Here is a 72,089-nt window from a genome sequence, read left to right on the forward strand (position 1 = left end):
GTCTTTCTTTTCCTTGCCAAAATACATTGCGCATATCTTCACACTTTTGAACTTCCAGCCCACTTTTTTTCCTTGGTGATTTAGGTTCATTATGCCTTATGTCTGGCATCACTATTTCTGTGCTGGCCTTATATTTCTATGGGCTTTTACAAATGACTCTGGCTTGTCGATTTCTAGCATTCAGGGAAATATTTCACCCCCACATTATCAAGGATCTAGGGGCTTTCAATGCACCAGTGTTTCACTTTTTTTTCCACTAGTGTTTTCTTCCAGTTGCCATGTGCCACACCTCCATCTACCAATGATCATTTCCTTATGTAAAGAAGATTTGCACGCACAGTACGTCAATCAACCTCTCACCTCATATCACAAAAAACTCCTCACACACTCAGTACTTCTCATCTTAACACATCCCCAACGTGCACACTATCACACCTGCGGCATCACCCAATGCCAATATTAGCACATCACACTCTCCATCAAGGGTGCTCTTATCAATGCTATGTCCCTCACAACGCACACCTCGATATTGCAGACATTATCACAACCAGTGACCTTGACTTCCTTGCCATCACAGAGACTTGGTTGCACGCTGCATCAGGACCTCTCCTTGCACTTGCCATACCCAATGACTACGCCATCATTAGATGTGACCGTAACACCAACCAATCAAAAGGCGGTGGTGTTTCCTTCATCCATAAAAAATCTATTAGCATGAGACTCATTCCCTCTGCACAGTTCCCCTCAGCCGAACTTCTATCGGTCAAACTTCCCATCTCCCATAACCACACCGCCACCTTGCATCTGATCTACAGGCCACCTGGTCCTGTCACCACCTTTGCCGATGACATCTCATCATTACTGTCAGACAAAACCAAAATCAACTCACAAATAATTTTAATAGGCAATTTTAACTTAGGTATTCATGACACTAACGGCCCCTCAGCCATAGACTTTGCTAAATCCCTCACTGACCTAGGCTTCTCCCACCGCATCCACGATCCCACCCATAACAAGGGTAGAATCCTCGATTGGCTGGTCGACCTAAATTGCACTATTGACGTAGTAGCTAAATCTCTGTGTGCATGGTCGGACCATCATAGTATCACCTTTAATATTGTAGCCAATTACCAATGCGCCAAACCTGACCACCAACCTACTCCAGAAATAAAAGAGGCATAACTTCAGTTAATCTCCTCCCACATATTATACCTACACTGAATAAGGCTCTACTATCTTTTTCGGACCCTACTGTCCTAGTAGATACCTACAATGAAACTATTCTTAGAGCAATGGATGCCATTGCCCCCACCAAACTTAGGAAAGCTAACCCACGTGCACACCTCAATTTGTGGTTTACACTACAACTGAGGGCACTACGTTAAAAGAAAGAACCACTGAGGCCCGCTGGAAAAGTCACCGGTCTGATGCCAATTAGGATAGTCTCTTCATTGCTTCTCTTAACTACAAAAGGGCAATCTTCCTAGCCAAAAAAGACACCTACAATAGGCTCATCTTGCAAGCTGAGTTTAATACCAAAGAGCTCTTCAAGACCCTCAACGAACTTGAAACACTCACCTCCCCTCCTGAGCCTTGTAATAAGGACAGCACCTGGTGTGCGAACATACAAAAAGCGCTTCTAGACAAAATCGCAACACTACAGGTTAGAATCAATGCAAAAAACATTCTCCTAACTAATGCCCAGCCTAAATATCCCTTCAACATAAATAATCTGCATCCACAAGCTCTCACACCTTTTAGCTTCTCACCTCTAACCCTTCCTGAGGTAAAAAACATCATCAGCAAACTCAAACCGTCCAACTGTCAGGGCGACTCATGTCGGGCCCCCATTATAAAGGAGTCAACCCAAGAATTAGCTCCATTCATTACGGCACTAATAAACCAGTCATTCAGTACTGGTATAGTAAATGACAACCTGAAGGATGATTGGGTTATCCCCCTCCTAAAGAAAAACACCTTAGACCCTAACATACCCACTAATTACAGGTCCAATCCAACCGTGCCTTTCTTGCTGAAAATATTACACCGTGCTGCCTACCTACGAATCCAGGATTACTTGGAATGCAACAATCTCCTCGGTCTAAGACAAACCGGCTTCTTTCCCAAGCATGGAACGGAACCTGCCCTTATTGAACTTAAAACACAAATTGCGGACCTGAAAGATAAAGGCAAGATTCCCCTTCTCCTGCTTTTGGACCTATCGGCCGCGTTCGACCTTGTGAACCATCAAATTTTATGTCAACATCTTAAAATGGCAGCCCACTTTTGCGACAAAGCCACATTCGGGATCAGCTCTTTCCTGGCCAACAGATGCATGAGGGTCTTCTCCCCCACCACCTCTGCTGAACCAGTGCCAGTACTGTGCGGGGTCCCTCAAGGCTCCTGCGTGTCACACATGCTTTACAATGTGTTCACAAAACCATTATTTGATATTCTCGACTATCTGGGTGTCACCTATACTAATTATGCGAATGACAAGCAGATACTCATCCCTATCTCAAGCAACCACACAGCCGACACAAAAGCCCTAAATTATGTTTACCAGGTGATACAAGCCTGGATGGCTCAACATGATCTTTGTCTCAATGATGACAAGACTGAGCTCCTCATCCTAGGTTCCCCTAACCGACTCAGCAGACTAAATCATACCTTCAAATCTTTCACCATCGATTGTAATATCATTAAGGTCACCAACGCTACAAAAACCCTTGGTATCTATCTTGACTCCACCTTATCTCTCTCTCTCTCTCTCTCTCTCTCTCTCTCTCTCTCGACAAACCAACACCATGGTCTCAGCCTCTGCCTACACTAATAAACTCATCACAACCTGCCGCCCATTCCTCACCACTGCAAACTGCATCATCCTCGCCAGAACATTAATTATGGCTAAGATAGACTACTGTAATGCCCTCTATCTAGGTACCAATAAGTGCAATCTTTGCAAACTCCAGGTCACCCAAAATAATGCCATTAGGGCCGCCTTGCACATACCTAGGAACCAACACATATCGGGCACAGGTGCAATCTGCGATGGCTCTCTGTAGCCCAAAGAGTATCACTCAAATCCCTTGCACCTGGCCAGCCGGTTCACTCCACCCACTTCCAACCGGCCTCAGAGAGCAGCCCAAGCTCATTGCCCAGCTGTGCCCAGATTTAAACTGCAGAAATCTGGGGGCATCAGTTTCTCGGTCCTTGCCACTAAATTGTGGAACACCCTGCCCACCACACTCAGACTTGAACCCTCATTCCATGTCTTCAAAAACAAAGCCAAACATTGGCTCATTGAGCAGGAGTTGAATAGACTGTAAATATACCGTATGTGACATTGCTTATGTTGCCTTTTAACTTTATAGTGATAATGTTCATGCCACCCTTTAGTAAATTTTACTCTAAGATGACTATTTATATCTGGTCCTGCCACTGTATAGTGTTGATATTCATGTAACCCCTGTGTAGATTTAATTGTAAACTGATTCGTAAGTACCTGACAATGTATACCTTACCCTGTACCTGTATATTACTTATATGTAACTAAGATATGCGCCCAGATGCCTTTGGGCCAGGTGTGCTATACAAATAAAGAAATACAATACAATACAAGTACATGCCAGCTGACATACCTGGTATGTGAGTGAACCTTCTATGCCAATCGGTCCCAGCTCTTGATGGTAGATGCTGGATGTCTAACTATATACATGTATCTTCAGAATGTATGCCAAGCAGTAGAATGTTACAATGTGAACAGAGAATAGCACACGGGCAACACCCTGGTACTGAAAGCAAGAGCAACCGAGGTTTGAATCCCAGATCTGTGCTTAGAAACAGAACTTTTGTATGGTATTAGGTGCGTTATTAAAAAACAATTAAAAAAAATGCATGCAATAGCCGTAATATACATATTATACGTATGTATGCTGAATATATTGGATTATTTTTTGCCTACGTCATCTTGCTCTATTTTATCACTCCCTCTCTCCGACCTTCTCTCCCGCTCCTCTCTATCAGGCTTACCTGAACTTCTTAACAGCAAACCTTAGTTAGTCAATTAAAATGTTGCACTTGTGGATCACGAAATATGAACGTTAAAAAATAGATTTAGTTTACATGTCTATTTACAAATCCTGTCAAGCAATGCACTGTAATGCATAGGCTGATTTGCCGAGTGCTTCATTATACCCTCAATACTAGAACTTATTCCTGAGCAAGTGTGCACTGCCTGGTAATTTTTTAGTGCTCTAGTCATAGTATAAAACCGCTGCATCATTTCTTAACCCCACTCTGTAATGTATGTGTCAACATTTGAAGTGGTTAAAACATTACATTCAGCTATTGGATTTTCAAATCTAAAACTGTTTTTTTTTTTTAAATTAAGTGTCTCTTCTAATAGCTGAGAGGTGTTAATGGAGACTTTAAGTTCAGGGAATTGAATGTGCTTTTAACCTCATTGCTACATTGGCCACCTTCACTATCCTAACCCCCAGAGAAATCGTCCAATTTAATGGTATGTTCAAACTTTTAAAAAAATCACGTTCATGCCCAAACCTCTTAAAGTCACATACTATGAATTTCACATGAATATAGAACTGACTGCCAAGTAGGGGACGTGATATTTGACTTTCCACCTGTACGTGATATTCATGAAATTACAGCAGAACTGTAAATACAGATGTTTGCACAGTCCAACTTTCTATTCTGCACCAAAATCATATTTGCAACTGTTGTGTGAAAGTTCTTTCTGATGCAATGTTACATTGTAAGTGTTCCTCAACCTGCTTCGAGGTCTGTAATGTCAATATACACAGCGAGAAATGTATGACTGAAGGTGCTGTTTTAATGTGCACAGCACACGCAAAGTGCACGTCTGAATTTTGGTATCAAGAAAATGGTTAATGGATGTATGGGCATCGGTTCTTGAACTCAAGCGTAAGAGAGCATCAGCTTAACTTTACAGACATGAGCAATGTGCGCTTGCCCAGCTTCCTTCTGGGTGCCGGTCAGAAGATTTTTAGCAGCTCACAGACAATTCTCACCTATTCAAAAAGATTTAATAAGGCACAAGCCACATCAATGACCTGAAATCGTCTTTCATTTAAATTAAGCAATTAGTGTTGATATTCTTCTCATTTGCCTTACACTAATATGCAAGGTTGACCGTAAACACCTAAAATCCCTAACATCAAAATACACACACAATATGTTAAAAATGAATATGAACAACTGGCTCCATGAGCAGAAGAATCTAACCTAGATATGCCTGCACACATTAACCAAATAATGTTCCTTCCCCATCCATGACTCCTAAATCTGACTCTACCATACTTTTACCTTATAACTCTAACTTTGGCCCCAGTGCACATTAAGATACTACCGGACAACCTTGACTCTTTCTCTCTCGGCAGGCTTGTGCCTACGTGTTTTATGTTTGTTGTAACATTAATAACATTCATGTGCCAACATTTCTGTTACTCATTGCGCCTTACCAAAGCGTCACCCACACTATATAATCAAACTACCTGCTCAAATATCGGATACTGACTGTAAGTAAGCAGGCTACTGGGATGTGTAACCTTATCCCATACTTCCTCTTCCTTTTACATATGTCACGCAAGTGCTTTGATCCAGCCCCCTTGCAAGTTAACACATTATAAAACTCAAATATTAATTTGCCCTTTAAAGATTTTGAGAAGACAAATGTGATGCTCAGCGTCTCCTATTTTAGCATTACTAACATTACCCTATAAGTGGAGAGCAACATTGCAATATCATTTACTTAGCCTACAAGGGATAATTGATGTGGCCTATGCCTCTGATTACTCGTCCATAGTATCAGGGCACCGAATATCCAGACAGAAGTTTGCTTTTCACACAATCTGCATCATTTCCAAGTGTTCCGAGTTCCTTTGGGCATAGACCTTCACACATTATATGGTAACTAGTTTCTATTCAAAAGCAGTTTCACTGAGCACTTGTGTAATCCTACACAATGACATAAGGCTGGGGTATGTTGCAAACAATCTTGTATGCACTGCAAAAGAATTGTGTACATGCAGAGTCATGACATTCTTAAAATTCTCATCATTTGTTGAGGCATTTAAATATGCCTTGCTTGTAAAGTATTGTGGGCCTCAAATATCCCAGTGAATGTTTACTGCTACAATTCCTTACTTTTTACATCGCTCTATCAACTAGTATTGGAGGCAAGCACAGGGGCCGGGGTAGGGTATGGGTGGTGATGAACAAAGCAGCACATTTCAAAAACCAAGGCAGAGGTTTCAGTAGTACACTGAAGGATATGTGTTGCGTGTTTGCTAAAGGATAGGAACTTCTAGTACCCGACTAGAAAGCAGCAACTTCTTTATCTTTCTATGCTCAGCTGCTGAGGGCTTTTCAAAACTGGCAACTACTCCATCCGTAACACCAGAAACCTCAGATTCAGATACTGTCAGTGATAATGATTTAGAAGCAGGATCCTCTTTAACAAGTGCAGTGCAACAACCGAGTGCATCCCAATACATCATTGCACCAAATGCTAAACCATCTTTTTTAGAAGAATTCATTCATCAGAAACAGATGAGAAATTACCCCAGACCTTTCATAAACAAAGGAAGTACTACAATAACACATCAAGGACCAAGAGGGGCAAAAGGGGCAGCGGATCCAAAAAGAAACATAAGCAATTCTCAAGAAGGAGTTAAAACCAGATCACGGAATCCACTGGCTCAACACAAAACCTAGTTATCAATCTTACTAATACAGTTCTTTCCACTCATCTCATAACAGCTCTAAATCAAGGCTTGAACTTTTGTCCCACTAATTTCCTACGAGTATTTTGCCACCATTGTGGATTTATTCAATTTCTGCAGAAAATTAAAACAAAAAATGTTTTTTTACTATCAGAAGTGTCTTAACATCCTACTAGCCAACATGTACCATCCGACCCGTCAGTTCAACATGTAGAACAGACAATAGATTTACTTAACATCCCTTACCCTAATGAACAATTTACTTTGGAATCTTTCACATTAGAGCAAGCGATCATTATGGGATTGTCTGAAACAACTTCTCTAAAACCTAAATCTAAATTCCTACAAATACTGTCACCTGAAAATGTGATCGATTTGTTCTTTAAAGTAACCCAGAAGGATCTAAGATGCATCTATCTACAAGTCACAAATCAGAAAACACAGCACAACTTATCCATTCAACAAAAACAAGCACTAAAGGAATTACAAGATAATCTTAACATAGTGGTTAAACCCTCTAACAAAGGAGGAAACATTGTGCTACTCAATTCTGAGGACCACATGAAGATGGCAATGCAACACCATGAGGACATCCAATGTTATGCAAAACTACCAATCAATCCACTTCCACAACTACAAGAGGATTGGAAGATCATGAGCCAACACTGGCATGACAACGGCCTGTTAACAGATGAAGAATACTCCTACGTGATCACACAATCTCCCATTATTTCTACAATTTATTGGAGGACAGACCCAGCCATATCCAAGGGTGCAGTGTAAGAAACCATACCACAGGGTGGGGTAAAATCAATCATACCACTAGATGGGGTGAGAAAAGCCAACCAGCCCACGAGACAACCATACCCCAAGGGTGAGAGCAACCATACCCTTAAACTGGGAAAGAGAAGGCAAAGCCCACGCCTGGCTATTAGAAATCATACCCCAAGGTGGAGTGGGGTGAGAACAACAATACCCCTAGGCGGGGTGAGAGATACTACAGCCCAATCTGGGCTACGATAAATCATGCCCAAAGCAGAGTGCACAAAACCATACCCCAGGACAGGTGTACAAACCCGTACCCCAGGGTTGGGTGAAAGTATCCATAACCCAAGGCAAGCTGCGAGAAAACATACACCAATGCGAGGTGCACATAACTATACTGAAGCATAGGGTGACATTCACCACATCCTAAGGCCGGACGATACTAGTGGGACCACAGAGGGAATCCCGAGAAACACAACCCCAAAGTGGGATTGGGGATGCAAGATCCCTGGGTGGGGTGAGAAAAGGAATAATCCAAGACGGGGTGCCAGAACATATATCCCAAGGCGGGTTGTGGAGATCAATAATCATAGGCCAACAGAAAAACAAGAGCCGCAAAGCGGGCCAGAATATCTGAAAGTTTCCTATTTAATGATACTAGGGGTACCCTTCTTGCTGTAATGGCGGAAAAGGATTATGGAGCAGGTGATTCCCATAGGGGACAAAACATAAACAGAGACACTTGTGGGTAATTGTTGGAATGATGTAAAAGAAAGACTGACTTGGAAAGGCATTTAATCTTCAACTCAGTGGCAAGAGACATGCGCCGTATTGTTAGAAACACATGTGGTAGAGAGTCTGAAACCAACCATCTTTGCAGGGCCAGGACCAAGGGCCTAAGTGAATCTTATGTTTTCTTTGCTTGTTTCTTTGTAATAGTGTTAAGGAAAGAGCTTAGGTTAGGACAGGTTTGGACAGAGGACATTTCTTAGTTATGCCTCGACTTCCTGTCGAATATCTTTCATGCTTTAAATTAGAATACTCACAATGCCACTTTGTGACTTACCATACAGCCCACATACACTGCATCATCATTGGCTTCCACTGTGGTCTGCCCGCCATTTGTTTTTACCAGTGCCTTGGGCCACTATTTCCAACTCACCCCACGTAAACACATTCCCCTCCCCCACATGCTTCACTGCTCTAATCCCCAGAACCAATCCCTTTTCACCCACAATTTACCTATCATCCAAAAGTTTACCAACTTTAGTGCCACAGATAAACTCAATTCACATCTTCATGGCTGTGCTGTCCCACATATGCTTTACCCATCATGTGCTGCAGAATGGCAGCGATCTTACATTAACTAAACCTTCCCTATAATGAAAAGGTGCACATCGTACATGCCCCACCATCAAAGAGAATGTTTTCTTTTCCCCAAGTTTCTCCGTCAGAACTCTGGCATCATGATCAGGGCCAGGAGTGGATGACCTTCCACTTTGTACCGCCCCTCCCAGGTCCAACTTGGTTCCTTTCTCTCTGCCACCTCTCTCTCCATCTGTGGTGTTCCCCAGGGCTCTATCCTCTCAACCTGGTTTTTCAACCTCTACTTGACCCCTTTGGCCCACCTGATCTCTACCTTTTCCTCTGACTTTCAGTGTAATGCGGATGACACTCAACTTTCCATTAGGCTCCCCTCAACCTCCTCTCCTCTCTCACTCATTCCTGACTGTCTATGTGCGATTCAGGATTGGTGCACCTCAAATGATATCTCCCTTAATGACAATAAAATGGAGATCCTTCTCATTGGGACCCCTGCTCCCACTTCCCCTCTCTCACTCTGGCTGCCCTCTTTGGGCCCTCTCCCTTCCCCTTCTTGTGAGGCAAAAAACCTTGGTGTCATCTTCGACTCCACTCTCTCTTTCTCTTCTCTCATCTTGGACGTCGCCAAGAAGTCTCACTACCAGCTGCAACTCCTCAAAGGCACTCTTCCCTTTCTCACTCTCTCCAGAGCCCTGGTTCTCACTCTATGCTGGACTACTGCAACAGACTCTTTCTCAATCTGTCTTCCTCTACTCTCTGCCGTCTGCAACTAATCCAGAACAGGGCTGCAAGACTGATCCTTGGCCTCAAACCCAGGGACCGTATCTAGCCAGGCCTGAAATCTCCCCACTGGCTCCTGATTGGCTGCAAGGATCAAGTTCAAGACCCTTTGCATTGTCCACAAGGCTTTCTGGGGCCAGGGCCCACACTACATCCAACACTCTCTTCCAAAATACCTTTCTTCTTGAGCCCTTCACTCAGCTACTGTTAAGACAGATTTCTGAACTCTGTCCTGGTGGCGCAGAAGTTCAGAAGGCCAACCTAATTACTTGGAACAGGGTAACCTCTGGACGAGCCAGACCAATCAAGGTAGCGATCGCGGCGGTCAAGACTAGCTTTCAAGAGGGGTGAGGGTGACTGAAAGCCCGCAATGAGCACACAAAGCAAGATCACTTAAAAACTACTCCAAACAGGTGTTATATAAAAAATATATACACATTTATTTTAAGGCCTTTAAAACAACGACCGTAGCGAGAAAATCACAATATCACAATATTAAACCAACACATACCATATCAACACAATATATATACAAATACGACAGTCGCAAGCGTTATATGCACAAAATGTGTAGTCCACCTAAAAGGGAAGGAAAACAGGCAGTGCGAAATAATGCTTAGACCCAGTTCGCCTTCAGCGGCACCTAACTAGATGGAAGTCCCAGTCCTGCGAAGAGTGGAGCCTTGTGCTCAAAAGTACCTGCACACGCTGGTGCCAACGGGCAAAAGGAGAAGCTCTTCAGGGGAAATCAGGCAGTTCAGTTTAGTGCACAAAAGAAGAAGAACAAGTTCCGCGACTCAAGCGCAGCCTCCACAGTGGGCAGAAGCAGAGCGCGAGTACGGACAAGGGTGCTGTTTTACACAGCGGGGAAAAGCAATGGGCTCCTGCAGGAGGGCGACCAGATCCTAGCTATGCTACTCACCGGTCCCCGATGCAAGCAGACCCAGGCTTCTCCGCATCAGTTTCAGCAGCTGGCAGGTTCAGAAGAGCAGGGAACGCCTCATCGTCGTGTTGAGTAAAAAGACGTCCCAATCGAAGAAACCTGCACAGTTTGTTACCACAGCAGGGCAACAGAGCGGCCGTGTGTATCTGAGCCAAATGTACACTACTCACTTCCGACCTGGGAACGCCAAGTGTACGAAGCGTGTGAGAGTGACAAGGACCCGAAATACTACACAACCTGGCGGCGGTTACAGAGCAAGACTCCCGTGTAAGCTGGTCAGTCAACTGGATGGCCCAGAGATGCTTCCGAAGGCTTACTGGCAGGAGATGGTGAAGATGTCGAGAATAGCTGTTCCCGCTATTCCAAGGGACGAAGTACCAGTACAGGCCTTCTGGTTCGATCAAAGGTGAAAAGGGTTTCACAAGGCGACAGCAGTGCAGAGGAGAAGTCCTTCAGCGGGTCACCAGCGATTCCTTGGTCCAGCCTCGTGGTTGCAGGATACTTGGCTCCTGTATTCCTTTGTTCGTGAGAACTCAGGAGATCGACATGGTAGTGGTGTTTCCAGCCCCCTCTTATCCACGGTTCCCTTCGCGCCAAAACGGAGGGGACCCAATGGGAGATCCGCTCATCAACACTCACACCATTCGTGGACCAATCACGGACCACGGTGGTCCCAGGCATTCACACCACCATAGACTCTCTGGCACCCAGGATGTGTATTGGGACCAGACATCCCAGCCCACATCCTGGAGGCACACACAAGACATGTAGAAGCCCGCGAAAGCATCCGTGTTTTGCGGGAAAGTACATGCCCAAATAATGAAGGCCCCGGGTCGGCTCGACCTGGGAAAGGTGAAGGGAGCAAGACGGTCAGCGGACAGGACAAAGGAGCCTCGTGGTCGGGCCATTTTGGGAGCCAGGCCACCATTTTGGGTTAAGCGCGGAAAATGCGCTTAGAACGCCAAAAGGAGCTCAAAATACAAAGAAACGATCGCTGCCACCATTCCCGTCCCTGAATTACTTGCACCGGTCAGATACAATCCTAAACGAGTATCTAGGGCCTGTAGAAGTCTAGAGACCCAAGAGAGCTGTAACTTAGCTTACAGTGCCCTCTTGTGTCATGTTGCACGAAAGCCGCAACATGATAAAAGAAACTACAGGAAACAGCGTTCCCCGGTACTGACTGTCTTAAGGGCATGTCAGTTTCCCCGTAAGAAAGGAGCAAAAGCCCAGAGGAGTGCGGCAGAAGGCTGCACTTCTCTGGCAAAGTCAAGAACAAGGTGAAAAACAACAGCAAAAAGTTTAGGGGTTGCCACATGGAAGGAAAATTACCTACAATTACGAAATCTTTCCTAACACTCGCCCCTCCCAGACTATGGACAGGGGGAACTAATCCACCCCTGGATGAGTCTCTTGTTCAGGTCAGTTAAACATTCTGGACAACCCATCAGCATTGCTATGTTGGACACCTGTCCTATGCTCAATAGTGAAGTCGAAGCCTTGTATACTTATGGACCACCTAAGCAACTTTGGATTCTCCCCCTTCATGTTCATTAGCCACTTTAACGGCTTATGGTCAGTTTGCACAGTTAAGTGGGTCCCATAGAGGTAGGGCCTCAGCTTCCTTAGGGCCCACACAACAGAGAAACATTCTTTCTCTACCGTGGACCATCTGAGCTCTTTGTCCTTAAGCTGGCGACTAATAAAACCGATAGGGTGTTCCTTACCCTTCTCATCTACTTATGATAGTACAGCTCCTATCCCAGTGTCAGAGGCGTCCGTCTGCACGATAAAAGGTCTTTGATAATCAGGGGCCCTGAGGACAGGGCCCTGGCACAAGGAGTCTTTTAAGCCATTGAAGGCCTTCTCACACTCGTCGGTCCAAGTTACCTTCTTGGGTTTCTTCGGAGTTGTGAGGGCAGTCAGAGGGGCAGCTATGGTGCCATAGTCTGCCACAAAATTGCGGTAATACCCCGTGAGTCCTAAGAAGGCTCTCACTTGGGTTTGCGTAGTGGGGGTAGGGCAGTCTTGTACTGCTTGTACCTTACTGGGTAGAGGCTGTCTCCTCCCTCCACCTACTTCATGTCCAAGGTAAACCACTGAGCCTTGTCCATTTTGGTGAGGGGCCACTCGGACACCCTCAAAAGAGCTATCTGAAGGACTGCTTTGGAACAGGTCGGGGAGAGGTTCAGACTCCTCTTCCTCAACATCTGAAGCCAGTAGCAGTGCTGCGATTTCGACGCTTGGGACGAAAGCCTTCAGCCTATTCACGTGAAACACTTTTGGAGCCTGTCCAGGCCTTCCAAGGTCCACTGAATAGTTAACCTCACCCAGGGGCTCCACCACTGGGTAAGGGCCTGACCATTTGTCCTGTAAAGCTCGAGGCCTTATGGGATTCATGATCAGGACTTGCTGACCAAGTGTAAAGTTGATGAGGGAAGCTTTCTGGTCGTACCAATGTTTCACCAGCGCTTGCCCTGCCTTCAAGTTATCACTAGCCAAGCCCATCAGAAGTACCATCCATTTTCTGAGCCCTAGCACATAATCAACTACGTTGGTAGTAACAGGGGGAGTGGGCATCTCCCATCCCTCCTTGACGATGGCTAAGGGTCCCCGTACGGGATGACCGAACAGAAGTTCGAAGGGGCTGAAGCCAACACCCTCCTGTGGTACCTCTCGGTAGGCAAACAGTAAGCATGAAACAAGAAGATCCCATTTTCTTCTCTGAGGCTCCTCCAGAGCCCCAATCATGCTCTTTAACGTCCTGTTGAAACGCCCCCCCAGACCATTGGTCTGGGGGTGGTATGCAGAAGAGAACCTGTAGGTGACCCCACATTCTTTCCACATAGCCTGCCTATACTTCGACATAAAGTTGCTGCCATGATCCGACACAACTTCTTTAGGGAAGCCAACCCTAGTAAATATGCCGAGTAAAGCTTCTGCAACTGACTTGGCAGTTACAGTTGTCAATGGGATGGCCTCAGGATACCTGGTTGCATGGTCGACCAGCACCAGGATAAACCTATTGCCCGAGGATGTTTGCGGGTCAAGGGGACCAACGATGTCGATCCCTACCCTTTCAAATGGTACCCCCACAACTGGGAGCGGTACCAACGGAGCTTGGATTGTCGCGCCAACCTTACCAGACAACTGGCAGGAGGCACAACTCCTGCAGTGACTTTCTACTTGCACCCCCATCTTGGGCCAGTAGAAGTGCATGGATAACCTTTGCTTGGTCCTCTTCATACCAAGGTGACCAGCAAGGGGAACTTCATGCGCCAACTGCAGGAGGAAGGGCCTAACAGCAAGGGGAACCACCAACCTCCTATGGTCTCCTTCTGTAGACTCTGTGGGCTCACTATACAGGAGTCCACCTTCCCAATAAATCATATGCGTCCCAGGAGGTTCACCCTCAAGCTGGGAGCAGGCCTGTCTCCTTAGGCCTTCCAGAGATGGGCACTCACGTTGGCCTTTACTGAATTCGTCCCTATCAGGACCTCCTTCAACTAACAAGTCTTTTAGTTCAGGATGATCGTTGGGGTCAAATACTTCAGGCATCGCCACCTCCTCGTCAGGCCCGGGCGATTGACCAACTTCCTCCAACGCAGTGGTAGGCGAGCTCGGGGGAATATTCTCTTTCCCTCGTCTTGACTTGTCGACTCCTTTCGCCTTGGGTTTCCCCTTCGGCTGGGGCGGCGTATTGGACTTGGCCAATGCTGCCCGTGCTTGAGACCGTGTGTAGGGTCTTTCGGCAGTGTCTCCTACGAGCCCTAAAGCTCTGAGATCATTACCTAACAAGACCTTTCCCGGGATGTTTCTCTGAATGCTCACTGGAATCCTGACTGCTGTACCATTTAAAGTAAGATTTACAGGTATTACTGGAAACATACAGAGGGGGCCGTCAGCCAACTTAGTGGGCATCAGAGTAGCTCTGGCAACCTCCTCTGAGTCTACCAAGGTAGAATCCACTACAGTGCGACTGCACCCACTATCCCTAAGAGCTGGAGTATCTACTCCATTGATCAGCACACTGTCTTTAAAGTAGTGCTTGGTATTATCCGGAATCCTAGCATAAGCCTCTGCGACTTTAGGCTCCCAGGAACCCAGGGACATTAAAACTACCTCAGCCTCTATCCCGCTGGGAAATGAGTCTGAGGAGAAGGATGCTCCTGTAATCTCTTCTTCCTCGTAGGAGGAGAAGGCCAGATTAGCGGAGTGGACCCCCAAAGGTCTAACCTTACACCTGGGATCCCCCTTCACGTGGTCAGTTGCTCCACAAGCAAAACAAGATCCATTGGGTCTGTTTACATAGGGAGGCTTATTGTAACCAGAGTTCTGTTTCGGAGGCTGACCTCCACTACACTGCGAGTTCTCTTGTGTCTTACCCTTATTTTTCTTTTTGTGGCCCTTATGGGAGGAAGATTTAGCAGATTCCCCACCCTCCATATCTTTGGACTTTTTCCCTTCCTCCTGCTTACCAGGATGAGTTTTGTCCTTATGGGACACTCGATGTGACACCCATAAGTCTGCTGCAATGGCCAGCTTCTTAGGATCTATCTCCTTCGAATTGGCCAAATGCTGCTTAAGCTCCGGGGAAGAAGATGCAAAAATGTGTTCCAGCATGACAAGATTTATCATGCCTTCGAAGGTAGAAACCTTATAACCTTCGACCCAGCCAGTTAAGTTTTTCAAGGATTCAGTGACATAAGATACCCAAGTACCACCTTCCTTTTTCTTATACTCTCTGAAACGTTTCAAATATTGGGCCGGAGTCTTCCCAAACTTTAAAATGAGAGTTTGCTTTAACATTGCAAAATCAGCTCGCTCAGCCTTCGACATTTCCATAATGGCACTACAGCCAGAATGGGGCAGTCTGCTGAGTAACCATGCAATCTTATCAGCATTGTCAACTTGTTGAACTTCGCATACATACTCAAACGCATTCAGCCAGTCCATAATGTCATTCCTTTCTTCATACACACTGAGCAGATCTTTCGGAAATCGTGGATGAGAAGAGGCCCCAGACCCATGTCCAGGACCCTTGGACCCATTTGCAACCTGAAGCTTGGCCAGTTCCAACTGGTGATCCCTGTCTTTTTGTTTTTCTGCCTGTTCGATTTTTAGTTTGGCTATGCTGAATTCAAGCTCCTGCTGCCTAAACCGCAGCTCTTGCTTCTTGAATTCAAGCATAGCCTCCCCATCAGCACTGGCAGAGGAAACATTAGACATCTCGTCCTCCCTGTCCTCGTGGTCGCGATGGATCAGTGCAGCGGCAGAACCGTCGGTTCTACCAGTGAGAGCAGCCCCACCACCTTCCGCACTGTCCTCAGAAGTTATAGCGTCAAGCTGCGCTTCTTGCCACGCCACGATTCTTTGTATCATTTCCAATTTCGTGCCTTGAGAGGAAACACCTCTCTCCGCACACATCTTTTTCAGTGTTTCTGATTTGGAAGCATTTAAAGTTAACAAGGTATTTGTTTCCATACTGTTTGATAGGACTATGGCCTTTTTAAAGTTATACTACAACAATTCACTACGTGTCCTGGTTGGAATAACCTGAAATGCCTTAGTTCGAGCGCAACACTGGATACCTTCAGTCGTATCCCACCGCTGTACACCAATTTGTTAAGACGGATTTCTGAACTCTGTCCTGGTGGCGCAGAAGTTCAGAAGGCCAACCTAATTACTTGGAACAGGGTAACCTCTGGACGAGCCATACCAATCAAGGTAGCGATCGCGGCGGTCAAGACTAGGTCTCAAGAGGGGTGAGGATGACTGAAAGCCCGCAATGAGCACACAAAGCAAGATCACTTACAAACTACTCCAAACAGGTGTTATATAAAAAATATATACACATTTATTTTAAGGCCTTTAAAACAACGACCGTAGCGAGAAAATCACAATATCACAATATTAAACCAACACATACCATATCAACACAATATATATACAAATACGACAGTCGCAAGCGTTATATGCACGAAATGTGTAGTCCACCTAAAAGGGAAGGAAAACAAGCAGTGCGAAATAATGCTTAGACCCAGTTCGCCTTCAGCGGCACCTAACTAGATGGAAGTCCGAGCCCTGCGAAGAGTGGAGCCTTGTGCTCTAAAGTACCTGCACACGCTGGTGCCAACGGGCAAAAGGAGAAGCTCTTCAGGGGAAATCAGGCAGTTCAGTTTAGTGCACAAAAGAAGAAGAACAAGTTCCGCGACTCAAGCGCAGCCTCCACAGTGGGCAGAAGCAGAGCGCGAGTACGGACAAGGGTGCTGTTTTACACAGCGGGGAAAAGCAATGGGCTCCTGCAGGAGGGCGACCAGATCCTAGCTATGCTACTCACCGGTCCCCGATGCAAGCAGACCCAAGCTTCTCCGCGTTAGTTTCAGCAGCTGGCAGGTTCAGAAGAGCAGGGAACGCCTCGTCGTCGTGTTGAGTAAAAAGACGTCCCAATCGAAGAAACCTGCACAGTTTGTTACCACAGCAGGGCAACGGAGCAGCCGTGTGTATCTGAGCCAAATATACACTACTCACTTCCGACCTGGGAACGCCAAGTGTACGAAGCGTGTGAGAGTGACAAGGACCCGAAATACTACACAACCTGGCGGCGGTTACAGAGCAAGACTCCCGTGTAAGCTGGTCAGTCAACTGGATGGCCCAGAGACGCTTCCGAAGGCTTACTGGCAGGAGATCGTGAAGATGCCGAGAATAGCTGTTCCCGCTATTCCAAGGGACGAAGTACCAGTACAGGCCTTCTGGTTTGATCAAAGGTGAAAAGGGTTTCACAAGGCGACAGCAGTGCAGAGGAGAAGTCCTTCAGCGGGTCACCAGCGATTCCTCGGTCCAGCCTCGTGGTTGCAGGATACTTGGCTCCTGTATTCCTTCGTTCGTGAGAACTCAGGAGATCGACATGGTAGTGGTGTTTCCAGCCCCCTCTTATCCACGGTTCCCTTTGCGCCAAAAAGGAGGGGACCCAATGGGAGATCCGCTCATCAACACTCACACCATTCGTAGACCAATCACGGACCACGGTGGTCCCAGGCATTCACACCACCCTAGACTCTCTGGCACCCAGGATGTGTATTGGGACCAGACATCCCAGCCCACATCCTGGAGGCACACACAAGACATGTAGAAGCCCGCGAAAGCATCCGTGTTTCGCGGGAAAGTACATGCCCAAATAAGGAAGGCCCCGGGTCGGCTCGACCTGGGGAAGGTGAAGGGAGCAAGACGGTCAGCGGACAGGACAAAGGAGCCTCGTGGTCTGGCCATTTTGCGAGCCAGGCCACCATTTTGGGTTAAGCGCGGAAAACGCGCTTAGAACGCCAAAAGGAGCTCAAAATACAAAGAAACGATCGCTGCCACCATTCCCGTCCCTGAATTACTTGCACCGGCCAGATACAATCCTAAACGAGTATCTAGGGCCTGTAGAAGGCTAGAGACCCAAGAGAGCTGTAACTTAGCTTACAGTGCCCTCTTGTGTCATGTTGCACGAAAGCCGCAACATGATAAAAGAAACTACGGGAAACAGCGTTCCCCGGTACTGACTGTCTTAAGGGCATGTCTGTTTCCCCGTAAGAAAGGAGCAAAAGCCCAGAGGAGTGCGGCAGAAGGCTGCACTTCTCTGGCAAAGTCAAGAACAAGGTGAAAAACAACAGCAAAAAGTTTAGGGGTTGCCACATGGAAGGAAAATTACCTACAATTACGAAATCTTTCCTAACAGCTACCTCCAACTCTCTACGGGTCAGAAGCTACTCCATGCAGAGAGTGGGGAGTAGATCTCTCTCCCCTGCAGGTGCCTACCTCTGAAATGGCCCCCCCGCCACTCTCAAACTTGAGCCACACCACCGGAAGTTCTGGAAGCAGCTCAAAACGTTCCTCTTATCCTCTGATTTCTCTCTATCCCTTCCCTGTTGACCTACCTGACTGACCTACCAGTCTGATGTACTGACTGGTTGATTGGCAACATTCAGAGTCTCCCTCGGTACCAAGCTCTTTCCTGATCAATCACCCCTGCACTGCCTTCAGGCCTACCTCACACTTTGGGGCTATAACTGTAACCTCTACAGTCCTGTGCCTCCTTGCACTTACCCAGAGCCATGCTGCCCTGGCTGAAATAACTCAGAGCAATGCTGCCCTGTTTCCCCTTACCTCTCCCTGGCACCCCCCCTTTCCCCTTGTACTTCTCATTCTCGCACTCACACAATCTGAATAACACAAGGCCTAGTAAGATCATTTGTCTTGTCCTCCCTCTGTCTTCCCTCCCTTGTCTTGCTGCACCTAGAAACGCTTGTGTACAGGTGTGTTATAAATGATTGATCATATCATATTTCATATCATACATGCTATTAGACCCCAGACCTAAGGTGGGATGCTAATTGCATTAACAAGCACGTTTGCATGTTGTCTTGAGCATTAGCAGCCCTCGCAAGCCTATGTGAACCTCAGGATAGTGGGCTTGTTGATAGCCATGCCCACACACGAACAAAGATATTAACGCCACAGTAAACATCACAAATTCTCTGACTGAAATGCATTAAATACAAAGATGCCAGCAGCAAATCATCGTTTTCTGTGTTCTCCTACAAAGAGTGATATAAAATAAAAGGCAACATGGAATAACTTTCCACAACTTTCTCCTATTAAAATGTGTATCCCATAGAAGTGTGCTCCAATATTGGAGCACAATGCCACTGAAGTGGAGATTTCTTCAATTTCCATAATTTCCTCGTGTACTTGTTTTTGCAAAATGTCCTATTTCATCAGCCCTAAGTGGCAATTTGAAAGGATTCTGTTAACTATTTTTTCGAAGCCATCAGCTGTGGGTCAACAGAGGCATGAACTCAATTGGGCCACCTCTCAAAATATATGTTATTTTTTCTTGATCGTATCTACTATTTATATGGGGAGCGAACAAATGCATTTATAAGCTCTTGGTGTGCAATAGCTTAGGGTGACCAGATGTCTCGAAACATTATTTTGGTAAAGGAATGATTGGCAACAATTCTAAAGTAAGTATACATTAAAATACACACTGAATTTTGACTTTGTACGTTAGGCTCAAACCACCAACTTTATAGGTACCAGGCACATGCTTTAACTGATTGTTCCACAGAGACCAGTTGCTAAATAAATGAACAGCAAGACTTATAACATCTATCAAAGCAAAAGCTCTTTTTATTATTAATAAGCTTATATCCACTGTCAAAGTCACACAGTTTATAGGAGCAGGAGCAGTGCTGGAGTAGTGCTGGAAATACTGTGGGATGGAGCGGCATAGGGGGGGAGGTTTGAGAGGGGGATGTAGTATTGGGGGATGGGCTGTGAGGGAGTAGTCCTTCTTTTATGATGTTGGTCGTCCCATTTTTTCATCTTGAACATCTGGTCACCCTACAATAGATCCAACCAAAAGGAGGCATCTCAACTTACATGTGATGATGCATTGCTATTATAGCTGCAGTATATATGTTTTTTGTCATCCAGACTACTCCCACCCCTCACTAAATTAAACCTATCACTGCTCCCTTGGTTAATCAGCTGATGTCAGGGTAGTTGTATAGTTTTGTAAATGGGATAACAAGTGTAACATGCCCATGAATCTGGTGTTTCCGTTATAAGGCTGGTGCCATGTGTGAACTAAAGCAGTAAACCACAGCATTGACCTTTTAGTCAATACTTTAGACTCACTTAGTTATATATGTATATACATAAATGTTAATTTACTTTTGCATTAATTTGTATTCGTTAAGTACAGTTGTGGAATCAGAAAATACAGTATTAAGGCTTTTACACCATGCAAAGAGAAATACACCAACACGGGATTCCCAGAATCTTTATTGCAATACTGTACAGTTTACAAAACAAAGTACACAAATAGCTATTTGGCCGTCAGTACATCACAGAGACCACCAGCAGGTTCAATGTGAACTGGTCATCAGCGTATTTATACAGTTTCTTCATAACGATGTCCAGCCTCCTACAAGTTAATCATGTACTGGGCTCGGATTCGCGCAGGGTTTGTTCCTAATTTACATATCTCGTGCATGCAGTATACTTTTTAATACATTTACTAACAAGCACTATTGTTCTCTGGGTTTAACTTTACACTTTTTACACATTTGCTTTAATGCAGGTCAAACAGATGTTTCGCATGTCATGTTTAAATGGCATTATTGTTCTTGTATACTTGTAGGTTAACATCGCCGTTTCAAGTAATCCCCTGATCCCGAGGTCAACAAAGGACAAGGTCTACATGACCCTAACATGTAGCCTGCAGGCAAGTTGGACATTAACTCTCCTACAGAGGTTGAAGAGGTTAAAGTAAGAACAAGAGAACACAGGTCGGCCATTTTGGGCCACAGGGTGACTTTGCATGATAAACTAAAATGGCGGCTTTAACCTAAAATGGAGGCTTGATTCACTTAAGGTCACGACCTTGCAATACGGATTTCCTCGCAAAGCGACTGGGCATAGGCCAACATATACAATGAGGACGAAACAATATTATATCAGTTTTAACAAACCCTCCTTTTGGCCTATGCCCAGCGCGAAACTACCTTCAATCACTTTGCGACTAACTCCACATTTCAACATCTATACAACCCGAATCATAACAGACATATCTATTGCCATTAGATCAGACACTAGAGTTTCTTTCAACACATACTCCTTGGAAACCTTATCTGGGGCGTATATTTTATGCCCTAATACACTTGTTGCTTGAGCGCAACACCCCCCTAATACCGAACATATACCAGGGAGAACAAAAGAGTATTATTCGGATAGTTCCGTCTATGCGAAGAATCTCTAGGTGACAAGGTATGCAATTGCACGGAAGGAGTGGGGAAAACAGATACATTTTCAACAGGCAAAAAGTCCTCTAGTGGATATGCTTCCTCCAGATACCATAACCCAAAACCAGGCATCGTAATCTTCAATCGAAAAAAACCCACCAATTGTTTGTTTGCTGGCGACTCCAGTCGCGCGTCTTCTTAATGTCTTTCCCACAACCCTTAGCCAACAGAATCCTTTCGTACAGTTGGGCAAAAAGGCAAGCCCTCAGATGATTTCCTCAATCTCACAGTCAAACCGTGCCGTACGTCTATCTTCTTGGACATAAATTATATTTCACAATTTCCGGTGTCGAAGGATCGGATAACAGTATGTCGTCACTTCCCACTGGAGGTGGCGAGTGAACGGAAATGGGATCAGAAAATGGAGGATCCGGAAGTACCACTTTTGGAGAGTGCGGAGACAAAATGGCCATTTTGTCTGGCCTTACGAATTCTGGAACAGTATCCAATACTCTTGTGTCGGTTGTTGCTGTTTCGGGCACGTTGGATACAGCATTGGAAAGGGATTCTGTGTCTTCTGTATCGTATGGCACGGGCTGCGGGATCCGTTTGGTGTGTGTTGCATGTATCCAGTTCTTCCGCCCTGCTACTCGCACCGCAGTCTGGGTGACTAGCAGGACCTGGTAGGGACCCCTCCACCGAGGTGCAAGACAAGACGACCTTTCAAAAACTTTCGTGAGGATCCAGTCTCCCGGTCATAGACTGTGACCGGGACCCTCGTACCGTACAGGTAATGCCTCTCGCACCTGGTGATAAATTGAAAATAGATTTTTAGTCAACTGGTTACAGTAATCTGAAAGAAGCACATTCTCTATATCCCGCAGTGAGCGACTCTTTGGCATACCCCAAATATTAGCAGGCCTCCCCATTACCACCTCAAAGGGAGAGAACCCAGTCTTAGTTTGAGGGGTTGCTCTCATCGACAGCAACACGATCGGTAAGGCGTCCGGCCATTTTAACTTAGTGCCAGCACACGTTTTTAGCGAGCTTTTTCTTTATTATGCCGTTATGCCTTTCCACTAATCCGGCACATTGGGCATGTCTGGCCGAATGGAACCGTTTATCAATCTGTAATCCTTCACATATTTGTAGGATTACAGCAGCGATAAAGTGTGGCCCATTATCCGACCAGATGACTCTCGGCAGCCCGAACCTAGGAAAGAACTCTTTCAACAGAGTTTTTGCCGTGGTTATGGCCATTGCATCTCTAACAGGGAAGGCCTCAACCCACTTGCTAAATGCACAAATGACAACCAACACATATTTAAGATTGTTGCAACGTTCCATCTCAACAAAATCAAAGTGGATAACCTCAAACGGAACAGAAGGTGGAGCAAAACTTCCTCTAGGAGTCGAGGTACCTTATCCTACATTGTGCTGCAAGCAGACCATGCACCCTTGGACAAAGCGCTCCGCAATTTTGAAAATGTTATCATTGGCCCATACACTGTGTAACATTTTAGTCAATTTACACGCACAAACATGGGTCAGACCATGAGCCATAATGACCATCATTGTAATATAGGCGTCAAGGAGTAACCATTTTCCTTCAACATTGTCCACCCAACACCCATCACCATCCAATCTCCCTGCAGTCTCGACCCATTTCCTGGTCTCCTCTACAGTAGCATCTGCTTGAATGTCTTTTACAGAATCGATACTTTCACCAAAAGTGCAAACATTTACAGTTTACCTTACAGCATACATTTCTGAACTAAAATCAGTGGCTGTTTGTTTAGCTATCTGATCAGCGAAAGCATTCCCTTTTCCTATATCATCTGTTACCTTTTGATGTGCTGTACATTTTACAATGGCTAACTGAACAGGGATTGCGAGCGCTGAAAGTAATCACACTATTAAAGTGCCGTGCTGTATTTTTGTGCCATGTGAGGTCAAGAAACCTCGTTCTTTCCAAAGTCTACCAAAGTTGTGAACTATCCCAAAGGCATACTGACTGTCGGTATATACATTTACTGTAAGCCCTTCAGAAAGTTCACAAGCTCGAGTTAAAGCTATAATTTCTTCGGCCTACATGGAATTATGCATAATTCTTTTGGTTTCCACAACGTGCTTAAGGTAGTGACAGCATAAGCGGCCGTGGATGTACCATTCGGAAGTTTGAAACAAGAGCCATCACAAAATAGCTCTCCTTGTGGGCTATTCAAAGGCGTGTCTTTCAAATCGATTCTACCTTTAGTCTCTTGTTCTGTAGTGTAAAGGCAATCATGTGACGTTTCGTCACCATCAACAGTATCTTGAGGGACAGGTAAAAGTTCAGCCGGATTTAATACACAACATCTCTGAATTTGAATGTGGGGAGCAAACAAGATCAATTCGTATCTTGTCAATCGTGCGGAAGTAAGGTGTTGCGTTTGAGTTCTATTCAATAAAATATCTACAGAGTGAGGTACCATTAGGGTTAACGCATGAGCCAGGACCATTCCCTCGCTCTGTTATACAGACGCAGCAGCAGCAGCGACAGCTCTCAAACATCTCGACAAAGCGCATGCGACAGGATCAAGGGTGGATGAGAAATAGCCGCACGGCCTATTCTTCCCTCCATGTTCCTGCGTTAACACAGCCAAAGCACATCCATCACGTTCATGCACATACAACACAAAGGCCTTTTCATAATTTAGAGTTCCTAAAACCGGCGCCAAACACAGCGTGGTTTTGAGCAAGTCAAAAGCTGTCTGGTGTTCCAAAGTCCATGGCAATGGCAAAGAAATGCCCTTCTTTGTCAAAGCCAGCATTGGTGTAATCATTAACGAAAAGTTAGGTATCCACAATCTACAGTAAGGAGCCATACCTATCAGGGCTCTAACTTCCTTCTGTGTATTTGGGACAGACATGCCAGAAATAGTTTTTATTCGTTCAGGTGTCAACCTTCTTTCCTCCTTTGACAGGAGATAGCCTAAATAGGCAACCTCCTGAAAACAATATTGGAATTTTTTGAGTGAAGCTTTGTGGCCATGTTTAGCTAGATGACAAAGTAACAACATGGTGCCTTCTTTACAGGCACTCTCAGAATCAGCAGCCAAGCGGAGATCATCTACATACTGTAGTAAAGTGCAAGTAGTAGGCATCTCGAGAGTATCGAGTTGCTCTTTTAATGCTCTACTATAAATACCCGGACTGTCAGTGTACCCTTATGGTGCACGAGTGAATGTGAACGAGCGTCCACCTAGGGTAAACGCAAACAAATACCTACTATCCTTATGTATAGGAATACTGAAAAATGCATTTTTGAGGTCAACAACGCTAAAGTGAGTGGCAGAAGCCGGAATCATACTTAGTATCGTTGTAACATCAGGTACAATGGGAAATTGAGGAGCCACAATTTTGTTAATAGCACGCAAATCAATTATAAACCGAAAAGGAATCGCATTATCACCTTTTTTGTATACTGGCAAAATCCGGCTGTTACACAAACTACCTGTAATTTCCTCAATTACTCCACGATGTACAAAATCAGAGACTATACATTTCAAAGCCTGTTCGTCTTCAACTGAGATCTTATATTGTGGAATGCGAGGCAATTTTACTCCATGTTTCAGAATAATTTTAACAGGTTCAATTTGAAGAATGGCCACATCATTATCATCAATTGCCCATAAGCATTCCGGAATATTACTGAATTCTGGCGGTAAAGGTTGAGTCAAAAACTGAGAGGCGAGTGATTGGTGAGGTGAAATTGTTAACCAAACTCCGTCTGGGGAGCAATCTATTACTGCATTCAATTCCTTCAACAAATTTAACCCCAGCAAATTCTCCCCACAGTTTGTAGTAAGTAGAAAAGGACACTGCTCCCTGAAGGGACCCAGTGTTATCGGTACTGGCAAAGAGACCGGACAAACTAAAACCCTACGGAAACGTTGGACTGCCCTGACAGGGGAATATTTGGAACCCGTGAATGATCAATGGAACATTTTTGTGCTCCCGTATCTACTAAAAATAGATGCTTCCTATTTCCCACCGCCATCTCAACGTAGGTGCCTTTCTGATGAATGGGAATAGGCGTTGGTTCCAAATCCTGCTTCTGGCAATCCTAATGAAACAGAACGTCGTCAAAAGGAAGCTCTTCAGAGAGGTACGCAGCAGAAGGGTGATCAAAAATGTTTCTGTTATCCACATTCGAAACTTGTTTATCCTGTGAAGAAGGTTGCTGTGATTGCAAACTGACCTCTGCCAGGGCCCCCTACACCTGGGCGACCTCTGGATCATCTACCCATGTTCCCAAATTACCTTTGCTGCAAGGTCGGACATTGTGCGCACCAGTGACCTTCCTGTTGAAAATAGGCACACTGGTTAATGGTTACCAGAGCCAGGGGCATACTTCCCTGTGGAACGTATTGACCTCTAAATTGCGCATTGCCCCCTCTAGGGCTTCTAACAATTTGTTGTAATAGTACTTTTGTTTTCAGGTCACCCTTTTTTTTCTCAAGTTTTTCCTTTTCATTATTCACACGATTTTCATAGTACTGAGCCATGTGCAGTACTTCTGATTGAGACTTCTCCTGCCAAGCGCTTTCGGAAGACATAATCTGTAACTGGATGTCAGGCAGCAATCCACGTACAAATTTGTCGACAAACAACCTTTTCCCTGACTCTGTGCCTAAGTCTTGTCCACTGAAATCTGAAAATACCTGTTCAAACCGATTGAAGAACTCGGTAGCACCCTCAGACTTTCCTTGGACACAGGCCGTAAGCTTGTCCCAAATGATTCCTTTTTCAGGAACTATAATTTCCAAGGAAGTAGTCTGAAAGTGGCTTTCTGCTGTTACTGCTGCGGAACGCTGCCTGAGAAACCTACTCTTCAAAGGACTTCACATTGACTTTGTTTCAAGCCACGCCCACTTTTTGAAAAAATCCTTAAAACCACCTGAGTGTGCGCTCCAAGGAAGTGATCTGAAATTGGCTGTCTGCTGTTACTGCTGCGGAACGCTGCCTGAGAAACCTACACTTCAAAGGACTTCACATTGACTTTGTTTCAAGCCACGCCCACTTTTTGAAAAAATCCTTAAAACCACCTGAGTGCGCACTCCTGCGCGCGCGCTCCAAGGAAGTGGTCTGAAAGTGGCTGTCTGCTGTCCACTGCTCGCAGCGCAGCAGTGCAGCCGGTTAGACCCACTCGCCCCTTAAATATTTCCAAAGTTACTGAGTCATTTTAAAACTTCGCGAGCAGTACCCGCTTTTGCTGCGAGATACATCCGCCTTACTCTGGCAAGTGAGTTTACACGTCTCCCGCATGGTGAGACGGCCAGCTCTGGCCTTTTGCACAGAACCTATTACTGACCACTCTACAATCTCCCGAGCGGTCGCGGGTTCATTGTGAGCTGTGTTCGCTCTATCACTCCGGTAAGAGGGATTGCAAATCTACCGCACGGTAAGACGGCCAGCTCTGACTTTTATTCAGAGCCGGCCACTGGGGCATATTTTCAGGAATAAAATAACACTACCTGCTGCCATCTGCTGTTGTACACGAAGAAGAGAGTGTTTTAGGCAGAAAATGCAATCAGTGCATTAGTGAGATCCTGATGTCTATATTGTGATATATTTCTAGGAAAGTATTAATACTGTTTGCTGTTACATTTGATGAGGGGAGCGTTACAAATGAACAACGCTCTCAGTGCACAGATGAGTCAATGATGCTTTTATTAGTGATGCACTATTAGGAGAGAACTAATTCTGTTTGTCGCTTTTTGCTGCTGCACTTGATGAGGAAAGTGTCTCAGGCGAGCAATGCAACTAGTGCACAAGCGAGCCAATGATGCTTTTATTAGTGATTTACTTTTAGAAGTAAAATAATATTGTTTTATGCTGTCTGCTGCTGCACCTGATGAGGAGAGCGTTTGAGGCGAGCAATGCAACTAGGGCAATAACGAGTTATTGAGGCTGTTATTGGTGATATAGTTTTAGACGAGGAATAATATTGTCTGCTGTTGTTTGCTTTTGTACCTGATGAGGAGAGCGTTTCAGGCGAGCAATACAACTAGTGCACAAGCGAGCCAATAATGCTTTTATTGGTGATTTACTTTTAGGAGTCGAATAATATTGTCCGCTGTTGTTTGCCGCTGCACCTGATGAGTAGAGCGTTTCAGGCGAGCAATGCAATTGATGCATAAGTAAGGTAATAATGCTTATTTTGAACCTGTGAATTGAGAAAGGGAACGACTACACTGCGCCTTACTGCTTGTCCGTTCATATACTTACTCGGCTACTTGTTTGTTGACTTGGTTATCTATCTATGAGTTCCCATATTACTTAACATACCCTCTGCCGTAGGATATTAATATTAGCTTGTTTACAAGCTTTAACTTAAAAAGTTACTGAATACTGCTACTCCCACTTTGAAAACGCTGTTTTCCTGTGTAAGTAAACATGGCTGGCGGACTAAGAAGTGTTAAAGGCAAATTAATTACTCCTTATCCACTTTTATCCAGTAACATAGACTTGCTTGTATGTCATGGGAAAACCGCATACATGGAACCAGCTGTCCTGGAAGCTCATATTGCTACGCCTAATAAAGAAGAGCTGCCCACGTCCTGTCCTACTGCTCATATCGCCCAAATACACGCACAGGGAACTTCCTTAATCCCGACTTCTACACAGACTCAGGTACCCCTTGTCCTCTCTCCCGTTTCCCTTTCCATCAGCCCTGAGGTACGTAAGGCCATTGACGACTTTAAAAGCTGCTCCGAATCGCCACTTGTCTATGAGACTGACAAAAGGCAATTCGACCTAACAATGGAGAAAATGGAGGCATTAGATAAGGCTGTTTGCCGTTCCATTGGCACTTTGACACCAATTGTATTTAACTCGGTAAAAAAAACGCATGTCTTTTCATTAGCACCTCCCAACCCACTCCAAAAGCCTGTTGGACATGAGCACTGAACCTGCTGATGACATAAACAACGAACAACTTCCTCCTCAAATTACTTTTTCCCCCCGAACCAGTGCTAACCTACAATAAATGTCCTCCTCCATCATCATTTCCAGATGAGAGTCAAATCCAACACTCTCCTGGTTCTTTTTCGGTGATTATCCGGATCTTAGATTTACTTGATAAAGGACATGACTTGACCCATCTGGAATTGAAGGATATTAAATCGATGCTCCTACTTATGTCTTCAAAAATGGATCGTATTGAAGGATTCATCAAGGCAGCTGAAACACTAAAAAACATCAAACCAGAACCAATTGTAAATCAATTAACCGTGACTAAGTTCACTCAGGAAAATAAATCCACTCAATGCTGTTTTGAACAAACTTCCACATCTTTATCAACTTCAGTGGAAGCACTGACAAATCTTACTACATCCAACTGTGAGAACAATCCTAGTGAGCTATCAATAGCCATAGAAAAAATAAATACTATTATAGCACTATACACCCCAATATCCATCCCGTCAAAAGACGGCTCTGACAGTCCAACTCCTTTTCTTAAAGCACTCGAACAAATGAAACCCGATCCTCAACAATATTCTCCAACAGAGAGGACTACTGGTTTCATGTCTCGGAGAGCCAAAAAACTCCATCAGAGGGCTGTCAAAAGACATGCCAAAAGAAGGAACGATGCTTTAACCAAAAGCTCTAATTACGAATGTGCCGTGCTTAATCAATCTTTACCTACCACTACTGAGACATCGATTGATGAAGACCATATAGATCTCCAACAACTTTCCAAAGAGAGCCAGGAAGCCCTAATCTTATCTACAAAACCCAGTTCCGAATCCACCAATGAAGCAATAAATACCTCAAAAATATCCACTTTGTCCATCGAAATTAACTCTACTAAAGTAATCAATTCAGATAATCTGAATCACAAAGAACTAGTGATAGATCTTAAGGAGAGCAATGATGTGCCAACAACATCCAAAAGGAAAAATAAAAATAATAAAAAATGTTCCAATATGTGGCAGAACTCGCACTACTCGCCACGACAATATTTTGCCTTTGGATCCCATAATCACTGTAATGACCAAAACTTGCAGTGAAGCTTGTACGAACACTTCAAACTCTACTGGAATTAGTAACCCTTCTAACACCATTGACCCTATGGTTACGGTTAATGGACGACAAAAAGATCCACCTCCATTACCTCTACCAATGGCTCAAATCCTATCTTTACATCTGAGTAATTCAAATTCGACCAGCACTAAGGTCTTAACATCTACTCCTCCCGTGGCTCCTATGGATCCCAAAGGCTCTACCATCATGGCTGATAAAATAGATTTATCTAGCCTAGTGCGACCCGAAAAAGTAGGAAATGGATTAGGAAAAGTTACTTTGCTCACAACATTATCTGCAATGGATCTACCTTTCTTGCACACAAATAAATGGGACATGCACACCACATTGCCATCTCCTAGGAAGAATTGCACACTGGTGCATGGCCCTCCTTTGCATAGATCTATCTCTGAATCCCAAACCTCCACAACGTTAACCCATCACAACATTTTGGACATTCTGAGGAAGGAACTTTATGAGCGATCCCTGAAAGTCAATCCTGAGAGCGAACCATCAAGAGTAAACCCCACTAGTTTGACTGTCCATGCTCCTCCCTCTGAAAATACTTCTGATCCTCATATAAAATCGTTTGATGGCTCTCCTGACAAAACCAAATACACCATAACGGAAAAACATCATCTCATAGGCTTTGAAGGAAAATGTGGCATACTTGGGACAAATCGTATTAACCGAGCCTTCCTTCTGTCACTTTTCAGCCGAATCCCTCAATTACGGATGTTTGAATCAGATGATATTCGGAGAGTATCTTTATCTATACAAAATAATTTCCGTGCTGTGTGTTATCTATCTTCTGAAACTGTTAAGAAATACTTATGGTTTAACAGAGAAGGCATAAAAGAAGAAGGCCTTGTTCTAAGATCAATAGAAAATGAACAAGAAGCAATGAAATTCATTCAATATAAATGTCCTCAGGCTCCCAATCTTGAACTACAATCTATTTCACCATCTAATTCTAATGTGAATGGAAACGGAACTATTAATGAATTTCTGACCAAAGAGGGCATTTCTAACGACCTTCCGTGGCTTGCCCCTATGCTTAACTCTCTTCTCAAATCTAAAGATCTACCTTCCACATCATAGCTGCCTGTAAAAACTGCCTTAACTTTCCAATCTTGGAATTCATGTGGATAACACAACCTCATGAAATGGCACTCAATAATTGATTGCCTCAATCGCCCATCAATATTAGTGATTCAGGAAACTATGAAAACTACTGCCTTCTTATTACCTGACTATACAACGTATTGGATTCCAGCTGTACGTTCCTCCGTTGGTCGCCCCTCTGGAGGTATCGTGATAGCAGTGGATAATGCTCTAACGGTCACCTCTAAAATTGTTTGGCCGACTGCTAATTTTCTTGCGATACTAGTAGAGACAAACATCCACAGCTATCCCCATCTAGTTGTAATCACAATTTATTGGAACCCGGTGCACACCCTGATAAATGAGATGATTGACATCGTTGAGAATTGCCTAGAATTTGTGACCCATGAATATGGAAACATCGAAATAATATTAGGTGGGGACTTCAACTGTGATTGTAGGACTAATAATGAACTTAGAGGCTCCTCAAACAATGCACTATCGAAACGCAGGGGTGCAATATGGAGGACTTTCCTAAAAGATTGGGACTTAGACATTATTATACCGGACCAAAAATCCAACTGGTCTACATGGTCAAGAGATGTAAAAACCTCAACAATTGACTTTATATTTGTCACCTACAATTTACTCTCAATATCTTTACCGCTAGTAATTACTCAGATGCCGTATGGAGACCATGCACAAATACTAGGCACTCTGAACCTTAAGCTTTCTGTTTCAGTAGTTGGCCCTTCGACAATGTTGTGTGAAATAGATTGCCCACTGGTCTCCCTTAGATGGACTCAAGCTCTATGCAATCAATTTACCCAATATGTAACATCAGCCATTGACAATTCCCGTATCACTGAAGGAACCTCTATAGATGCCACGGAACAACTTTATGCCGAAATAATCCATGCTGCACTATTACATTTTAGTAAAAAAAAAAAAAGTATTGCCATTAAAAATCAACATCCATTTGATCCTTTATGCAAAATACAGAAAAAGGAAAAAAATAAGGCCCTACGAGCTATGAAAAAAAACAATGAATTATCTCGTGAAATGGAACAAACGCAGAGAAATCATATTATGGGTGCATATAAGCAAAATTTAAAACACATAAGGTTATCAAGACTTAACAAACTTAACTGCAATCTTATTCTAGCTATAACGGCCCATGACACACACACTATCTGGCGAACAATCAAAAACACTAACGCTCAAGTGTCGCCTTCGCCGTCTAATGCCATACCTGAATCCACTTGGCATACTTATATCACAAGCAAATTTCAGACGCCAGATAAATTTCTGAACATCCGCACACCTTTGTTACCTTATCAGGATCTCCCGCGATTAAACAGGTCCATTGCTGATATCAAGTGGGCTATAACCAAACTTACTTATTCTAAATCAGCTGGCCCAGATGGCTTTCCCCCTTGCCTGTACAAAGCAGATCCGGATTTATGGGCAACGATCATAAACATCAAATTCCAGGCCATCCTCAAATCGGGGATCGTCCCGGCTTCTTGGCTTTCAGCCAGCATCATACCGATATTTAAAAAGGGGGATGCTGCCTTACCATAGAACTACCGGCCTATTGCCTTAATTGATACTGTGGCAAAACTATTCGCAATCCTCCTTCTTTATGACCTTGAAAAATACATCGAAACACACAAACTATACTCTAAATATCAAACAGGATTTAGGAAAGGATTGAGCACTTCGCTCAATGCCATGTTAATGGCCTTTGCCATTGCAGGAGCAAAAAAAAAACATCGGCACACCCAGTATATATCGCCCTCATTGACATGTCATCGGCTTTCGATACTGTGATACGGAACCTTCTATGGGCTAAGTTAACTAACATGGGAATTCCATCGGTGCTAATATATTGGTTCATAGCCCTCCACACTAATACATGTTATAAAATCAAACTTACCTCGGAAGGTCGAACAACCAAACCCATTAGCACTGAAATAGGCCTAAAGCAAGGTTGCAACCTAGCCGCCACTTTTTTCAACCTGTATCTTGCAGATCTTGATAAAGGCTCGGATGCGAAAAACCTTCTGTAAAAATTGGCCTTATTCAACTAAAGTGGCTTGCTTTTGCGGACGATATTATAATATTTGATCCCACGATGGAAGGCCTCCAATTCAATTTACGATTATTTGAAGATTTCGCAACAACACACAACTTATCGCCTAATCCTGCCAAAACAGCAGTAATGAAATTTGGCGTTCACAAGAGAACTGGAAAGTTCCAATGGCATATAATGCAAATTCCCATCCCCTCTATAGTAGAAACGATCTACTTAGGGTATCATTTATCAGAAAAGAATTCCATCAAAATGTGGACTGATCTACTAAACAACAAGATCAGACCACTCACATCGCAGTTAAGAATAATATATGCCAAATATTGCAAATTTTCACTAACCCCTCTCATCGAGTTTTTTACGCTAAAAATTGAAACTGTCATTCTCTACTCGCTTGATGTATGTATGGGCAAAATGGGTGCAATCTTGGATCAATTGCAGGGGACATCCTTGAAACGTGCTATGTCCCTTCCAATGTCACTACCTAATTCAGTCCTAAAACACGAGCTAGGCCTAGTAGCGTTATCACTAATTATGCAAAAATCATTTATCCTAAGGTGAATTCCATATACGATGAAATAAAGCAAACAATTGATTCAAAGCCAATGGCCGCAATGGCCCAATATTTGAGTAGAATATATGACATTTTCAACGAAGTCAATATCACAGTTGATGACATCCATACTAAACCCGCTTATTCCAAAAAAAAAGCTGTTTGCATGTGATTGGTGCAGGACTATTGATCAAATAGGGTCTTACAAACTTTACAAGGAATACTACCTGTTTACAAAAAAGTGCATACCTAGATATGACTATATTATGTTGTTCCCTTGTAACCATACCCGTAAAGCATACCCGTAAAGCATTCTTATGGTTCAAATTCAATTTGCTGCACACCAAAGAAAGAATTTCAAACTGGGTTGGATATAATATGTATGCTGGAAAAAAGAATTGTAGATTCCCCATGTGCACTGAAACTACCGAAACCTTAAAGCATCTGATTTAATATTGTCCCTATTTTAAACATCAAAGAACTGTTTTACTGATGGAGTTTGTAAATATTAACTATACTGATTGTTCAGTATTTCATTGGGCTAGAATGATGCAGGGCAACTATAAACCCTTAATATATGCGTTAACAAGATTCTGTAAAGTAATAGAAAAGGAATTAGATAATTAAGCCAATGCTCAAGCCTGATTAACTATATATGCAATGTTTTAATCATGTAATTTTCTACTTTTTATTGAAAGATGATTTTAAAAAATGTCTGCATGAATTATATCGTAAGGAATATTTATCACATCTATTTTGTAAAGATTGTGTTACTCTGTAATGGAATCAAACACAAATAAAAATTATTATTATTATAATTTTTAATTTTACAATAATCCTATCAGGCAAAGTTAATATCACTTGAGGCGGTCGCTCGCCAGCTGGTCTTTCTCTTTTGAGCCTAGCCATGTTATCCCATGTATCTCCTAACCCAGGTACATCATCTACAGTCCTAATCTCTTTCCACAAATCAACTGGCAGGAGTACGGGAAATAATAAATCAATATCACTTACGGTGAATACCGATGATTGTAAGAACGACTCTATTTCTTTATAGAACCCCGTTGGATTCTTTCTTATATCAGGAATAGATTGTTTTATGGTGTTCACTTCCTGTCTTGAGAACGGGACGTGAACAAACTGCGATACGTAATGTGCAGGAATGTCCACAGTGGCTATTCCTCGTGCAGCATCGGCTGCAATCTCAACTTTTGGGACAAATGTCAGAGGGACCTCTCTCATAGGCAACTGAGAAGTAGGTAGCTCCGAACGCTTACTAAGCAACAGAGCCAAATCAAGCGCTAAGGCAGTCGAAGAAGTATCAATCGAAAAGGCTCTCTTATAAGCACTCAACAATTCTGCGGGACAACAAATCTTTCTTTTTACACACTCATTCTGCAGGTATTCTACCATAACCTGTATCACTTTCTTTTGCATTTCTAACGTATACTGACCATACGTGTCATATGCTTCATCTGGAGTTATCGACATATCCGAAATCCATCTTATCACATCCTTTGTACAAATTCACGCTTCCTCACCTTTCAATTCACGGCGAGGAGAAAACCGTTTCTGTAAGAACATAATACCTAAACTATCACCATCTGCTTCTTCATTCTGTAACTCTTCCAACTCCTTCCTATATACAAAAATCCTCTTGACATGCTCATATACTTTCTCCGCAGTATCTCTGGACAACGCTAAGGCGTTCAAATCCCATAACCCTTGTGGGAGATCTACAACGTTTAATCTATTCCACATTATACTCAAATGAATTCCTAACCCTTCAACAAAAACATTTTTCTCAGGAATACTTTTTAAATTTTCGAGTGTGGAAAAAACATCACCTTGTTCACCCTTCTTTATACAATGTTTAGCCCAAGCAATCAATTCATTCTTTTTACCTGGGGACACAGTATTACGAGTTACAACCCTTGATCCCGCTCCCTGGTCTACTACAAGCAATGCAGAATCACTTGGAAGAGGAAGAGCAGGCACTTTCGGAATATCAACAGGTGGAGGCAAGGGGGCAGGCAAAGGAGTGACAGCTGGAAGAACAAAAGGAAGAACAACAGGGAGGACCAGAGGAACTATAGGAGGAGGAATAACGACAGGAGGGGGCAAAGCACCAAGAGGAGGGACGTACGCGGGTGGCGCAGAGGCATCGGGCCTTCGTTCATGTAAAAGTTTGTTAATCAATTCATCGGACGTATGAAAATCTTTTGAAGGGTAAATTTTCTGAATGCCTAATTGAAACGCTCTCTCCGTGTTCCTAACTGATTCCAATTGTTTATTTTGATCATATAACCGTGCCTTTTCGGCACTCGTCATATGTCGACGCATATGTTTCTCTCTACTCTTTTGTTGCTGCAAAGCTTCTGTTTTCCAACTGTGCAATGCGTCAAATACTGCAGGTTTAGCCTTTTTCTTTAACAATACAGACTCTAGATATTCTATACGAAGGATTTCAAAGCTACCATTGGTTGGCCACCGAAGATTAGAATTATGTCTGGTCTGTCTGTGCCAAATGTCATTAAATGCTATACTACCAAAGCCTTTCTTACAGTACATAGTGCATGCCGGCGACCCCTCCTGTGGTGCGGGACGGCTATCTTCCAAAGATTGTCTGTCACTGCGGAATAATGCCCTGAAGCAGGCAGACAATTTCCCAGGCATATCAGAGTTCTGGTGTTACCTGGTCAAATAGTTGTGCTTGTGAGTACAATGCGCCAAATTCAAATTGTCAGGGTTAAATTAAGAATCAGGTCACGATTCACCTGACCAAAGGACTGGGAGGCCCGATCGGGTTACTAAGGACAATTCTAAGGACCCACGTGTCTGGTGATTCTGGGAAATTTACCCACCTCGATATATGGACCCTCGTCAAGACGTCGTCTCGGGCTACAGCTCACCGTTCAGGGATCGGATCATGCTGTTCTGTCGAGGAATTCACTTCTCGTCCAGAGGGGCCGTTTTGTTGGCACCGTCCGATCCGGTCCGATAGCCGAGCCAACTTTCAACAAGACAAAGTCAATCTTGAGACTCCCTATTCGGGCGCCATCTGTGGAATCAGAAAATACAATATTAATGCTTTTACACCATGCAAAGAGAAATACACCAACACAGGCTTGTAAAGATTCCCAGAATCTTTATTGCAATATTGTACAGTTTACAAAACAAAGTACACAAATAGCTATTGGCCGTCAGTACATCACAGAGACCACCAGCAGGTTCAATGTGAGCAGTGAACAGGAATTGCTAGCTGGACATCAGCATATTTATACAGTTTCTTCATAAAAGATGTCCATCCTCCTACAAGTTAATCATGTACTGGGCTAGGGTTCGCGCCAGGTTCATTCCTAATTTACATATCTCGTGCATGCGGTATACTTTTTAATACATTTACTAACAAGCACTATTATTCTCTGGGTTTAACTTTACACTCTTTACACATTTGCTTTAATGCAGGTCAAACAGATGTTTTGCATGTCATGTTTAAATAGCATTATTGTTCTTGTATACTTGTAGGTTAACATTGCCGTTTCAAGTAATCCCCTGATCCCGAGGTCAACAAAGGACAAGGTCTACATGATCCTAACATGTAGCCTGCAGGCAGGTTGGACATTAACTCTCCTACAGAGGTTGAAGAGGTTAAAGTAAGAACAAGAGAACACAGGTCGGCCATTTTAGGCCACAGGGTGACTTTGCACGATAAACTAAAATGGCTGCTTTAACCTAAAATGGAGGCTTGATTCACTTAAGGTCACGACCTTGCAATACGGATTTCCTCGCAAAGCGACTCGGCATAGGCCAACATATACAATGAGGACGAAACAATATTATATCAGTTTTAACACAATAAATACATATTTACAAACTCTGAAATGTTTTCAATATTAGTGGAAAAGCCTGTCTGCTCGGGTTAATGTGTGTAAAGGTAGACATTTTCAGAGTGTAAATATATTATGTGGTGTATTTTAACATGATTTATGTTAATAGAAGAAACATTGTTTGTAATTATAAAGGATCTTGCTACTTTTACATGGAGGAATAGTAACCCCAAACAAAATCTCACAGAATCCACTGAAGTTCAACATAATACATGCGGCCAATTGTTGTATCTGCTGCTCATTTTCTTGGATTACACTTACAGGTTTTGGACTCAAATATATAGTGTTGAAGGATGTCAGATTAATAAAATTCACGTGCAGCATAATTCGAAGTAGACATGAGATCATAAAATACAGTATATTGAAGTCAAATAAAGTTTAAGACGTACATGAAGAATATAGTGATATAATCATACATACCAAGAAATATGACAATGCATAATTACAAGTCAAGTCAAGTCAAACAAGTTTATTCGGATTATGAAAAATCCATTAAACGACAAAAAAAACACGATTAATCACAAATAAAGTTACATTTCATAAAACACTTCCTAATAATAAAATCATAGGCATTCGTAACCTAGATAACCTGCCATAAAAACATTGGTTGAATAATTACATGAATGATTAAAACCCATGAAAACACTAGCAGTATCAGTTAGAAATGAAAGGTGAACTTTAAATCCCTATTAGAAATTTTTTCAGAGTACTAACTAGCATCTCCCTGCATTAATAATAGACCCTTTCTAAAGAACATTGCTCTCTTCAAAAACATAAGCAGTGCCCACGCTGTATAGGGCGTGTCGGCACTCAATAGAAACACGAGAGCTGCCCTGTGCGAACGTATCGCTGTCTTCTTAAGGGCAGGGATCAAGGTCACTCTACGAATGCCGGCATATCCAGTACAGAAAAACAACAAATGGGCTAAATCCTCGAGATGATAACCACAGATTGGGCAGCCTGAATCAGGGAAGCCTTTCCATTTGTAGGTATTCCCTTGTAACCTTAGGGAATCAAACCGTGCCCTCGTGATCAGCCACCTATCCTTTTTGTGAGGGCTCCAAGTCAGATAGGGTTGTATTCCTGTGAGCCTGCTAATACTGGTGTGGAATTGACCAGATCTGTGGCCATACTCCTCCACAATTCTTTTCCTCACATTAATCTCCCCCAATGCTCTTTTATATTGCACCCCCTCACTCTACATAATACATAAGAATAGTTTTAAAAAGTAATTTATTTTGTTAGAGAAAAAGTGCTTAATCAAAACGAATCACTGTTTGTGTGTTTTAAAAAATGTATTATTTACTTTAGTGTAGGCAACTTGAAGTATGCTTTTAAGGGATTGATCCTTTTCTGCAGCTAATTGTATGTTATCATTGTTTAAATACACATTTTATTTGCCTGGAAGATGAACAGGAAGACTTATTGTTGTATGCATAAGGCAACAGCTCCCTCTAGTGGTGATGACATGAAATACACATTCTGTTTGCCTGGAAGATGAACGTGAAATCTCATTGTTGTATACATAAGGCAACAGCTCCCTCTAGCGATGACAATAGGCAAAGCGGGTAGGATGACTTCGGACAAACATACATCTGGCTTTCATTATATATAGTATATGATGTGTGCTCAGTGTGTGAGTATAAAACATTTCACTGGAATTAAGCTTCTTTCAGTTAATTTGCATAATAGTAATTAACACAATTTGCTTCAACACAAGTTTTGCACTGCACATTTTTTAATTAATTTGGAAGCTTTTGCCCTTCCCCAATGATGAATGACCTGCACTTTTGGCCGTCATCATTTGAGAGATAGCTGAGCACATCTGCTTTTCTGTGCCCATGCATGCTCCCAGGCACCACTTTCGAGAAGGGAGCAAACATTCTGCATCCCGCAAGCTTCACCAGTAGACGGTGGTGGCTTGCACATTCTTTCACTGCGGTGTGCAAATATGTCCCATGAATGTGTGCCAGTGACTGAGCATAGCAAGGAAGAAATAGTAATTCAAAGTGAATTTTGGTGAGTTATAGGGTTCTTCCCTGCCCGAAGAAGTCTTTTAAATAATGGGTTAAAATGGTGCATTTTACTGAACATTTTTAATGAAAATCTAGGTGAAAAGCTATACAATTTTGAATCAGTTTCGTAAGATAACACATGGAAAAAATGGTACATGCTAGGTTGCCGACAATTTATGCAGTATTATGCCATTGATATAAAAAAAATGTTATGCAGGTGGTGACCAAAGGCAGTAATTCCACTGTAACAAAGTATGTCCAAGCAGGCTATACCAGTAACAACACACTAATGTTGGCTTTTCCTATGATGACAGTAATTCTATGTAAGAAAATATGCAAAAGCTGTGTACACAAATAAGTACAAGTATCCCGTTATTATTACTTACTCACATGTTGCATTTGCCTGTAATACGAGTATTGCGTTGTGAGAAGAAATATCTGTATTGGATGTGCCAGTATTATCCAGTATGCCCTGTAACAACACTCATTAAATCATAATTAATTACTCTTAATACCAGAGACCAGTCTCTAGGAGCAGGACCAGAATTCAAACCTGTGTTGCTCTGCGTTATCTTGCTTCCAAGAGAAACACATTGCCCCTGAGCTATCATCCCAGCACTCACAATAGACTTACCCATAATGCACTAAAGCCATATAAAGAACACATGTACATGTTGGATACACCAATACAGGAAGGCAACCCCTACTTATTTACTCACTCATTTTAGCTTTACCTCTATTGCATTATTACCACCTTTGAGGTCCTGTCCATCTGCCCAAGTTTTGTTTTACTGTTGCCACCCCAATTCCATACCTGCAGCAGCTCCACTGCAATCACAAACCCACCATACACATCTTCAAATGCTTTCAAGCTCACACTGGCAGACAAATAGAACCCTTCATATGTATACATACATATGTACATGCATGCATACTGACAGGCAAACACACACACAGTTTTCCTACACTCCCTGTTCATTGCCATTGGCCATTGCAGCCGACACCGAACCACACGCTGACCGAGATGGCCTGACCCAACTGGAGCAGTTCCAGGACAATGTTCTTTCACTTTTCGCACACAGTCACAGAGATCCAGCAGGGCCCTGCTGACCTCTAGACTTAAGCTCAATGCCATGTGCACAGAGCCCAGAGTATCCGTGCAGAACCCAGACACAGCCTTCTTTGCGTGTAATGTGCCCAAGGCAGGTAGTTGAGTTCCAGCATCCTGGGTCCCCACGCATGCACATGCATGCACTGCCTGGAGTAGATGGAATATATGCTGCTGTGCTTGTTGATGAATGTAATGTAAGTAATGCATATTGCACCTGGTGCATAAAAGTAGGGGGTCAGTAAACTTGGGCCCACATGTAGGAGCCACCATTGCCAATTGATGCCCAATCAGTTGAGTATTCGGGCATAGAAATAAGGTATTGCACATGCAGGCCACATCATTTACAAGCGTCATCGGGGAATGATTATTCAGTCTTGGTGAGTAGTTACATTGCTGTTCTGTGTGCATGCAGAAATCTCCCAACCACGTCAGGGGCTGAGTGAGATTCATTGCTGGATAGTCACTTGCAATGTGCAAATGTTCACCCCATTGTGTAGCAATGGAAACAGCAAACTCTATCAGGCACGCTAATTATATATTTCCTACATCAAAAATGTGCACCATGCATATACATCAAACTAACAGAATATGTGAATAAACTAGTTCTATTAAACTTTGGGGGTTCTGTCTAATGTGCAATTGCATTTTACAAAATCAAGACAGTGTGCAGGGAGTATAGGCACCAGCATTATATTGCCATTTTGAGGGACAGGTGCACTTTTGTTGAGAGGTCACAATGACTTGTGGTGCAGCTTTTTATTTCCAGAATGTTCTAGAAGCAGTGATTTGTTGCGAGCCGCGCGGGTTGATGCTTCGTCTGAAGATCAGCCGCATGGGCCCATCACATTCAAATGGAATGGCCACATTTAGTGCCCATCGAATCCTGAAAGCGGTCTTAATAAGCAGCATCTGTTTGTCCCATATAATGTGCCTATTGCTGTGAAAAGTTACAGCTGCTTAGAAAGGAGTCCACTGTGCCCCTGTAATTCAGGAGACAGCAGATTGAATCAGTCTGGGGGCGTTTACATCCCCATTAGCTGCATTGGAATGGAATTGAGCAAACCAATAATACCACTCAGCTCTGTTCTTTGCCTTGGAAAAAGGCAGCTGTGACAGCCGTTCTATTACTTTTTAATAGTTAAACACTACCTCTGGGAAGGCATTTTTTTTTAAACCTAGCAGTGTTCCTGCTCTAGGGTATCTAGTTAAAGACCTATCATTACAAGTGTAGCTCTTTCCCTGGAACACTTGCAATGCACCCACTTCATGAGACTCAAAGAGGCTTTCAGACAGATGGCAGACATGATGGAGGGTCCTCCTCCAGTGTGTATTTATTATCACGCGCCTCGTGTGATTCCAGAAGGCTCTCTGTACCGCCCTGCCAATGATTCGGGGGGGCATATCAGCGCGGCAATATGAGGGATGACGACTCTCTACATATAATTCACACTTTCTGTCGAGCAACTTGGCCCAGTTTATCTTTCACATGTTATGCGCATGTGGTTATAAAGCAGAAGGACTCATAATAGTCTAACCATGCACATACATGATCACACATACAGTAACTGTGCAGGAACTTTCACCTTATACATATTCATATGCGCCATACTGGTCACTCATATTAGGCACATTCATCCACTCTGGCTCTCTATGAAAGCATTACTGATGGCTCAGTCTCATCAACATTTCAATTAGGAAACGGGCATCTTCATTAAGCGTCCTTCTGGTATTTAAGGAACGCGTGTGATTAGCCATGGCACATTTGGGCTTGCATTAAGTAGGTGTCTATGGCTCTGTGGTCTGTAAGCTATTTATGCTGTTGCCCCCCCTCGTGCAAAGTATATGTTGGTCGGACAGCTTAAATGCAGCAACTGCTACTATAGCCTCATCAAGACAATCAAAAACTCCTTTTTTAAAGTACCATGGATGAACCTCCATGTTCCCCTAAAGGGACCAGGGTCAATGGTATACCAAACGTTATGCTGCACGTGCTGAAACGAGGGAGAGGGTGTGAATATGGAATTCTTACACACCCGCTTTTCACTCGGAAAACTCAACTTTTCCCAAAGGGATACTAGAGTTGACCAATCGATGACTGAATCAATGTGCAACATTTTATGTATCTGTTTTATCAAATATGGTTGCTTGCATGTAAAACAATAGGACATTATGCATACCGGCACAATCCTCTGCAGGCAACTTGCAGATGACCACATGACAACTGTGAATACATATATACATGGAGTCTTTTATAGAAACGTCATGCTAAGTTTTCTATGCATGACATCATTGCGCCAATCAACTAAATAGGTGCAACCTGCTGTTGAGGCAGAGTTTTGTTCATGGAAAGAAGAGGTAAATGTTGGCCCCTCTCACGGAATAAAATATTTCCAACAGCCTCCTAAATATGAGAAAGAATGCAGGCCCACTTGGGTTAGGCATACATGATAGCCCTTTATTCAGGTGACATGGGAGCTATGGCAGAACACCACAGAACAACACATTCCATCCTTATGAGCCATCTTCCAAGGTAATATCATAGAAAGTATACACCTGTACCCAGGGCCGGCCTTAAGGGCAGCAGTGCCCTGGGCGAATTGGCACCCCCCCTCGCCCTATGCGCGCCCCTGGCTAGCAGGGGGTGGGGCAGAAGGGGGCGGGGCCAGGAGCCCCCCCCTTTTTTTTTCTCCTTAAACCTCCGGCGAGGAGGCAATAGTGTTAATAGGGCCATAGCACCCCGTTGTCATTGAATAAGCCCGCCGCTGCGGGTTAATTCGATGACAATGAGGCACCTGCCACGCCTTCTGCCACCATGCCAGCTCGGAGGAGCCTTTGAAAGACCCCCCCGAGCTGGCGTGGTGGGGGGCCAATAGTGTCTTTTTGCTGTTAAAGGCACCCATGGTGTTGGGTACTTTCAACAGCAAAATGCTGCCTGCCGCACCTTCTCCCACAACGCCAACTCGGGGGAGCCCTTGAAAGACTCCCCCAAGCTGGAGTGGTGGGGGCTTATGGCGCCCGGCTGGCCCCCCCTAAGGCCGGCTCTGCCTGTACCACTGCGATTTTGATATAAAGAGTACTGCGGTATCAAAGAAATGAAAAAGACTATGGGCCTCATTTCAAGTTCGTTAGCATGGTAAAAGGCAGTGGCATTCATTCAGTTGCTAACACCTATTTTAGCTGTAGCAGAATTACCACCACTTTTACTGCACTGCCGAATTCTGAGTGTGTCCTTGTAGTGGTGGATTTAACTCCAGCATAATGCTGGAGATAGATCCTTCAGTTTTAGGCAACATATTGGCAGATTTACCAAGCAGAATTACAGTTCTTGCTAAATTTGCCAACAATCCCCACGGAGTCCTATGGTCTACAGAAATGTCTACCAACACCACAGTGCTGCCTCTGGCAATTTATTTATTTGCATTTATAAAGAGCAGCAGCGGCCCTGAGGCACCGTGGCTCTGTTCCAGAAGAACTCATCATGACAAAGACAAAACAGAGAGAGTGATACAGTGTGAAAGGAGGCAATACTGATGTTCATGAGGTTTACAGTTGAACAGACGTAGTTACATGTATTGTTAGGAACTAACAGAATAGTGAGGTTTTAAGCATGTTTCGGAAATTGGTGTAGGATTTCTCATTTCTTAAGGTAGTGGGTAGAGCATTCCAATTTTTAGGTGCCAAGTGTTGACAACTAGACACTCCAGCTTTGGTTCTTTTGAAGGCTGGTACGTAAACCTGGTTAACCAAGTGAGATCTGATGGGTCTGTTAGTGAGGTTGCGGGTGATTCTTTCTGATAGGTAGGGTGGTTTGTCGGAGGAGAAGCACCTGTGTATTATGGCTATTGTTTTGAAGAGAATGTGTTCCTTTACTGGCAACCAGTGTGCATTTATTCTAGCCTGTGAGATGTGTTCCCATTTGTGAATACTCAGGGCAGCCCTGAGGGCGGTATTCTGTGTGACTTGAAGTTTGTTAATGTTTAATCTTGTTGTAAGTGCACATGACAGAGTGCGGGTAGGGGGGACGTTAAGAGATGTTGGTGGCAAATCTGTGATTTACTGTCAATTTGCTGCCATAATCGTATGAATCGCCTTTATGGTTTCTACCTATATGCTGAAATTCATTAATTATTTTATAATGCATTTTTCCAGATTCAAATACATTACAAGACCTGCGGTAGCGGCCCTGTAGCTATGGTTAAGTTGCTCAACCCATAGGAAGAGCATTTTTTGGTGGCTTATAACTTTGCCCCCCCGGATGAATACTCACCACACTTTGCAAAGAAAAGTATATGGCCACATCGGAATGATTCTCCAAAGTTTGGTGCATTTTGGCAATGGGGGCAAAGTAATAAGATGGTCTCAAAATGTGTGGAAATCCTCATAGATGCAATGGAAAAAATGTCCTCATGCCTACAGCCCAAACCGCTACACATATTTTCACCAAATTTGTGCCAGAAGCGGCAGCTTGGTCCCAACAGCGTGCTTTTATAAATTTAGTGTAAATCCATCCAGTAGTTTTCTAAAATATGGTAAAAAAGTAGGCACAAATAAATTGTGATATCTGGGGTCCGCAGACTCACTTCCTGTTTGGTCCGTGGACACCACCCTGGACCAATCAAGTGGTCGCGTGATGTGCACAGACATCGGACACTCTGGCTGATTGGATGGTGAAAAGCGTGAGGTGAGTCATAATGTTTTAAACGGTCTCCATATTGGAACTGTGGACAGCCGTGGTTGGGGATAACGTCTGGAAAACAAATGCTGGGTTATTTGGTGGTCAAAAGAGAGGCTGAAAGGTTGGGGGGTGTAATACAGATGATATGGGACTTTTTATGAGTGAAAAGAGGGTGTGCAGGTGCCGCGATAGTCCGCAGACACGGCAGTAGTCGGCTGACACCACTGTGAACAAACAGTTTGCGAAACACATTTGAGGTTATTTGATGGCTGAAATAGGGCATGTAAAGGGTAGGGGAGTGGGATAGAGATGATATGGAGCTTTTTTACGGGTGAAAAAAGGGTTTGCAGATGCTGCTGAGTCTACTGTCAATTTTACTGTCTGCAGACATTATTTCAATTGCAGGGGGTTCAGGGCAAGTTTTGTTATTTGAAGGTGCATTGTACTTACTTGTTATATGGTGTGATAATATTATGATTGTGTGGCCAGTGGCCAGATTCTTGGGGGCATGGCCATAGGCTCCCAAGAATCTGCCCACTGGCCACACACACTATAGTAATATATGCATAGTAATTATGGGTACTGTAGGGGGAGTATACAGCATTTGTAATATGGTGGAATTATATAATTAAAGTGCATATAGTATTTATGATGGCATTACAATTGCGGATAGTGCTTATTGAATATGTATTTGTTTATACTTGGTATAGTTACTTAGTTGCATACAGTAATAAAGCTAGAATCTCTGGTTCTTTTTCTGTGAAAAAAACGGTATAATTTGTTATCTGGATAGTTGAAAATCTTTAATCGCATACAATTTTACATGTACATTGACTTTTTGTGACTCTCATAAACAGTACATTCTATATACTATGTTTGTTACAGCATAAGTGTGTGCTACACTGTTTTTGTATTGACATTAAATAATCATTGGGTCATTGGGAAAAGAAATCCATTGAGGATTACAAAAAAAAACATATATAGCTACGCTAGTGTAAATGTGATAGTATGTTTGTTTGAAGTGTTTTGTAATTAAGAGAATGTTTAAAGTAATTAGATAGTTGTTGCTGTACTCTGACTATATTGGACGTTAGAAGAAGTATTACAGTAAACACGAACTGTGATGGTGTATTTGAAGTGTATTGCAATGATGGGTATTTTTGAAGTAGTTAGAAACCTGTTGGCGTATTCTAACTATCTTGACTTTTAAAACTAGTATTGTAGTAGTATGGATGTAGTTAGATACCTGTTGGCATTTAGTGAGTAAATTTGGGTTCAAGGAATATTAAGCAGGCATTTGTCAGATTTGCTGGTAATTTATGTTTTTGAGTAACAGAGGGGTTGTTATATTAAAACCAACCACTTTTTTGACATATGCAGTATAATGACCTGACGTGGTTGTTGCACCAGTGTGGTATATTAGGCCTACTGTTGTGAAGGTTTTCTTGCCAAGAGATACTTGGTCGTATGTAAAGCTAGTGAGATTACAGCTATTTTTGGTACCATCTGCACTGTACGTTAGCAGATTTAGTCTGATATATTGGCTATGTGAGTATATTTGTATGCTGGAACGATTGTCTGAATTGCAAAAAGGGTATAATATGCCATGAATTGCATTCTGCAGAAGCTGTTGAAATGGAATGGATTCATAATTTGATATCGATACATACAAAAATCGTTCATTAGGGATGTGCTCTTGTGAAACATGGTTGCAGAGAGTGTATGTACATTTCCACTTTCATGAATCTGGAATATATCATTTATACAGATGTTTTAGGTTTACAGTACTTGTTGTAAGTACATTAAGAATTACTGTGGATATTAATGTGTGTTTATGTTAATGTTTTTTCCTTACCTGCACAGTAGTCCAATTCTTGCCTTATACTTGAGACACTGTGTGCTCGATTCATGTAATATTTGTCTGGTTCAAAGTGAATTTGCACTGCTGAAAAGTGACTTTGCACTGCTGACACAAACCATGGCAAATGGAGCATTCATGATTACTAACACCAAGAGTAGCCAAAAGATTTCATTTTCCCCCTGCCACGTGGAAAAAACAGCCAGTCATCATTTTCTTTTGGGATCATTATCTACTCTTCTTTTGGGGTCATCATCTTCACCCCCTTCTTCGGTCCAGGTTGCTTTCCAGAGGACTACAATCCAATTGTATCTTCCAGGGATCCGGCACACCAAGGATCCGGCACTGACAATAATTTTTCTAGAGTAAAAAGAAAAGACAACTTAAGTATCAAACATATCAAACCTTTTACTTTCCTTTCTCACTGGAGCATCTAAAACAACATGAATATAAACACTAATAGCACATGGTATTTTAGAGAACAGCCTCAAACACCACACTCCTTTCCCTTATTTATCTATTTATATTTTTGTGCACTAACCTAATATATATATATGTTCTTTTTACTGCTTTCAACCTCCTTTTGATTTCTTCACACTAGTTTCACCTCACCACTTGCTACTGCAATTATATTTCGGATGAAAGGCTTTAATTTGATTAACATGGACAAACTGTTCCACTGTTAATTGTCCCTTTTTTTTAGCAATTCTGTAGACCACAAGTGAAACTTTATCTACAATTCTATATGGCACTTGCCATGCTGCAAGATATTTTGAGTTGTTATGTTTCACCTTCACGAAATTAAACTTGTAAATCTGGACTCCTATTTCATATTCTCTCACAGATGCCTTTCTATCATAATATGTCTTTGCACGGTCAGAGGCTGGTCCCAAATTCCACTGCGCACAATGCAAACGCATATTGCAAGTGCTTTCTCAATTCTTCCACATATTTATGAATTGTTGACTCATTTACAAGCACCTGTTTATTTTTACTGTAAAGTAATTGTTGTGGCAGAACCATTTTCCATCCTGTCAATATTTCATGGTGGCTGAGATTTGTTGATTTAGAGGGCATTGACCTAATAGCCATTAGTACCAATGGAAGCTGCAAATCCCAACTAGATCCTGCTTCAGCTACAAAGTTTTTCCACATATCGACTATCAATGTGTTTCCCCTTCCACTCCCCCTGAAGAGGCGGACCAGTAAGAAATGTGAAGCTTTCTCTTCACACCCAAGATTTGCCATATTGTTGTCATAAATACACTAGTGAAATGACTTCCACGGTCTGACTATTCTTTGAGGTAAACCAAATCTTGAAAAAATATGATTTACAAGTAAAGTGGCTGCCATTTGCGCACTGCAGTCTGTAGCTGGAATGCACTCCGCCCATTTGGGTATTAGGCAAGTTACTGCCAGCACGTACCTGTTTCCCCTTGCTGATCTTCTTACCGGCCTGATATAATTGACTTGTAAATCAGACCATGGGAGCGTCAAGCCTTTTCTCATCAACTGTGCTCTATTAGCCGGTGACGCAGGTTGAAACTGTGCACACACCAAACACCCACTGGTGTAAATCTCAACATCTTGGGACATGTGCAGACAATAGGCATACTCTTTTAAAATGTCCAAAGTTTTTGTGAACTTTTGTGTCCTGCAGATATGGCATTGTGGTCATGATGTTACATCAATTGCCAAAATGACAAAGGAACTACCCATTGGGTTTGGCCTGTCACCGATTCTCTAATCATCAGTATGTCTTGTAAATCTAATGTTTTTTAAATAACAGTCTCAATACCTCTTTCCCTTTGCAGTCCTTTTCAGTCAGAGGATTGTGTTCAGCGTCTAACAAATGGTTTTAAAATAGGCCTAGAATAAGGTCTTCTTTTTGCACTTAGATCAGGTCCTAATCTGGAGTATCAAAACTTCTTTGTGCCACAGGCTGCTCAACTGCTTTTGGCATCTTGGAGAAAGTTATTGCATCTACCTTATTTCACTAAGCAGGGGTTCAATAGGAAATAACTCCCCCATTACAGCTCCAATTTTGGATAATTGATCTGCCTTATCATTTCCCTCCTTATCCTCACCTGGAGTTTGCAAATGACAACGTATTTTCCTCCAATATATTATCAGATAATTTTCTGACACCTGCTTGTCGATAGCTTGAATCATCTTGCCATGTTTAAGTGTTCTCTTGTTATAGCTGAGCATGCCTTTCACTTTCCAGCCAGGAAAATACTCCACAAAACTATTTTGCGCATAATCAGAATCAGTTACTAGAACTATTTCTTTAAGTTTATTTTCTACTGCTGTAAACATTGCCTTATAAATATAGGCTTATTCTGCCACTTGACTGCTTCTGGGACCTATCCTCATGCTTACTCTTGGAATGTCGTCACATTTAAACCATATGTTTCCTATTCCCGCAACTAGCTCTTTTTCTGTATCATTGTCTACATGGTATGCGCATCCATCTACATACACAGTTGGTAAATTCCTACATGTTTCCTCTTAAATGCTTTGTGTGGGGATTGCTCAAATTCATTCAAACTTGTTTCTAGCTCTGTGTCATCAGGTGCACATGTAGCAGCACATTCATGCAATTCTGATAGTTCTTGAACAACTGGACTATTTTTATTTTGTCCATACTTCAGTTCTACAGGAAATCCCTGAAGTGCTAATGTGCAGGAAGTAATTCTGGACTGGGACAAATTCCCTGATCTGATTCTCTTACTTTGCAAACATTACAGAGGCTGGTGATTTGTTGCAATAATCTCCTGCTCCCCTTGAATTATGGGGCAGAAATGTTCTAACGCCCAGACACTGGACAGAAGCGCTTTTTCGCATCCACTAAATTGGGTCTCTAACTGTGATAACGTTTGTCTCGAATATGCAATGGTTTTGTTATTCACATCATGTTTTTGTTATAACACTGCTGACATGATTTGATCTGTAAATCCTATTTCTACAATGAAATCCTGGTTTTTCATTGGATATGCCAGACCTGGTGCTTTCATTAGACACTCTTTTAGCCTTGCTACTGCCTAATTTTATTCCTTTTCCAATGTTCAGGGTATACCCTGCTTCAGCAATCTCCTTGAAGGTTATGTAATCTCTGCATAATTCTCAATACATTTCCTGTTGTAACATGTCTTTTCTAACAAACTCTTTAAACTTTAAAAATTAGTGGGATCTTTTAGTATATGAATCGCCTCCTCCTTTTTCTTTTGTGGGTTTAATCCATTCTCTGTCACGTCATGACCTAGGAAGTTTACCTTTTTTCTACACCACTGTGCTTTCTGTAAATATACTTTTGCCCCAGCCTTCTGTTGCTGACTAAGCATGTCTAATCTGATTCAAGTGACTTTTCAGATCTTTCATTTTTTATTACCACATCATCCACATAAACTATTGTCCCCCTTTCAGCTGCATCCGGGAGTGCTTGCTCAGGAATATCCCAAACTCACTCCCACTACTAACATACCCAAAAGGTGTCCGTGACCATGTATATTGTTATTTGTGAAAAGAAAATGCAAATACATTTTGAATATCTTCAGCTAGTGGCACACACCAGTATCAAGCTGTAACATCTAATGTGGTAAACACCTTTGAGCCGTGAACCTGTGCAAGACCCTGATCAATAAAATAAGGGGGCCACCTTGAAACAGGTGTCTTTTTGTAAACTTCCTGTATATCTGCACACAAGTTGCACTGGCCATTAGGTTTTAGAAGTCCTAGCATAGGGGTATTTGATGTACTATGAATTGGACTAATGAATCCTCTAGATTCTACATTTTTTATTATTTCAGCTAGTGATTCCATACATGCCAGGAGTAACCTATATTGGTGCACAAATTCTGGCTCCCTACCATGTCCTTCTGGTTGTGTGGCAACATGCACATCAGTTAACCCACAAGCATAGGCATCTTTGGCAAACACCTGATTGAATTCCATAAATATTTTTCTCATTTGGCCTTTTTAGTCTTCACTTATGCAAGCATCTGCAGCTTCAATTTTCTCCTCTACCATTTTAGAGAACTCTGGGTAATCCTCCAAAGAAGGAACCTCTGTACTTTCCTCTAATCATGTGGCAGTATCTCTTTGGAGGGTTGCTACACTTAAATATTTTGGAACATTGGTCCCCATTTCAATATGCTGCTTTTCTCTTTTAGATTCACTTGATTTGAATAGAATACAATAATCTTGATGAGAGCACACTATTTCACTTGGCTCATGCTGAACTTTAAAGATTCCCTTAGGCATAGAATCTAATGATTCTGGTAACTCACTCTGTGCATTCACATAGCTTTCAGGAATGTTCCCAATCACTGCGTTACTGAAATCAGCAGTGTAGTAAGACTTCTGTATTGCCTTTCCTATTGCTGAATTCTTATTCTAAATGAATGTCTTGACACCCCTTATTGTCCACCAAGATCCCTATGGGTGCATCCCAAATCTCTATCATTGGTGTATATCCGCATTCTAACCCTTGCTGCCTTATGGATTCATTAGTCATACAAATGCATCAGCATCTTTTATCTGTCTTTCCTTTCTGTATTTTAACGCTACTGTAACTTGTCAGGTGAATTCAGGAATGGAAAAATCCTTTTCACCTGTAGTTAAACTACATATGGTGTTATTTGGGTGCAATGGTAAGCTTGTCTTTTTTCTTCAAATTCAAGTGTGGCTCCACCCAACCTGGACCAAACCTTTTGTTTTAGAATGTCTAATATCATAAACATCCTGTCCATGATGTCATTTCCCATTGGGATGAATACTCTTAGGACCAATTGTAATCTTTAACATGCAACTTCCTTGACCGACTTGGGGTAATTTAGGCCAAAAATGTGTTGATTCTTTATTCTGAACTTTGGGATCTCATCCCTGTCAATTATTTGCAGCAGTACCTTTTCAATAATAAAACTCCTTTCATATTCAAGCGCTAAAGTGGCTTCAATAATTTCAGGATTCCCATTCACATGGATAGGATTCCATGACTGCCAATCTCCCATGTGGATTTCTGAGATGATTGAAATGTGCTTTTCTGTATTTACCTGTGGAGTCACATTTGGTTTGCATTGCTCTTCATTTAGGTAAAACCGCAGCATGATTTCATCTATTTTCGTTAGCCATTTTTTATTTGGGGTCGAAATAAATCTCCAAAGATGGCTTTTCTTCTCCTCCTCTCATTTCACCCTGACACATGAGAATGACAGTGACGCTGGGCACACATTCTGAAGATATGCTTCCACTGCACTTTCTGATTTAGCAATGGTATGACATTCTTCTGCACTGTTGCTTTGTTCATTATTTTTTTGGGTATTAATGGCTTTTTAGCTAAGGACCACAATACTCCATTTACCCCATCAATGGGGGGCAACAACCTCTTCGACATGTGGTGGTGATTGGTTATATTGGTGAGGGACATAATTCATATTTTGTCTTTCATTTGGTGGGCATTTTCTCTTATACTAGTTTCCATTTTCAATTAATCTATCCATATATCTTGGTCTTTCTTGGTGGCCATAGACCATTGCATTAGGTTCAAATCTAATGTGAGTCCTTAGTGTCTGTTATGGCCCATTGTTCATTTGATTTTTATTGTTATTTAGGCCTGACATATTATGGCGAAATCCCACTCTGGGAGAATTACCCACATATCCAGGGCTAATGTAAGAATCCCTATTGCTGAGATCAATGGATTGGAATATAGGAGTTTGGGGTGATATCCTCAATGGAGGCATGCCCCTTTGGCTAGGTGTCATATTGTTTTTTGCCTGAGTTTGGGTTGATTCTAGCAGCATCTTTACAGATTGTACCTCCAGATTTGCTGGCATGGGTTCTTTAGACTTTGGTTCTGTCTCCTTATTCTTAGGTGCTTCCTTTCTCTGACCAAATGTCACTTCATATAGTTTGGTCCCCTGTTCTATTATCCATTCTAGTGTTTTTTTTCTGTAAAATTCACAAATTAACTGGGATACAATTTCTTTTTGGAGTCCATAAAGTTTGCTGATTATTTTAATTAAGAACATTTTACCAGAACCAGCTTAACCGCTTACACACAGGAGCAGATGTTTATAATTTGTAAAGCTACAGGTGTTAGTTTCATGCTTAAAACCATGTTCAATTTATTGAATGACGTCTAGATAGATGGTGAGATGTTCATCATTTAGATGTGATTTTAGCACTGACAAGTCTTCTTCAGATTGTTTAGATTGATAAATGGTATTTTCTACCTCTGTCCTGGGTATTTCTGCTTCATTTAGAATGAGTGGTTCGCCAAGTGGTTCTTGGCTTCCTGAAAGGGAAGGTGGACTGCCCTCAGAAGTATCTTTATCTAGTTGAGCTTCTATTTCTTCCTATTGTTGGCATTCATTGTCCAACATTTATTTGTATTGTTTAACATTGACATGTGTTTTACTGATTTGATATGCTTTGAATGCAGCTTTACATGAGTCACAGTCACCTGATAATAATTTTTATGTTCTCCTAGGTTTAAAAAGTTGCAGTAGGGAAATGTAAGAAAGTTATCTATGTTGTGAAGATTTGAATAATAACTTCATATGATTAATTAGGCTGGGTTTGGTAAGTTTCACTAGGCTTCCTTCACAAGTTCAGACTGAGAATTTGCCAGTTGTCTCATCTATTGTGATTTTTTTTTGTAGGAGTAATTTTGGACTATGTCGTACAGGCACATGTTTTCCAAAGCAGTACTTTTGTTTGGGTAGTATGTGTCAATTAATTTGTTTTTTAAAATGTTGTCGCTGTTGGGGTCATTTGTAGCTATTGTTTCTATATCTTGGTAGGATTCTAGTACTCTTTTTTGGGATGAAGCTGGACCAAGGTTCAGCCAGACTATGTGTTTAGATTTGTCATATAAGGCTGTACCTTTTAAACAGTCTGCTGCTTCATAGCATCCGCATTCTCTATGGGAGAGCATTTTTATACCAAAACTGTATCATTTTTGTGACAGTGTTTGTCAGATGATATCTCCTCCCAGAGGGCTTTTAGATCTGTTTTCTCAGCCTTGGTGAGATAGGCTATGACATATCTTGCAACTGCAGTGGAATTGTTTGCAATTTATTGTATATCTATGTTTGCATTCCACAAGAGGGCAATTATTGCATTGTAATCATTGATGTACTTGGATGCTTCATCCGTTGAATGCTGTATGTGTTTTCAGAGCATTTGCCTTTTACGGTGTGTTTAACAGAAGACATCAAGCTATTTCTTGGTCTTTTTTTGCAAACTGGTCTAGGGAAGCCATAACGAGACGTGGTAGAGTATTCACCTTTGTTTTTATATCTACGTTGGCAGTATTTGCCACACTTACGTTTTTGGAAGCATAATATTTATGTACGTAGGTCACTATGTGTGGTTTCTGAAGGCATGTTACAGTTGTAGATTTTTGCATAGACTGTAAAACAGTGGCATCACTGTCATGGACACATTTGGGAGCATCTTTTATCCACAAAAGCATGTGAATGGGTGTTTTCCTCTGGATTGATATTCTTTTCTCCAAAAGAAGTGTTGTACTTTTCCGAGCTGAGGGGTTGTTTTATTACAGATGAAGTGCAGCATGGCAATCAAGCAATGTTGAAAGTACCTTGATACATTGACAGGGTCAAGAAAACAGAGTTCTCCTGGTATTTTTATATCTATTCCATCTTTATTTTGGTTTGAAGTGCGTAAGAAGTCATGCAAGTCATCCTTTATGTACTCTGCACAACTTAAAGTAACAAACCATGTGTGTTGGCATAGGTTCCTTAGCAGACAACATGCATCATTGTGACATCAGAACCAGTATTCATTTGTACCATGCATGTTTGCCAAGGGATCTGTGATATTTGACTGTAAAACTTCATCTTTGTCTTTTATTTGTTGAAGCAGTTGGGTTTGGGACATGTTTAAATAATTAGAACCTTTTTTTAATGTGTATGCAACTCCATGCCTAGAGTTGATACTTCACTTTCGAACAGAAGGTGGAAAATGTATTCTAATGTTGTCTGAATCTGGGCTATTCAGAATACATTCGTAAATAGCGATATTCTTCTGCACTAATTCGTGTGGACCTTTCATCATATATTCCTCCTTTTCCAGTAGGAAACGGTAGAGGAAAAGAACGTGCTTCGATACTTTTTTCTCATATGCTCATTGGGGATCCTTTGGCTTGAGACATTTGATATGTTTCTAATGAATCTTCACTGGTGTCTTTGGAGTGTAGTGGGTGAATTGTATACTGATCTAAAATGTTCACTGCAGTAACAGGATCCACATGTTAAAATTGGCCAGTTGCTGGTGAATCTTGAATTGTTTGGGTGGTTTCTCTTAAGTTTTACTCTATGTCTATATCTTTGTAGTATTCATTGTTTTCTTTCAGATATTGTAGGGCTAATGTAACTTTGTTTAAGTTGACTAGTTGTTGCCAAATTATTTTGTCTTTTGTTTTTACCTCATTAACTAGGACAATCAACGATTGATCTGTTGTGGCCGATTAACTCCAAGAGTTTCTACATTTTTTTTAAGATCTAACGGCAAATACACTACTTTTTGTCAATGGTGGTGAGTAGGCACTGCTTAGCTAAGTTAAGTATACAGTTAAAGTAGTTAGTGTTCCAATTTGTATTTGTGGGATGCAGTCCACTATTCAGTACTACTGTCCTGGGTATTTATAGTTAAGTGTGGAGAGAAGACCATGGCTAATGAGCCATTGTTGTGGACCGCACACCCTTAAACCCAGGAAGGGTCAAACTATTTGTCAATTTGTTACTATTTCCATGACATATCTTGCAACTGCAGTGGAATTGTTTGCAATTTATTGTATATCTATGTTTGCATTCCACAAGAGGGCAATTATTGCATTGTAATCATTGATGTACTTGGATGCTTCATCCGTTGAATGCTGTATGTGTTTTCAGAGCATTTGCCTTTTACAGTGTGTTTAACAGAAGACATCAAGCTATTTCTTGGTCTTTTTTTGCAAACTGGTCTAGGGAAGCCTTACCGAGACGTGGTAGAGTATTCACCTTTGTTTTTATATCTACGTTGGCAGTATTTGCCACACTTACGTTTTTGGAAGCATAATATTTATGTACGTAGGTCACTATGTGTGGTTTCTGAAGGCATGTTACAGTTGTAGATTTTTGCATAGACTGTAAAACAGTGACATCACTGTCATGGACACATTTGGGAGCATCTTTTATCCACAAATGCATGTGAATGGGTGTTTTCCTCTGGATTGATATTCTTTTCTCCAAAAGAAGTGTTGTACTTTTCCGAGCTGAGGGGTTGTTTTATTACAGATGAAGTGCAGCATGGCAATCAAGCAATGTTGAAAGTACCTTGATACATTGACAGGGTCAAGAAAACAGAGTTCTCCTGGTATTTTTATATCTATTCCATATTTATTTTGGTTTGAAGTGCGTAAGAAGTCATGCAAGTCATCCTTTATGTACTCTGCACAACTTAAAGTAACAAACCATATGTGTTGGCATAGGTTCCTTAGCAGACAACATGCATCATTGTGACATCAGAACCAGTATTCATTTGTACCATGCATGTTTGCCAAGGGATCTGTGATATTTGACTGTAAAACTTCATCTTTGTCTTTTATTTGTTGAAGCAGTTGGATTTGGGACATGTTTAAATAATTAGAACCTGTTTTTAATGTGTATGCAACTCCATGCCTAGAGTTGATACTTCACTTTCGAACAGAAGGTGGAAAATGTATTCTAATGTTGTCTGAATCTGGGCTATTCAGAATACATTCGTAAATAGCGATATTCTTCTGCACTAATTCGTGTGGACCTTTCATCATATATTCCTCCTTTTCCAGTAGGAAACGGTAGAGGAAAAGAACGTGCTTCGATACTTTTTTCTCATATGCTCATTGGGGATCCTTTGGCTTGAGACATTTGATATGTTTCTAATGAATCTTCACTGGTGTCTTTGGAGTGTAGTGGGTGAATTGTATACTGATCTAAAATGTTCACTGCAGTAACAGGATCCACATGTTAAAATTGGCCAGTTGCTGGTGAATCTTGAATTGTTTGGGTGGTTTCTCTTAAGTTTTACTCTATGTCTATATCTTTGTAGTATTCATTGATTTCTTTCAGATATTGTAGGGCTAATGTAACTTTGTTTAAGTTGACTAGTTGTTGCCAAATTATTTTGTCTTTTGTTTTTACCTCAATAACTAGGACAATCAACGATTGATCTGTTGTGGCCGATTAACTCCAAGAGTTTCTACATTTTTTTTAAGATCTAGCGGCAAATACACTACTTTTTGTCAATGGTGGTGAGTAGGCACTGCTTAGCTAAGTTAAGTATACAGTTAAAGTAGTTAGTGTTCCAATTTGTATTTGTGGGATGCAGTCCACTATTCAGTACTACTGTCCTGGATATTTATAGTTAAGTGTGGAGAGAAGACCATGGCTAATGAGCCATCGTTGTGGACCGCACACCCTTAAACCCAGGAAGGGTCAAACTATTTGTCAATTTGTTACTATTTCCAAACTTATCAAAGTATTTATCGGGGTCCAAATAAATCTCCAAAGATGGATTCTCTTTTTCTCCTCGCATTTCATCCTGACACATGAGAATGACAGTGAGGCTGGGCACACATTCTGAAGATTTACTTCCACTGCAGTTTCTGATTTAGCAATGGTATGACATTCTTCTGCACTGCTGCTTTGTGTTATTATTTTCTTGGGTATTAATGGCTTTTTAGCTAAGGACCACAATACTCCATTTACCCCATCAATGGGGGTGACAACCTCTTCAGGCAATATATCCCTATAAGAAAAGGTATTTCATTAATGGATGTGATCAACACTTCCTGTCTCATCCGATGCTTCCCGATCTTTATGCCAACCTCAGTGACACCTCTGATAGGTATTTCTTCCCCATTGAAATTGTGCACCGGGGCTTAGTTTTATCTCACCTTTAGGTGATTTTGTGGGGATCTCTCTTCATTGATACTTTTCACTAGTTCTTTTGACATTATTGTTGCTTGGGCTCCTGTATCAATCATTGCACATGCATTACATATTTCTTCAATAGTCATAGGAGAATAGTAACTATCTTAAACCTCTTTGAGTACACATAAAAAGTTTGATTCTTTGCTGATTTGAGGACTTACTCTCCTTAGCTCTTTTTTTCTCTTTGTTAGGCAAATGGGCATTTTAAATAACATCTTTCCCTCTTTTTTGCCCACTTCATTTTGAATTTCTTTGTCTATTCTCTTGGGACCAAAACCCATTTGGAGTATAGCCACTGATGCCCCTCAGACCTGGGACCAATAGTGTTTGCACCCCAATTTCTCATTGTACTTTTCTCGTTGTTTGGGTCCTCGCCATTCATTTCTATACTGCAACCTTTTTACTGGGTACTTTCACAAGTGTCACGTGATAGCCTGTCAACCTCTGGCTCATGACACTTATCTGTGTTTTGCATGGAGCCTGTCATTTCTGTCCCTTGGATATTTGTGGTTCAAAATACTACTCAGATGACTGACTTTCACACTTCTTTTGAGCTACTGTTTCCTCTGTATGGATAGCGACAGTATTCTGATTATCAAGTGAGGATAATCTATCTGTTCAACCCCATTCTTTGTCTAGTGTTTTATTTTCCCATTGTATATTCTTTTTAAATCTGTTTGTCTGTTCTTTGGGTTTTTCCTTTTCATTTTCCCTCTTTTGTTCTTCATTTACACACCTCAATAGTCTGGTTCAACTCTAAATTGAACCACACTCCCTTTTTCGTTTGTGTTGAAATTCCCTGTCTTACTTTATGTTTGTTTTCTTATTTTTAAATCACTAAGCAATTCAGAACCGTGATTCAAAGGTGATTCACAGGCATCTGTGTTTTCATCAGTGCAGAGATTATCTAGTCAAGCATTGTCAGAACGCACAAGATCACTCCTATGGCATTCTGCACCTTTACTTGGTTGTTGCTTTTGAGCAGCACATAACTTTCCTATCTGTTCAGACAACATTTTGACCTGGGACTCTAAGCATTGAAACATGTCAATTTCACTGAATTCCTCTCTTTGCGCCCTTCGCTGATAATGATTAAACTCACCCTGATTAGGCTTATTCTTGTACCTCTCAGGAGATTGATTTCTATTTGTGTAACCTCTGAGTTCATGTGACACAGGAGGTGGAGAACAGGGCGTGACCATCCTTTGACCATGGTCGACTGGTGGTGGTGATTGGTCATATTGGTGAGGGACATAATTCATATTTTGTCTTTCATTTGGTGGGAATTTTCTCCTATGCTAGTTTCCATTTTCAACAAATCTATACATATATCTTGGTCTTTCTTGGTGACCATAGACCATTGCATTAGGGTCAAATCTACTCCTTAGTGTCTGGTATAGGCCATTGTGCATTTGATTTTGATTGTTATTTAGGCCTGACATATCGTTGTGGAATCCCACTCTGGGAGAATTGCCCAAATATCTAGGGCTAATGAAAGAATCCCTATTGCTGGGATCAATGGATTGGAATATAGGAGTTTGAGGTGATGTTCTCTGTGGAGGTATGTCCCTTTGGCTAGGTGCCATATTGTTTTTTGCCTGAGTTTCGGTTGATTCTAGCAACATCATTACAGAGTGTACCTCCAGATTTGCTGGCGTGGGTTCTTTAGACTTTGGTTCTGTCTCCTTATTCTTAGGTGCTTCCTATCTCTGACCAAATATCACTTCATATACTTTTGTCCCCTGTTCTATTATTCATTCCAGTGTTTTTTTCCTATAAAATTCACGAATTAACTGGGTTACAATTTCTTTTTGGAGTCCACAAAAGTATACAATTTTCCATTCTACAGAGTTGGGGTTAAAGGCCACATCAAAGCGTGAAAATGCTCTTTTCAAATTTTTGAAGGTATTGGTGAGGGGACATATCTGTCTTCTCCATCATAGTATCAGCTGCTTTTTTGGCACTTTGTATAGACTGATAAGGTGAGAATTGATGTCTTCCCTCTGTCTCAAAGTCCACCCATGACAAATGTTCCTGTCCATTGATACTACAAATGAATGACACTAGCAGCTGCTGAATCTAGGGATAGGAGAAAGTACTGTCTATATTGTTCTCTAGGCATCTGGAGGGCTTTACATATATCATAAATGGTTTCTGAATGGTCTTCCATGCAACAATTGCCTCCCTTTTTGAATGGTTGAATCAAAGTCTTGATAGATTTCTGTTAGGCGATCCTCTGCACACCAGTCCACTACACATCAGAACACTGCTCACATTCCCCCAACATCTCCTCCCACGGTTCGAGGCTCAAGTGATTTGGTGAACCCAAAAGACCGAAAACTCCGTACCAGCTTTGGTGTACGGGTTCGATTGCAACCCTTTCTGCATTGGCAATTACCTTGGAGAACATATAGCAAAAGGGGCGGCGTTACGTCTTCACGTCGATCACGTGATCCAGTGTGGCGTTCTTCACGTGACCTTGTTGGACGTCACATGACCCAGAGACGTCACATGACCCAGAGACACAAAGTATAAAGGTCTGTGAGACAGAACACTCATTGCTTCTCAGCCGTCTTCAGACCCTGTTGGCGTTACGCATTGCTCCACTGTTACCTTTGATCACGGAACTCTACCTCGGACTCCTTCGGATACCCCTTTGTACCTTTGCTTGGAACTGTTTACCTGTTGCCGGATTTTTGGACTGTATCCTGACTTCTCTTTGGAACATCCCTTGGTACCTTGCTGAACTTCTACGCCATTCCCCTTCTGGGGATTCAAGTCACGCCTTCACTCCTACAGGTGGCTGATCCTACATCCACGCTAACCCACGGTTCTACTAGTCAGGGACCACCTCATCATCTGAGTCTCGAACCTCTACTAGGTTTCCTGGGTTTTCCTGACACCAGATAGGTAAGACCTTTTAGATCCTTTGGTTTACTGGATATGTACTGTGATTGCCTGGTACTTAACCTCGTTCCTTTCTGACAGCAGCATCGGTGTTCCAGAGGTTCCGTGGATCTGGGAAGTCATCTCTCACCTGTGGCCTCAAAGGTCGCACAGCAGGTTTCTATTAGTTCCCCTGTGCGTCACTTGGGGACGGAGGTCTCATCGGTCTACACGACACTCAAGTCAGAACAATTTCATAATTTTGATAGGACAACATGGTGAATTCTGTTGTGTGTCATTTCTCTTCTCTTGTGGGCAGGAATGATTGTAAATATTTGCTGGTGATTCATACCCCACCATTGGGTTATAACCAGATCTGGACACAGGACAGCTATTGGTTCATGGTTTCCTTGGCCAGAGCTGTGATTGAGTTCAGTTCCATTGAATGTAGGGCCTTGTTGCCTTTCCTGAGACTCGTGACTAAATATTTGCTGTTTTAAGTTCTTGTACTGTCCATGAAGCTGTGCTGCCTCATGACAGAGATCATAATTCTCATCCTTGACCTTATTGATTATTGCTTGCAATTCACTGATTTGTGTCTGATACTGATTAAGCGCTTTGTCCTTTTTGTCATTTTATTTCAGTAATTTAAATATCACCTGTTCCATAGCATAGAATTCTTTGTCTTTCTCCCTGATATCTTCTCGAAGGGTTTGTATTTCTGAAATAGAAACATCTTTGTCTTCTCTTATTTCATCTAAAATTGCTTTTAAATTGGTTAATTTGTGCTCATTCGCATTTAATTGTTTCTCTCTCTGAGCCAATTGAGTAGTAATGTTGCTGCATTTAGCTTGCAATTCCGTTTCTGACTCCCTCTGTTTTAATTCTGCTTTTAACCGCTGCACCTGATCACATTTATTGTCCAAACTGCACTGTAACTGCTAATAACTTCACTGTCATTCCCTTGCATCTTTATGGACCTGTGTAGCAGGAACCACAATGCTGCGTATAGATTGGTGATGCAGTGTTTCACCTCCTTAGTTCTGGTGCTTGGAATAGCCTAAGGAGGCATACCTGCACAATGCTTCCTTCATCAAAAATGTTTTTAGATGCCTCCCTTTCTACCACTGTGCTAATTCTGTCTTTCCATATTGTCACATTTTCTAAGGTCCAAACTGCATGGCTATAAAGCTTTGCCTCAAGATAGTTTGCCAATTCAGAAACCTCAGTCTGGATTTGGGACATAGTGACACTATTGTGAGACTCAAATGAGCATGCAGTACTGCACTACCTCACAGCACTAATTCAATTAATGAGTGTACAATAAGGTTATGTTTTAGAAGGCAACGCCATGCCCAGTAACTGTTTTAAAGTTAACCAATGGCCAACACCCCAAATATATTGGATATTTTTTGGGGATATATATTTTACTTGATGGTATTTTTTTTATTATGGTGGTATTTGGTGGTATTTTATAATCCTTGGTAATATATAGTGGTAAATCTGGGTATTTTCATAGTGGTGAGACAAATTTCAGACTATTGCTTAATACTTGTTTTTAACAGGGTCACTAACAAGAAACAAAATACTGGACTTGATATGCTCTGGATGAATGGCTCATGTCCCCTTGTGGTACCTTATGTACAATACCACACTACGCCCTTTTGGCTGAGTTTCAACAATTGTAAATCATGCATTTGAAATACTGCACATTCATTCAATCTCTCTAAATAAACAGCACACCTGCCTCTTTGCGCATATCAAATAGAAGTGCAAAATGAATGTAAAGAAACTAAAAGTTACTTTAGAATCTGTTTTTTATTATAATATAGAAATATGCAATTTACACAGAATGGCACTTATGCTGCCCACATTGTATTTCACAGTGCAATAGCTTTTAGCGCTTTATCAGCGCCAAGTCTTATCAACTGTTCTTGGCATCGTGGAACTTGGCAAGAAAAAAACACAGTAAGACTCTGCAAAACATAAACACACAATTCCATGCATGTTAAACATAGACAGCACCTAAAATGAAGTGACCTACTTAATCTCAACTACCTGATCTCATAGGTGCCACGGACATCTTCCCCAATCTTTCCATCTGCCTCACCTAGGGTCATTCAGATAAGGACCACTTCAGCATCAGACATCCTGCCAGCACTGAATTCAGTCTCTAGCCTGACCTCTGTTACTTTGTCTCCCAGTGTCCAAGGATGAATGAACGCTACTCCCTCTCAAAACCCTTTTTAATCAAATCCCCTTTTTACTCAAGGGAAACACCTCCACTTGAGCAGATTATTCCACTGAAATGGAACGTGATTTCATGACTGGAGAGCAAAAGATACCTCTTTCCTTGAGCTTCCTGCTCTAATACAATGCCCTGTTTTCAGTAGAACGGATCTTGACATTTTTTTTTTTGTTTATCACCCAGCGCATATTCAGCCTGCATGTTTAATTTCCCATTTCCAGGGCATCTTGCATACTCCCAATCTGCATTCATCTTATTTCATCATGGACCAGTTTGCACTTAATGTTATTAAGGGATTTAGTTACATGTTAACTGGGGTCGGGTTAGCATGTTAATTTATGTTAGTATTATTTTCAGTGCAGTTCAGTCCATTGAAATATCCTGAAGCAAAGTGCAAATTTCAAGCTTGTGCTTTGTGCATTGGCATCTATTTAATTCTGTCTGAGACTCACACTCTTGAGTCCAGAAATAAGTTTCACCCCCAGGGCCCCCATTGTAGTTCAAACCCACAATAACATGTGTATACTGAAATGATGAACCTAACCGTTACATGCAGGAAACCAACAACTGTTCCAATTGTTCCATTGACTATACCTTGTTCTACATCAAGGTTACGTTTCAGAATTACTCTGCAGTTTAAACACAAAGTTAATGATTTTCCAATCCAGGTGTGTTGGAAATACATTTTTCTAAGCTATTTAGTCATGTTGTTGTTTCTTGACACATAGGGAGTGTCATGCTGTGCACTTCTAACTTGTATGTGGAGCTTATATGCAGTATGGGTTCCATTTCTTGTTTTTAACATTGTCTCATTCAATTGCCTACAGCTTGCAAGGGTTGGCATTAAGGACATGCATTTTATATTTTGTTGAGTTAATTGTTCCATGACATCAGGAGCAGATGTGTTTAGTCCACAAGCTTGTGGATTAGTCTAATATTTAAGATTGGTTTTGCATCTTTAGTAAGCAGACCAGTTCAAATGCTTTTTAAAATGTTAGCATATGTGAGGTCTGCAGACTGACGCATGTTTTGAGTCAGTTCTCTGTAGTAAACATTTTGCCAGAGATCTACATTTCCAATGCTCCTGTGTGTGTTGCTGCATTGTTTGTTTCTTAATGTTTTTAAAATAGGCTGACCTTTTACTAGTGTTAACTGTAGTCAATATCTGAAAACAATAACATGTTTTCCTCTAAACAGTTCTTTGTAGTTGGTTTTCATGACTTCTTTCTTTCTGAGTTGAATTAAAGCCAACATGATGTTGGAAACCATGCTTATTTCATCTACTAGGAGCACCTTCATTGGTTTCAGAATTATGCATGCTTCATTAGCAGCTTCTGCTGATCATTTATAGTATTCTAAATCTTTTGGTGTTCTACAGGGAGGAGCAGTAGTCGGTGTAAAGTTACACCTCCTATGTTGTAGGCAGCCAAACCTGTGGGGGCTGTTATAACAGCTGAAAGTTTTTTGTTTATTTAGATTTGTAAACATTTGCTGATTATTTTAATTAAGGACATTTTACCAAAACCAAGTTCACCACTTACATACAGGAGCAGATGTTTATAATTTGTACAGCTACAGGTTTTAGATTCATTCTTAAAACCATGTTCAATTCCTTGAGTGACTTCTAGATAGATGGTGAGTTGTTCATCTTTTAGATGTGATTTTAGCACTGACAAGTCTTCTTCAGATTGTTTAGATTTATAAAAGGTATTTTCTACCTCTGTCATGGTTATTTCTGCATAATTTAGAATGAGTGGTTCACCAAGTGGTTCTTGACTTCCAGTAAGGGAAGGTGGACTGGCCTCAGAAGTACCTTTATCTAGTTGAACTTCAATTTCTTCCTCTTGTTGACATTCATTGTCCAACATTTCTTTGTATTGTTTAAAATGGAAATGTGTTATACTGATTTCATATGCTTTGAATGCAGCTTTACATGAGTCACAGTCACCTAATAATATATTTTCTTTTCTGCAAGGTTTAAAAAGTTGCAGTAGGGAAATGTAATAAAGTTCTCTACGTTGCAAAGATTCCCCATTCCCATTTGAGCCCCCATAGAGCTCAATGGGAATGGGGAGCATGCTAACAACGGGCCCGTTAATGACAGGCCCATTATTAGCATGCTGGTCTGCTCGCGGGACCCACTAAAGACGCCTGGTAAAACCAGGCGCCCTTACCGAGTCCCGCGAGCAGACCTTGTAATGCGGCGATAGGGGGTTAACGGGGCCGGCAGCTCTACCGGCCCGTTAACCCCCTACCACCAAGGTCGTAATGACCTCCTATGTGTTTATATTTACCATATAAGGCTGCAACTTTTAAATGGTCTGCAGCTTCAAACCATCTGCATTCTCTATGGGGGAGCATTTTTACACCAAAGCTCTATGATTATTGTGACAGTGTTTGTCAGATGATATGTCATCCCAGAGGGCTTTTAGCTCTGTTTTCTCAGCTTTGGTGAGATAGGCTGTGACATATCTTGCAACTGCAGTGGAATTGTCTGCAATGTACTGTATGTCTATGTTTGCCTTCCACACAAGGGACATTATTGCATTGTAGTCATTGATGTACTTGGATGCTTCATCCCTTTTAATGTTGTATGTGTCTTTAGAGGATTTGCCTTTTACACTTTGTCTAACAGAAGACATCAAGATAATTCTTTGTCTTTTTTTGCAAACTGGTCTAGGGAAGGCATAGCAACACTTGGTATAGTATTTACCTTTGTTTTTATATCTACGTTGGCAGTATTTGAAACACTTATGTTTTTGGAAGCATAAGATTTATGTATGTATGTAACTATGTTGGTTTCCGAAGGGATGTTGCAGTTATGGATTTTTGTATAAACTGTAAAACAGTGGCATCACTGTCATGGACACATTTGGGAGCATCCTTTATCCACAAAAGCATGTGGATGTGTGTTGCTCTTCTGGATTGATATTCTTTTCTCCAAAAGAAGTGTTGTACTTCTCCGAACAGGGGGGTTCTTTTATTACAGATGAAGTGCAGCATGGCAATGAAGCAATGGTGAAAGTACCTTGATACATTGACAGGGTCAAGAAAACAGAGTTCTCCTGATGTTTTTATATCTATTCCTTCTTTATTTTGGTTTGAAGCCATGCGAGTCATCCTTTGTGTACTATGTACAAATTAAAGTAACAAACCATGTTTGTGGGCATAGGTTCCTTTGCAGACAACATGCATCAGTGTGATGTCAGAACTAATATTCTTTTGTACCATGCAAGTTTGCCAAGAGATGTGTGATATTTGACAGCAAAACATCATCTTTGGCTTTTATTTTTTGAAACAGTTGGGTTTGGGACATGTTTAAAACATTAGAACCTGTTTTTAATGTGTATGCAACTCCATGACATAGGGCCTCATTACACGGATGGCGGTAGGGATTTACCGTTACCGGTAAAGGAATACCGGTAACGTTAAATCCCCATGCGGATCACGACCCGGCACACCGCTATTAGCGGCATCGCAAATTACGGTGCCACTAATAGCGGGCAGTCCGTGTGCGCGCGACCCTCCATCCCGTAAATTACGCCATGCCGCTATTAGCACAGCATCACAAGGCCAGTGGACATGCTAATAGCGGCATGGTAAATCCACCCAAACCCCTTACCGCCATGGTGCTAATACCGGCATCGCGGAGCACCCGTTAAGAGGAATGAGCAGTGTTCCCACCTGCCACAGGTGGACACAATCAGCACAGGTGGAGGCAATGGAGACTGTGGCAGCTCAAAAGGAGCACACCACACCCCTTCCCACACCCCTTCCCACACAAAGATGGTTCCAATACTGGCAGCAGTACATGGCCTGGGGGACCTCATTGCAGCGCAGCTGCTACTACAACAGGCAGCACAAAGGAGACGCAGGAGGAGGAGGAGGAGGAGGAGGAGGAGGAGGAGGAGGGCAAGACAGGCACAGCAAGCACCACAACGGCACCTATGCATACCACAGAGGCACCCACCAATCCCCAGGGTCAGAGCCAGTCCATTCAACCTAACCCCTGAGCAGATACACACCCTGTACCGTCTGGACAGGGTTACCATCACCAGCATCCCGGACATGATCCACGACGACATTGTGAGCCACATAGACATCAGAACTGCCATCCCCCCGCAACTGAAGGTGGTGAGTGTGCTCCACTTCCTGGCCACAGGCACCTACTAGCATACAGTGGGACAGATGCATGGCATCTCACAACCAGTATTCACACGCACGCTGAACCAGGTACTCGATGCCCTCCTGAAGCATGCACCTGAACACATATCCATGCCACGGACTGGCCAGGAGAATGCAAACACAAAAGTTGGCTTCTATTCACTGGCAGGCATCCCAAGTTGCATTGGGGCCATCGACTGTACACATGTGGAATTGGTGGTCCCACATCACAATGAAGTAGTCTACCGGAACAGGAAGCAATTCCACTCTATCAATGTCCAAATGGTATGTGACGCCAACAAGATGATCACACATTGCTGTGCCAGATTTCCAGGATCAACACATGATTCCATGGTCCTGCGGAACTCAACTATCCCACGCTAGATGGAGCGAAACCCTGGACAACGTTTGTGGCTACTCGGTGAGTAGCAGGGCAAGCACATGGCAACGTGATTGGGGGGGGGAGGGAGAGAAACATACTGCAACTGGGAGTGATTGGGGGGGAGAAACATACTGCAACTGGGAGTGATTGGGGGGGGGGAGTTGGGGGGGGGGGGAGAGATACATACTGCAACTGGGTGTTGACTGTCGTCCGTAGGAGAAAAGGACATACAGATGTACACCAATGTGCATCTGGGAAGGCCACGATGTACTTGGAATGAACCCACATGCAATTTGAAGCTGCACAACATCGACAATAATGCAGGTTGCAAAATATCACACATCCATCCACATTGAACATCCCACCACGCCACTTCTCACAAGAATCTGCAACATGGCGTCAAGATAGTAATACACAATCAGCGCAGCACAACATCAATCCAGCAATGCGCCCTTGAATGAATGCAAAGGGATCACCCCTAGACATAGCACTGAACCACACACCTATAGCACCACTGAAGTGATGCCTCACAGCATGGCCACATTGGTGTCAGAATGACAGTACACTGGCAGTGTGGTACCAAATTTGCCTGGGACAGGGACACCTAAGACCTGGCCTCACCCAGGACATGTCAAATGCTGGTGGAGGCATTAATGTTGCCTTACTACTTGCAGGGTCAACCTCCCCCTTGCACGCTGCTGCCACACAGACCATCTGCATGTATGCTGTCAATTCAGTACTTGAATCACAATGCAATGTCAATTAGCGTGATGTGAACAGGCCGCTCATGAGGTGAACAGTAACAGGACCCTGTTCATTCCCCCATACAGGTGATGCGGGCTATCCCCTGAAAACCTGGCTCCTCACACCTGTACGGAACCCACAGAACAGGCACGAGGAGGAATACAATTGTGCACATACACGTACCCGCATCGTGATCCAGCAGACTTTTGGACTTTTGAAGTCACGTTTTAGGTGCATTAGCAGGTCTGGTGGTGCTCTCCTGTATGGACATGAGAAGGTGGCCAAGATCACCATGGCATGTGTCATGCTGCACAATATGTGTATCAGACGGAATGTGCCACTGCCCCCTGACGTTGAAATAGAGGCACCTGATGAGGACGATGATGGTGATGAGGACGGAGGTGAAGGGGATGCAGGTCTTGCAAGAGGGGATGGGCAGGAGGGACGTGCTGTGAGACAGCATCAGATCAACCAAATATCCTGAGGAACATGTTTTCGTACTGTCACATGGTAATGGGGAGTCATGCACTGGTGTATGTTTACGAGCACACAATGGACCCTGTCCCCAATAAAGTACACACACACAATGAAGTTGTCCAGGCCAGTGTTTAGATCGGAAACCAGTGTATTGAGTAACATTAAGGTGTGAAAGTGCAAGTCAAAAAACATCCCACCACCCTTCCCCCCACCCCCACAACGGACCCATAACACCCTTCCCCCCACCCCCACAACAGACCCATAACACCCTTCCCCCCACCCCCACAACAGACCCATTACACCCTTCCCCCCACCCCCACAACAGACCCATAACACCCTTCCCCCCACCCCCCACAACAGTCCCTCATGTGTTTGCCAGGTTTGCCCTGGCCTATGCACACATAGGGATCCCTATCGACCCCCTATTTTCAATTGTCCTCAGGGGGATTCAGAGGGTTGGCAGATGTGCGCCTGGTGGTGCGCGATGAGCGCCGGAGGGGGCTTGTTTGCCTCGACCCAGAAGATGAGGATGGGGCAGACTGGCCTTGTTGGGAAATGTGGCGGTCCATAGTGTCAGCCATGCGTACCAGGACCTCCCTGAGCCTCCCTATCTCATCGCACAGCCTGTTGGTGTTGGCGTCCATCCGCTCTGTGGAGTGCCTCAACGCCTCCACGATGTTCTCACTGCGATTGGCAGCCTCCTCAACATGCTGCCCAACCAGCACAGACAGCTCTTGTTGGCGCTGCAGGATGGTGGTCAATTGGTGGGTAGTGCTGGGTGAGTGTGCACTTGAGGCTGTGCCCTCGGATGCATCCACCACAGCAGGTGATGGCAACATGGGGGACATGATTGCAGGGACGGTGTCCTCAACTGTGGTATCAGACGCAGGGGTGTGGAATGGCACTGGCTCTGGTGATCCAGGGGGGCTTGGGGTGTGCATCTCCATGGCGTGGTCTAGGGTGTCCTCCAGATCGGATAGGGGGGCAGTGGCGGCTGCCTCACCAGTGGAGCTTGCCGCAGCTGATGGTGGGCCCTCGGTGGCTGGCATCGGTGCGGGTGGGTTCACCACCGGTGGTGGGGCCGCAGTTGGTGGTGCAGCTATTACTGCCGTGGCAGTGGCACTCCGACGAAGTTTGGCACTCGTCTGGTGCGGCCTGCCCCCCTTGCCCCTTGTTGTTGGGGTATCCGCCGGCTCCTGTGCCCTTGGCCTCTTGCATGTAGCAGTTGCCTGTGTTGCATCAGCGGCATCCTCCCCATCTGTATGTGAGCCTGTCAGGGGCGAGACGGGGGATGGCATTGGTTGCGTTTCAATTTACTTAATGCAGATTACATTAATAATGCAGTTGTGGCAATTGGGACTTAGTGGTTGTGGATGCAGGTGATGTGCCAGTTCAGTGCCTCATCCATGCATGGTAGTGTTTGGGACTTGTCTGTGGTGTTGTGTGCATGTGTGTGTGTGTGTGTGTGTGTGTGTGTCTGACACAGGCATGGTGAGGGATGGATACATGTGTGGATGTGTGTCCATGCATGAGAGGAGTCTGTGCTTGCATATGGGGGGGTACAGTACATTCACGTCGCATCCTGTCATGTGTACACTCACCTCCATCAGAAGTGGTTCCCACGCCGACCTCCATGCTGCCTACTCCCTCTATCGACTCGACGGCAATCATGTTGGCGCACGTCTCCTCCCATTCCTTCATCAGGATTGGGGATCCATCTCCACCAGCACTGGCAATGCGGTGGTTCTCCGCCAGGATGCCCCTCACCCGCAGCCTGAGGTCGTCCCACCTCTTCCTGCATTCGCGCACAGTGCGCGTGCTGGTGCCCACTGCACTGACTTTGGCTGCGACCTCCTCCCAGATGGCTTTCTTCCTCAACAGGGTTGGCCGGCGCATGTCATTTGCGAAGACCACCTCAGCATTCTCCGCAAGGGTCTGTGTCAGCATCACCAATTCCTCATTGGTGTATTTTTCTTTGCGCAGCCTGTCACTCGATTTCTTCAGTGCCTTGGGCATGTTGAGGGTGTCCCTGATGATTTCAAACTGCAAGCTACTCCAAACAGGTCCAGGGGGCAGTGGATGGCAATGGATTGTGTTTTTAAAGATGGCCGCCGGGCTCTTTCCCGTTCCGGCGCGATGACGCTATTTCCGCTTCCGCTATTTTACGGTCACCGCTAATAACGATGTCCGCTAATAGTGATGACCGCTAATAGCGGTGACCGCAATTTGCATGTAGCGTGAGGGCGGAGGTGCTATCTGCACTTTCGTCAATGCCGGTAAGGGACTTTTTGGGGACTTTTGCGCCATGGCGGTAGGGTCATTACCGGCATGGCGCTATGCTCGTGTCCGCGTACTCGTAATGGTGCGTAATTAGCGCCCTCTTACGAGGGCGGACACGTTAATAGCGCCATGCCGCTAATATGCGGATTTTAGCGCACAACGTGTAATGAGGCCCATAGAGTTGATAGTTCACTTTCAAACAAGAGGTGGAAAATGTAATCTAACTTTGTCCGAATCTGGGGTCTTCAGAATACATTTGTAAAGAGCGATATTCTCATGCACTAATTTGTGTGGACCTTTCATCATGTCTTCCTCCTTTTCCAATAGGAAAGGATAGAGGAAAAGAACATACTACAACACTTTTTTCTCAAATGCTCATTGGGGATCCTTTGGCTTGAGACATTTGATATGTTTCTAATGTATCTTCACTGGTGCCTTTGGTGTTTACTGGGTGAATTGTAGACTGGTCTAAAATGTTGACTGCAGTAACAGGATCTACATGTTCAAATTGGACAGTTGCTGATGAATCTTGAATTATTTGGGTAGTTTCTCTTTACTCTATGTCTATATATTTGTAGTATTCATTGTTTTCTTTCAGATATTATTGGGCTTATGTAACTTTGTTTAAGTTGACTAGTTGTTGCCAAAATATTTTGTCTTTTGTTTTTACATCATTAACTAGGACAATCAACGATTGATCTATTGGCGGGTGAACTCCAAGAGTTTCTACATTGTCTTTAAGATCTAATGGCAAATATACTACTTTTTGTCTATGGTGGTGAGTAGGCACTGCTTACCTAAGTTAAGTATTAAGATAAAGCAATTAGTGTTCCAATTTGTATTTGTGGGGTGCAGCCCACTATTCAGTACCACTCTGCTTGGTACTTATAGTAAAGTGTGGAAAGAAGACCAAGGCTAATGAGCCATCAGTGTGCTGCACACCCTTAAGCCAAGGAAGGGTCAATCTATTTGTCAATTTGTTACTATTTTTTCAAACTATTCAAAGTAAAGTGAAATAAAGAAATACTTGCAAGTTCTTTGCTGTGTAAGTATACCCCTTTTTTAATCAAAATGGTCACACCAGATCTTCAGTGTGCGCATCTGAGGCAAAGTATATGCATTTGGCCTATGCATTTCGTACAACCTGTCCTTCATCTGGGAAAAATGTCCTGGCTCTCTTAACTGTAATAATA

The sequence above is a fragment of the Ambystoma mexicanum genome, chromosome 5p, assembly GCF_040938575.1.
Source record: "Ambystoma mexicanum isolate Mex_15411 chromosome 5p, UKY_AmexF1_1, whole genome shotgun sequence".
NCBI classification, from domain to species: domain Eukaryota; kingdom Metazoa; phylum Chordata; class Amphibia; order Caudata; family Ambystomatidae; genus Ambystoma; species Ambystoma mexicanum.